At 36.8% G+C, this 72,089-nt stretch overlaps 2 protein-coding genes across 4 annotated transcripts; one reads left to right on the top strand and one right to left on the bottom strand.

The window, feature by feature from the left end:
• Window positions 1-27,881: 27,881 nt before the first annotated feature.
• Window positions 27,882-46,487, top strand: LOC113227930 (proline-rich extensin-like protein EPR1). 3 transcript variants are annotated; one of them, XM_026461028.1, is made up of 11 exons: window positions 27,883-28,008; window positions 28,121-28,140; window positions 28,300-28,395; window positions 29,601-29,727; window positions 29,858-31,894; window positions 32,297-32,492; window positions 32,592-32,937; window positions 33,199-33,381; window positions 43,757-43,964; window positions 44,548-44,686; window positions 45,527-46,485. In XM_026461028.1, the coding sequence occupies exons 5-11, from the start codon at window positions 29,950-29,952 to the stop codon at window positions 45,663-45,665; spliced, it is 3,156 nt and encodes a 1,051-aa protein (XP_026316813.1). In that variant the 5' UTR covers window positions 27,883-28,008; window positions 28,121-28,140; window positions 28,300-28,395; window positions 29,601-29,727; window positions 29,858-29,949; the 3' UTR covers window positions 45,666-46,485. The 3 variants fall into 3 exon arrangements, with proteins under 3 accessions (XP_026316812.1, XP_026316813.1, XP_026316814.1); XM_026461029.1 differs by lacking the exon at window positions 28,300-28,395 and having other exon boundaries at window positions 27,992-28,008; window positions 45,527-46,487; XM_026461027.1 differs by lacking the exons at window positions 28,121-28,140; window positions 28,300-28,395 and having other exon boundaries at window positions 27,882-28,008; window positions 45,527-46,487.
• Window positions 46,488-52,179: 5,692 nt separating this feature from the next.
• LOC113228076 (sodium-dependent neutral amino acid transporter B(0)AT3-like) lies at window positions 52,180-70,519 on the bottom strand. The gene is made up of 12 exons (XM_026461217.1): window positions 70,459-70,519; window positions 69,717-69,805; window positions 67,006-67,249; window positions 63,527-63,731; window positions 61,144-61,282; window positions 57,016-57,144; window positions 56,471-56,696; window positions 55,349-55,461; window positions 54,539-54,664; window positions 53,718-53,915; window positions 52,696-52,824; window positions 52,180-52,236 (listed from the first exon to the last, which is right to left on the bottom strand). Exons 1-12 carry the CDS (start codon window positions 70,517-70,519, stop codon window positions 52,213-52,215), a joined length of 1,683 nt encoding a protein of 560 aa, XP_026317002.1. The 3' UTR covers window positions 52,180-52,212.
• Window positions 70,520-72,089: the final 1,570 nt, after the last annotated feature.

The following is a 72,089-nucleotide window of genomic DNA, read 5'->3' as shown; positions in this document are numbered from 1 at the left end:
TGGGGACTTGAGCTGTGCATGTGTAGCTGAGATCGTGGCAGAAGCAATCTATTGCGTGGTCTAAAATGATCACAATGATATCCAATTATTTTTTTGTAAAATTACTCCACTAGTTTGTTATAATTAGAAAATTTCTTTGTTTAATAATTACATAATATTCTATTGCGTTAATAAGAAATATCCATGCCAAATTTTTGTACAAAGACGTCTTACTGATTTCTTTAGTGCACCATTACATTACTAAACGAGAAAGAAACCATTCGACGTCGTCGACTGGTCTGCCATTGATCACGGTGGTGCAATTAAAAATGGCGACAACACAGCCACTCCACTGGTTGAGTAATCAATTAGTAACAATCACCAATCACAGCTAGCCTTGAAATTTAATTGTAACTAGACTTGCTCGAAATGTCAAGGACCTTTTTATTATTTAGGCAAAATATTTTATTTAATTAATTTATTATTGATGGGAACGCAATATTATGTATATTAAAATTAGAAATATTTGCGTAACTTAGTCTAATTTTAACTTATTTAATCCAATCGTAACTTGACTAATCATGAACATTATTGCGATACACATACCAATTACTGTTGAACACTATATTCATCAAGAAAACATCTAGAGACTAATTAAATTTAGGAATTATTTATATGAAAACCCAAACCTTAAACAAAATCTCAATTATCTTACATGCATGCTAACTCAAGCGGGTGCTTGAGGCGAAAGAAATCCCGGTGATTTAGTCAATTTTTTTGAACTTGTATAGGTATATCGGAAATGAAACTATTTTTCAACCGTGACCAGGGGACCTTTAAAGGGCCCAAAAAGTTGGTTTGTTTGATCGAACAAATATACGCGATTTAAATCCAGAAAAATAGTTTCATTTCCTATGTGTAACAATCGCAAAAACCTAAGAACTCGACCTGTATAGGTATAATTATATGTTTTAGATTCGTTTATAGTTAGCATTTGTTGCGCCCACATTATTTTTAAGTACTTACCTGTAACCCCGAAGTTGCCTGGCAAGGCCGCCTATTGTACCATGACTTTTGTCATTGTTTTCATATCTTTAGATAGGGCTACGGTAAACCTAATCGAATAACGTTCAACTAACGCTGCGGTGCAATTGACAATTTCCCTTAATCCAAGCTTAGCAATCGGAATCGTCAGTGCTAATTCGCTGACTTAATTGCTCATCGGCTTATAATGCTAATTTGTAGATTCAGGTGGTATTGTAGATTGCTTCACATTTTATTTTTATTTCGTTTAATACACAATTAAACAGTGTAATAAAAATAAACCGCCAATAATGTAAGTATTTTATCTCCTAATATTACATTTAAAGCCAAAGACAACACCAAATTCGAAATCAAGTAAGAAGCTTTAAAAAATAATATGGAGGAAATTTAACAAAATTTTTTTATATAAATCTAAGCGTCTAAAGTGACATCTATTTTTTTTACAAAATAAGATCGTTTATAAAACGACATTTCATTGATTGACAAGCAAGTGGCACCACAGTGGCGCTGCAGTCGCGCCAGTACTTATTTTCACACCATATTTAGAATCATCGATTATTTCGATGGAGTCATAACATTTAAAAGAAGATGAACGTTTAAAACACGTGGTTTTATAAAGTATACTAATAATATACAAGCTTTAGGATTAATGTTATCTAATAAACGAATAATGGAAGTGGGGAATGATATAGGAATAGACAAGAGTTAGCTAAAAGTTTCGAATGCTAATTATCTAGGAAAATGTCACTAAAATCTGTACCGTATAAACAATGATCCTAAGTACGTCGTATAAAAAATTCTTATTTTCGGTATCAACAGAAATGCTAGGTCGAATGATTTTGTAATTTCTGTTTTGTTGATTGCATTAACGTAACAGTAACAGTATAGAAAAAAGTAACAGTACACTGCGTTCCAAAACACAAATCGCTGACGTTGATCAAAAAGCCGATAGCCTCAAATGAAAGTGGCCTAGACACGTCCGCTGCATGTCAAGAGTGCTGTGGACAAAAACCACCACGGAGTGGATCCAACTGCCGAGGCCCAGAACGAGATGACGTAACGAGCTAGATCGAAAAAGGTAGGACTTGCCCTGCAGTAGATTAGTAACGACTAAAAAATGGTGTCACAGTTTGTGTGAATGCTATCGCTCACTAAGTGGTACGGGCAGGATGAGATTTATAAAATGACTCTTAACTTCAACCAAGCAAAAATGTCGAGCTAAGCAAGAAACGAAGAGCCGTGGTAGGCTAATATTTTGACCTACCGCCTCTCAAGCTGCGGACGTGGGTTCGAATACCGGCTCACGCCTCTGAGTTCCTGAAAACATGTGAAGTCACCTACTCGCATTGGGCCAACGTGGTGGACTATGGCCCAAACCCCGCCTGAGAGGAGACTCGTGCAGTACTGGGACGTATAAATGGGTTGATGATGATTAACCAAAAATATTATAAAACTTCGAAGTGTTTATTAATTTCTTACTTTTTGATAGATTTTATAGTTTTTATTCCTTTTAAATGTTATTGTTTTTGATGTTATGCTTTTGATATTCAATTGTTCAGTTGTCATACAAATCGCGAATATACGTTCCTAAGATCCCGAAGGATTTTTAATACTTTCGCCCTTCTTCCTCTCTCTAAAACCACAAGGCATGCATCTCGCCAACATTCTGGATTTGTAAATAAAAGTGTTTAAATATTAGATTATTAGATTTTTGATAAAAAGAATAGTTAAAATTAGATATTAATGTAGTTTATTTACGTTATAAAAACATACAATATGTTTTATATAGAAACTTTCATTGTATCTTAATCAACCGTTTATGAAAATACTTCAATTTTCTCTTTTAACTTAGTAGGAAATAAAAATTTGCATATAAAAGGCATAACTAATTTAAATGTGACTTTTTTAATACTTGATTCATGAATAGAATTAAGGGCACAATTTTCTTTTTTTATTACATCAAGTGACGGGACAAACAAGTCGTGCGCTTGATGGTAAGCTACACGCCTGTCCATAACAGTTACAGTGCTACTCAAAACTTAAAATTGCAAAGGTCTGACGGGCCACTACCACTGCGCCCGTCACCCTGAGACATAAGTTGACAAGACATAAGTTAGCTGCGCATTTTTTGTGTTAGTATATTGTAATTGAACCCGTACATTACTAAGTAAAATCCTCTGGTATTAATGTTTTAACGTAATAAACGTCAATTATGACTTTTTATAGTAAAAAATCTGACTATTGAAGTCAGTTACGCCCTTTAAGCTTCCACATACATATATTTAACAATTATTGAGACATATTTCCACAAAAAATTTATAACTAAAAAAAAATTTAAAGTTATATTGGCTTTTTTTCCTGAAGCCGAATATGTACCCACGTAACTCAGTTTTGATAAAAATGTTAGTTGTGCCCTTTTTCATTTGACACGTGGATGACGTACTTTAAACACCTTGTTGCAAATTAACAACGAATGTTTAAAGATTCACGTTATAGAACTACATTAATTTCATCTTAAGCAAGTATATATTATTTACGTAGCTATCTGTATCATCACAATAACGTTGAATTACTTTGAACTCAAGTTATTATGTTTGTCAGGTACAGAGACCTGAATAAATCTTTGAAAATATAAAATGTAAAAAAATACTTTCAGCTAACAATTCTTTTATTTTTCGCCATTAAAATAATGTTAAAGAAAATTTACGTAAAGTAGCCGTCATACTTTTTAGACAAGAAAGAATACCACATCCGAAACAGATTTTCTTTCTAATTTATTAAAATTAAAATGCTTTTTTTATGTAAATACCGTTTTGAAATAATAAAAACAAGCCATTATTCGTAACAATTCTTTGATTATTATATGTAAGTTTGTAGATTGCTGTATTTTCCTATATAATGCCACACATATTAAGGTACTTGTTTCATATGCCATATCGTGTAACCAGCTTTATAATTCCATTGTCATAGAAGTGTGACAGCGGCTACTTCTATCATCTATCATCATGAAACTAACATCACCAAAATGGCGCTGACCACCGAGCTACTTCTTCAAATGCAAGATCACATGGTAAACACTGGGCGCTAGATCAGGACTGTATGATCGGGGTGAAGTTATTCCCACTCAAATGATGCCAAGAGATCCTGGAGTTCGATTAACCGTTCCTCGTCATGAAAATTCTGGCGGCCATTTTTAAAAGCTGTAACCCATGTCCGTACCAATCCATCGCTCATAATATTTTCTCTACACACTGCAACGATCTAAGGATGAATTTCAACTGCTTTCATGCCTTTAGCACTAAGAAAACAAATCACGGTAAGCAAGGCAGTTTAAATACTCATAAACAAACATAAACACGGTCGAATACGAACGGAACGAAACTTAAATAACAATAAATAATTTAATAGAAAATGTGTATAAATATTGCATTTAATAAAGCGACATCTCTTCTCAGCTGCTGGCACCTTTAAAGTTACCCGGCTGTTTGAAGAAAATCTTTCATAGTTCCGTCACAGGTGGCGAAAAATAAAGATCTGCAGAAGGTACATAGAGAAATTCGCTATTCACTCTCGCCGCGAAAAGACCTAAGTTATAGCGTTCAGGAAATAAGTCTGCAGGCTAGGAATTCCATTCCATAGCCGTTCGCAAATATAGAAGTGTAACGCTTTGTCCGAATCTTGGGAATACCCACAAGGCAGGGGTGGAACCCAACGTACATCTAGTTCTTAGTATCTAAAAGATTTTTTCCAGGGAATTACTGCAACCTTACCTATTTCTGTCGCCAAGCACTAATGTGACCATTACTGCGTTTCGGTTTTGAAGGGTAAGAGTGCTGGTGACATTACGGGCATATGGGGTTTTTTAACTTGTCTCAGGGTGATGGGCGTAGTAGCAGTGCCCCTCAGATCTAAGCGGCACTGCAACTGTTATGGACAGGCTTCCCACCTGGCGCACGACTTGTTCATCCAGTTGTTTGGTATCTTATAAGAAAAACAATCGCGGTGGTAGTGAATAAGGTCAATTTTAATAATAATAATTGTAAAACCTTGAAAGCTACTGCCAGTGAAAATCTCACGAAGTTCAATTAAACCAACAGGAACGTACGGCCGAACAGACCGTCTCTTTGATGAATATTTTCAGTATTATTTCTTCAAAGGGAATTCTCAACAAACTTAGTTTACGCCATATTGAATAAAATAGAAATTTAATACTTTAGCAACTCGTGATTAACGCGAACTCAATCCTCCTACCATTCCTATAATATTACATATATATATTTTGTATAAGGTGAGGTCAACGACTTCAATGTATAGACAAGAACATTCACAGCAACTACATATTCCAGACAGTTGCAAACAAAACACTATCACTACTGATAGTTGACACAGTGAAATGTGAGCAAGACACCGATGTAAATAAATTTTCAAAGGGGACCGCATTTTCGTCCGCCATCTTGAATGTTTGACCGCCAACTAAGTGATGTGCAGTGTCTTCACCGCACATCAGCGAAACAGCACATAAATTTAAAAAATATAAAAAAGGCTAGGCTCTACGATATCTATGTACTTGACTAGACTGCATGATCTAAAGATCTTTGCCTTTCCACGAGGAAAGTACCGTAATATCAATAATTTCAACAACTCGACAGTATGTTTTGTTCTTTTACTTAATTTATTTATCATTTATTTATTATTTATCATTATAATAATTATATATAAATAGTAAGCGGCCCCTGGGTGAATGCAAAATGGAATATATTTTGCAACTAATAGCGACTTTGCCAGCGACTTTACGTTAATTCCCCAACTGTGGACAAATATCATTGGTAAACACGCAATATTATCTGCCTGCCTAGCTCATTCCCAATAGGTATAGACTGTCACGCGTCTGTCTACGGTACTACGGTACTGATACTCTTTGACAAAATTCAACACTAAAACAAAACACTATCACTACTGATTGTGTTTTATTTGGAATTGTTTAGAACATGTAGTTTATGTATAGATTACAGTCCTTGTTTAACTCTTATTTCCTTACTCTATGTATTTGTTGAAAATAAAATGAAAGTGCAACTATATTAATGTTCTCGTTGCACAATCAACTCGCGAGCGCTACAACATCAGTCCCAAGATATTGAAATCCATAAGGTTTCGTAGCTCTGTACGAATGACGTCAATACTTTTTACAAAACAAAACATGCCTTTTATGAAAGAAACAAGGTATATTATTGCTTTCTAGGCAAATAAGTTCAAATGCATTGCACGAAGGTTTCATTCTTTCCTTTTTGGAGATAGAATATAGTAGAGATGAACTGTCCAGTAAGTCTATCGTTAAGTTTATATCTAAAGTTGTTTACGTATTTAGATTATTTACATGTTTAGATAGTTTTATACTTTAATATAAATTATTATCTGTTGAGAATTTTCTAATCCGGTAAAATATCGCTTCAAATGGAAACCTCAACACTAAAAGTTCATTTAAACTTTTAATTGAGTACAGTTACGACGTTCTAATACGTAAACGTTTTTTGAGGAAAATATCAGAAAATTCATAGAATGTCTCTGCGTTAACATTAACTGAATATTAACCTTATAAGTACACTATTAATGTAAATTTTTAATTGCTGTAGCGAACTGATGAAAAAGAAAATAATAATAATAATAATCCCTAATCCTGGTCGAATATGCCGAAAATATCGCCTCAATACAATAGCTGCCCCAAAACCATTCAACATATCACAGGCGCATGTAAAGCAATAGCCCTGCTTTACATGCGCTGCCCTGCTTTAGCCTGTTTTACTTTACTGGCGCATGTAAAGCAATAGACAGACATAGACACGACCAAGTAGCCAAAAGCTAGCCGAACGGTACCAGGTTTTGGGAACCATAAAGCCTTATTATCAATACACACCTGAAACCGTACTTGAAAATGATAGAGCCAAATTATATTTTGATCGAGCTATTCTGACTGAACGAACCTTCCACTACAATAGACCAGACATCACGCTAGTAAACAAGATTGGCAAATCCGGATTTTTAATAGATAGTGCCGTACCAAACACCCACAACTTACAGTCTACAATATCAGAAAATCTCTCTTAATACACAGAATTAAAAGTGAAAATAATCCGAATCTGGCCTCTAAAGAATGTAATGATAGTACCAATAGTTATTTCAACCACAGGCGTCATTCCCAAACAACTACACCAGTCATTGCATCCCCTGAACCCACCAAACATATATCACTTGTTACAGAAGGCAGCCATCCTTAATACTAGTCGCATTGTCAGAAGGTTCTTGCATATGAAAGAGGACGAAGTAGGCTTTGTTACCCACCTCTACATAGACATGCTGCATTTGCTTGATTTCGATCCGCAAGAGTGATTAAAACCAGCTTACAAGCTGAGAAAATTAAAGAAAATAATAATAGTATTTATTCACAAAAATAATATTAATTGGTGGTACATAGCGTAGGTACAGTTTTTCGTAACTGGCTCCTAAACTAAGAACACTTGTATCTCTGAAGTCAGTGATTCTTCGTGAACACAATAATTTTTAAACTTAAAATTTTGAATATTAAAAAAAAATACTAGTGACTGAGTGAGAGTGTGTGTGCATGTGTGTATGTGGGGGGGATGTGAGTGAGTCTGTGTGTGAGTATGCAAAATAATACTTTATTATCTTTCGATCAAATATATGTATTTCTAATTGAAGTTAGTATCAATTAAAAAAAAACTACACAAAACAGTATACTGTAAAAAGTCAATAAAATCACCATTAGTAAGTTAAAATCTCGTTGAGATCAATTTAACAAGCCTAAGCACGATAGTGTACTTTAGGCCGGCCATACACGGGCGGCTTGAAACAGCTAGTATCGACTGCTTCAAGATGCGACCACATAGGAAACTACAGTCTTCTATGTACACATATACACCAAACCGTTCGAGGAGTTGCGACTACTTCGGGCGGTTGGCAGCGCGATGAAATTTCATCGTGCAGTCAAGCAGTCACCAGGCATACACCGACTGCTCGATCTGTCGACTACTCTCGCGCAGTTACCTCCGCCCACGCTCTTCATTCCACGTCACGCACGCATTTACGCAGCAGCAAATTCAACGCCGCCGAAATTGTCGCCTGGACAAAAGCAGTAGTATTAGTGCTTCTTCCTCAAAATCTATGTTAGCAACATAGATTTCGAATGAAATTGAAATTGTGACTTGATACCAACTGCTGCAGTTGGTATCAACTACTCCAGCAGTTATCAACGGCAGCCTCAAGCTGTTGACTATGACTGCAAGAGCTGTCCGTGTATGTTGACCATTGGGTAACTGCTCGTCCACCCTAAGTGGATGAGAGTTCGGTACAGTCTGCAGACTGCCCTGGTCTGCATCAGATAAAAGTTATTAGTATATCATTGGTATACCATTTACGTAGTACACCAAATTTTATGTCGATCGGACGCTTAACACGGAAAATAGAATAAATATATATGTATTTTATGACTGAGAGCCCTACACTAACGGAAAATAGAGCTAATGATTTTTAAGAGTGTATACCTCAAATGGCTTTGGTTGATTCCGTATAACAGTGAAAGTATTAAATCTATCACTCTGGAAAAACATATTATACGAGTAGTAAAATTGAGGATACACACTAATTACTATACAGTCTGAAAACACGATTCCTAAAAATTTTCACGATAGAAAAAAAAACAAAAACACAAACTTACCCTGAAATTTTACAAGAAAACCGCTATTATCAATAGGTATATTACATATAGGTACCAATTTATTTTTATATCAAGCGAATTAAATAGAACACGAACAATATACGTTGTACATATTTCAAACGGATTTAATTTCGTTTGTAAAGCAATAAATTCTGAAATAAAGCCAGTATCCCTGCCAATCGACTCAAGCGAAATCATCGAGTAAATAACCAGAAATACAGACGAAATGTCATTTAATTTGTTTGAAAACTATTCTGCCAAATCATTATTGAGCCATCAACGTGACTACGCTGCTGTAGCCGCTGCTAACCGATCCAGTGCTCCACAACCACAATCCAGGCAGTTACCAACAAAGGGGAAGAAAATGAAACAGATGCTCATCTCTGGAGACGTGTCATCAGTACCACCGAGAAGATTTGAACAGTGCGACGAAAACGGTTTCAAAAAGGTGGAAAGGAAGAAGTACACTAGCCGTGACCTTAGTGGCACCGCCCCGTCTGGCCCTAATCATTTACTACGTTCAGCGATACCGACGACGTTATACATGTCACGGCTTCATTACTCCACAAAGTCTGTCGATATTGTGGAGTATATACGGGTAAAAGTCAATGCTACCCTGAGCGTCGAGCAGTTGGTGTCCCGCCACTATGTAAATTTTAATTCATTTGTGGTGGAGAGTTCCAACTCAACATCTGTCGACCTTCATGAAAGAATTCATTTTGGCCGAAGGGGGTCATGTACCGACGTTTCCGAGGCCGGATATCGGACACCCACATTGCATCACACGTCGCAGACAATACGTGTAAATAATAATTAGTCAGTAGTGTTTTTATTGTATTATTATTTACGTTAGTTTATAAGGTACGTACTTATGGGTTTTTGTTACCTGAATGCAAATAAATAAATAAATTACTGTGACAACTGCGCTCCGATTGGCCAACCCGAATTCGAAACAATTGACGGGTGTCGTCAAATGTTTTTTGCATATACGGAGACGTACACACAGTCAGTCAGTTGTTGGCGCTGTAGTATTTCAGCTTTCTAATTTGTGATTTCAACGCAACCGAGAATTTATATTTAAAAGTCATACAAGGCCCATTTGGCTGATGAGTTGCCAGGGCTGGATGAGGGGAATGTGGCATACATCAAAGACGCTGGACATATACGATGTCTGTATTAATATATTAATGTCTGTCTCTCTGTACTCGTTAATTTAATAAATGGAATATTTGCGGAAGGTATACATCCTGATGTTTTGAAAAGTACCTAGGGAAAAGGAGATGTGACCCATGTTGAAAGTCACAAATCTACAACCACAGTTCCGAATATATCAAAAATAATAGAATCCATTATATCAATAAGTATTATGAAACATTTTTAAATAAACGACTTGTTATCAGATAGACAATATGCTTATAGGAAAGGTAAATCCACCGCAATTGCTGCACTAATAAGCACAGAAGATTATATTATTACCAGTATACACGATAAGTATAAAACTGCAGGATTTTTTTGCTATCTTACAAAGGCGTTCGACGTAATTGGAAATGACTAGTTGATTCAAAAATTAGCTGTGTATGGCGTCGCCGTAGTCTATCACAACTTATTAAAGTCTTTTTTTTATCAAACAGAAGGCAAACAGTTCAGATCAATACAAACGGTACAACAGCTAGGTCAGCTGCTGGTGACGTCACCACTGACATCCCACAGGGATCGGCCTTAGGTAATACGCTATTCCAAGAGTTCATCATCGATCTTCCATGCTTTATATCAGGGGGGCTGGTGGTTCTATTCGCGGATGACACAACCGTTGCAGTGTGTGCCACTATTAAGGAACTATTAAGGAGTTACAAGAAAAAATAGCCCACACGTACAAGCAACCATGTGAGTAGTTCTCTGCGAATAGACTTATTCTTAACACATCAAAGTCGAACCTTATGTTGGTCTCAGAAAGAAATTCTATAATATAGCCAATTACCACCTCTGCAGTTCCATTGTGCTACACTTGTAAATTCTTGGGTTTCACATTTGACTCAAATTTAAACGGGAAAGCACATAGACAGTCTCTGTATAAAAAACTAAGAAGTGCTACATACACACTAAGGAAACTGCTTCCTGTTATTTCGAATGTGGTATTGAGACAGACATACTTTGCATATTTACATTCATTAATGGCATACGGCATCGCACTGTGGGGTAACTCAACCGAGTCAAATAGAGAGTTTATTCTTCAGAAACGTGCACTAAGAACTATAGTTGGCATAAAAAAGTCAATCCTGCAGAAACCTTTTTAAAAAACACCATATAATGACGACGTACTCGGAATACATTAATGAAATAATAGTTTAGTATTATATCACAAATGTTAGTACAGTTAGTTATTCATGTGGTACAGGTGGAGGCCGTGCGTTGCGGAATGCGGGAAAGTGGCGCGCGTGCAAAATGTCTCTAAGCGGATGATTGCTTCTTTTTTTATAAAACTGGACACGTGGCTACTGTTGCTTTAGAGAATCGTTGTGCCGTGAATAGTGATTGGTACACGACCATTTGTTTGACCTGGCATCTTGTGACTTTTATTTACCAAAAATTAAGAACCAGTTACGCGGTCAACGATTTTCGTCACCTGAAGAGGCTGTCGAAGAGTATGAAAAATATGTTTCAGAGATTGTAATGGAGGAGTGGCATAAATGTTTTCAAAATTGGTGCGTTCGTATGAAAAAGTGCATTAACGCTAACGGAGAATACTTTGAGTAATAATAAATTCATTTCTGTCGTTAATAATACGCATGACGTAATGCCAACTTGAACGTATGTTAATAAATAAAAATAAAATGAATGTATTGCCGACCGTAAATTTGACGACCTCTATACGCTCGATACGATGCTCAACGGTTTGTACAGTGGACACTGGATGAGGAGCTCCCGGGCTCGATTCCCGGTAAGACAATTTAGGAATTGTATAATTTACTACGCAATTAGAATGTTTGCAGGTATTTATATATATATAGATATAGCACAGGTTTTCCTGTTATATGTACCAGCTTTCATTATTATGTTCTGATTCTTTGATATTTTCCTACCTACTTGTACAGTCATACAGTCATACACAAGATACCTGACCCCCCAAGCCGACTTAGTCGACCTTTTGATTCTGAGCGCAAACATGTGAAGAAAATTGTTAAGCAAAGTTAATCTTTAACCTGTAAGCCGTAAAATTTATTTTGGTATGACTCCCTAGTCGTCTCATTAATGAATGACATTTTAAGAAATTTTTTAAGATAATTTCATCTTTAACGTATGGTTCTTACTTAAATACAGAACATAAATTTCAACCAGTTTTAGTAAGGCCGTCGTGGCCAAGTGCAAATTGAGGCAAGCATGGTTCAAGTCAAGCATGATTCGAGTCACATTAAAAATAAAATATTATTTAGCTATTATATAATATTGTATTTTTTTTGTTTTTAACGTCTGGATAGGTGTACGGAATATCTAAGTCTTGTTCATACAGAATTAATTATTTCTAATTTCAATAATTCCGTTGAGTGTGTTGAGTGTGAAAGTCACTAATACCTTGAAAGTAATTAAAACTGAATAGACAAATAGGAACGTAACGTGGAACGTGCGTAATCACAGAAGACACGATCATTTGCAAAGTGCAGAGCGATTTCGTGATTTATTAATCTGTCCATACCCACCCTACGCTTTATTAATAATATCTACCCACCCACCTTAGGCAATTTGTAGTGAACAATATTGTGATTTGTCAACGTTAACATTAAAAAGCGAAACAATGCTGTTAAACATATAACGTTAAAACAAAATAATGCTCGTGGGATCAAACCACGGATATTGTAACTGACAGTCCATACAATAAGCCGCTCGACCAATTTACTTAGATGTTAACGAAATTTAGAATTGGTTTTAAAGATGTGTTCATCATCTTCAAGTAACACTCCACTGTAGCTTACGCAATAAAGTTGAAATTGCTTTAATTTTTTCTTTGCTCAATACGTAAGATGGCTCTCAGAAGTTTGGGCATGTTAGGGAGTCACGTATCTCATGTATATGACTTTACACTATGCATATTGTATTATTATTATGGCCAATAAATTATTATTTATTATTAAATTAAATGATAGACCAATAAATTGTTAAGTTACTGTGTCACATAATGAATAAAGTACATAACAGTACAAAATGAAACCATGTTTTAATTTATTCTAATTTCTATTATTAATTAATAATAAATAGAACTTAATAAAAAAATTCACTCAATAAAATCATTTGTAAAACGTAATGAAGCTTAAATTAGAATGTTGTGTTTGTAACAAAAATAAGGTATTTAGTTAATAACTTTTGTAATGTTATAGTGAAAAAATAGGGTGGTTTGCATTAATATTAGACTGGTTGATGACTGTACCACTTCAGTCAACCGTGACCATGGGACCTGTAAAGGGCCAAAACGTCGGTTTGATTGAATAAACAAATATGTATATAAATCCGGAAAAATAGTTTCATTTCCTATGTGCAACAAACGCGAAAACCTAAGAACTCGATATATAACTGTAATTAATAAATATATACTTCACATGTTTCCATTAGATGGCATTTTGTTACATAACATAATCTCAGCAATATCTGTAACGTATATGAGCAGGCGCTATTTGTAACTCACTGTTATATTCGTAACAATAGTAATTTTAAAATGACAACACTAGTCTGTTTTTCAAGGAAAGATTAATTTCATTGTATACAGGGCTTCCCAATTACGACATTTAATGTATTAATCATAATTTATTACGCAGTTTATTCCATAAAAATACTATTATCGTAGGAAATTAAACTTTTTTTCCGGATATAAATCGTATATATTTGTTTTTTTTTTCAAATTTTACAGATCTCATGGTCAATCGTGACCATGGGACCTTTAAAATTTGACAACCGATTGATTGTAAAGTATCAACCGGTTAGGTCTAATGTTAATGCAAACCACTTTATTTTTCATATAGTTACAAAAGTTATTTACGTTATTTTAAAATTTTTTAAAGAACATTCCAATTTATGCTACATATTATGTTTCACAAATTATTTTATATTAACAATACGAATTTGTAATAAATTATATTCATTGTCAATTAATAATAGAAATTAGAATCAATTAAAAAATATTAATTAGTACTATAGTCTTGTGTCTGTTTGGGATTTTTCGTCAGAGGAAATACTGAAATCCAATGAATAATGAAAGAAATGAAGGAAATCCCAAACTTGTGGTACGGATATACCATATTCCCTGTTGAAATTAGGATGGTTTTTGAGTTCAAAAACCTCTCGCAGCATCCTGGATAGAGAACGGACTTCTGTCGGACGGAAGTCGGAAGTTTGTCAAACTTAATTGAATGTGTAGGTTTATCCATAACATGCTCGCAGACTTGTTTACGCGACAGTGTTCGACATTAGCTTTAAGTCCTTTAACGACCAAATTTATAAAAGTAATTATAAGTGTTAACAGCCACGGTGGCCGAACGGTTGACATGCTGGGCTGCTACGCAGAAGTCCCGGGTTCGATTCCGTATGGCCTACATTTATTTCCCTCGTGAGTTTGAGTGTAATTTGTGGTTGTGTATGTGTATTGTCCATGGCACTCACTATTCAGGGCTTGCCTAGTATGGGGCTATGAGTGTGTGAGTGTATGCGTTATAAAAAGAAACCAAAACATAATTATGTTCTTGGTATGTAAAATAAAAAAAAACTCTCCTGCTGTTACTTATTACAATAATCTCTCTCTCACACACACTCTCTCTCTCTCTCTCTCTCTCTCTCTCTCCAATATTTAACTTTAGGATCAGAGCAACGTACTCGTACGTGATGTTGTTGCCTAATATTAATTTAATTAAGAGCAATCACTGCACGGCAGTGACAAACGATATTCATCACCATTGACAAAGATAACTGCAAAGAATTTAATGATCTTAAACTATTACCTAATTACATGCTCACATAAATAGCAATTCTAGTGCTTATGGTTAGACTAGTGTCTAACCATAAGCACTAGAATTGCTATTTATGATAAAGCCAACATTGCTTTTGATATCGACAATAAGAGACATAGCAAGTGCATTCTCATTTTAAGTTCTGCAGATTAGAATTAACATACAAAGAAGACTTACTGTGTTTGTTTTAAATGTTGTAGTCTCATGCAGTGGTTGCCTACAAACGAAATAAAGATAAATCCGATCCGTTTTAAATGTTCACTTAGAGACCCACGAGAGTAGCTACGGATGTAGACTTAGGTGCTCCGGGCGGCTACGAGCCCGAAGCGAGTCTCGTACATTCGCCCCGGCAACACGTGTGTGAAAATCTTAAATTTAAGTAGACAGAAAATTCATATTTCTTGGGATTTATAAACTCTATGCTTTAAGTAGGTAAATAAATACTTGTTAAATAAAATTAAGCTCGCATTACAAATCTGAGATTGAAATTTCTTCGCAGAACAATAGTTTGTATTTATATCAGGATAAGGGCCAGCGCAAACCGGCTGATTAGAAGGCAGACGACATTAAATTTATTAATTACACCGCTTTTTATAATACCAAGTCACGGGACGAACAAACCGTGCTAGTGTTGTAAAACTCTCGAGCCCGGGAGTATACATTTTTAAACTCGATTCAATTTTGCACTGCTCGCTTGCCTTATAACACTCACAAATCTGAGATGAGTCGAGCGCGAGTCATCGGAGCATGGACTTGAGTCTAAAAATAACTCGAGCCGTAAACCTTACTTGAGTTTTGAACAAAAGTCGAGTTCACAAACTCGACTCAAAGCGACTTTTACTACACAAGTCTCGATTACGACAGACGACGACGAGTACGACTGCAATGGCTACGTCTTTCAATATTACACAGTAAGCATTAATTACGTACTGATAACAATAGATTTAGCCACTAATTTCCCGAAATGGAAACTTCTAATCCAATGCTAGTTACGCGTTATTGCACTATCCCCGAAGCTATAGTGATTAAAAAGAAGAAAACATTTATGCTTTATATTACAATAATTATACTACAGTTTAACACACCACACCACCACACCGCTCAGTAGATACTTACCAGACTCAACCTCGACTCGTTACATAAATAGACTCAAGTACTACGTCGATCTCGAGTCTATTCGGAAACACGATAGCCTCGTAATAATATGAGCGTGTTTAAATGAGTTGAGTCTAGTGAATTGGAGTTGAGTCCACAAATACAGACCCGGCCTCGAGTTTTTTACAACACAAGTCGTGCGCCAGGTTGTAAGCGACACACCTGTCCCTAGCAGTTGCAGTGCCACTCAGATTTTTAATTCATAAAGATCTGAGTGCCCGTCATTCTAAAACATAAGTTGACAAGTTCTACGTGCCTGACATTTCACAAGCACATTCAAAAGCGGAACGAATGTTCACATTACTGCTTGGCGGCAGAAGTAGGTAAGGTGGCAGTACTTCCCTTTTTTTTTTACGTCAGGAAATTCTCATGGATCCTCCGCCCAGAGGAGTCGAAGGGTTATGTCGGACTCCTTCCGACTAAAACCTGACGGTGTTTCACTTTCTCACCATGTGCCGAAGGCATGGGGACACTTACGCATTCTTCCGCGACTCCGGCGGTGATTGATCCGGCTGGGCGCCGAACCCCATCTCGCTTTTCGGGGAGAGTTCTTGTCTCCCCGTCAACAATCTTGAGTGGCAGACGCGGAACACATACGCCGCCATCTCGGGTCCACCAGTAACGAGGGACAGACTCCCCTAAGTCTGCCGCTCATGGACCCATGTCACGGGGGTTTTCGCCTCCCGTTACCCGCCTATGTCGGAAGCTGGAGAGCCATAGCCCTCCTGCTGCGACCCACTCTCCGACGGCGGATCGGGTCAGGGGTTGAATCTTCGGCAGTACGTCCCTAGACGATATTAATAAGGGGTTGTCAAGTTCTACTGCTACTAACACCACATTACCTTTTACTTATGCACGTTGTACTTAGTTAACTGCAGTAGTGCATTAGTGTACGTATAATTTTATTTTGTTCAGGTCGGCTTTATTTAACAAATAAATTCTTTTTTTTACAAGTCACTAAATAATAAAACCATTTGAAGATTTGGAGGACAGTAATAGAACTGACGTATCAAAATTTTAAGTTGGACTTAGGCTCAACTCATACTGGCGCTGGGTCGAAGCGTCGTCGCATCGCGTCCTGTTTTTCAACTACAAGGCAAGTAACTCAGGCGCCGGGCAAACGACGCGCGAAACCGCTCATTTTTAACCAACGCGCGATTCCATATTTGCATAACACAAATTTGCACCTTAATAATAGGAAAATAGAGATGAATATGCTGTAGGCGAAAAACATGACGCGTCGCGACGTTTCGGCTCTGCGCCAGTGAGACTTGGAGGATGGAAAAATGCTTACAATATATGTCTGCTGAACATGGTCTATCTTCGTTTTTTTTACAGTATGAAAAACATTTGATTAAATTTGACCAACTTCTGCCATCCGATTGTTTTTGTCCCGTACAATGAAATGATCCTGAATTGAAACTGAATCGATCAGCATTAAAAAAGTTTGATAAATATTTATTCATTTTTATGGCCAACTCACACTTGATCAAATAATTGACTATGCTATGTATTTTTATTCAATTAAAAGATAATTTTATTAATTTTATTACTTTATTTATATCAGTTTGGTCATCTGTTGACTTATTGTTACTTAAAATAGGAAAACTAAATCCTCTCTACGAATGTCATATCAAATGTATCAGAGCGTTTAATGTTAAAATTTTGGATACTTCTATGTTTATTTTTAAAAAGTTATTGATGTCAATTTACTCATTAAGTAACGTACTTTCGATATCAGTTTAAAACTTTTTGGTACCTCTTATATTTATGGAATAATCGCCTGGGCACACTTAACGAATACGTCCCCTGTATACTGTATTTGGTTTCCATAGGCTAACACAGATTTCCCTGTATTTTTATCCACCTTCTAAGCCAAAGACAAAAGAAACAAAAGAAAAAAACACATAAAAAGGAAAACACCAAAAAGGATTTATTTATTTATTTTCAAAAGGCACATCAGCAGCATTGGTTAATTACAAAGAACTAACTCCGATAAACAAGCCAATTACAGATGTACACAACATTCAATAACTAGAGGCCAAGTGAACCTATGAGTATATTATTATAAATATTAAAAGTAGAAAAAAAACTAAATTTAAGTTAAGTCATCAAAACAAATCAAAGAATGAAAAGAATAACAATCATACAAATTAATTGGGTACGCTCGCAGACTTATATATTTTAAAATGGCTAATTTGTACTTTTCAGGGGATTAAAAAAATACATCTAAATTAAGTATAGGCCATTGAGTTTATTATAAGTACAGCAAACACGAGACACAAGGGCATGTTTGACAACACTGGTTCTACAATCTGGTGGATGGAATAATCGAGTGGTGGGCTTCCGAGGTAGGTTATATGGAACCGAAAATGAAATACGATTAAGCAACTCCTTGCACTTCAAGGTGCCGTTAATACCTACATTTGTGCAAAAATTGAGCATCGTGCAACTTATGGCGATCTCGCAATGAACTCAATTTAAAAACGCCAAACGCTGATCATACGGACACCTATGGGAAGTATTTCGCGAAAGAAAAGCGAGGTATCTTGTGAAAGTTTGTACAACGAACTCCAAGTGCTAAGAATACATCGTATACCCGGGGTTCCAAACACAAAAACATAATATTCAAGTTGACTGCGAACCAGTGTATTAAATATAATGATTTTGGTTTTGTTACCAAACGATCGTGAATTTCTTTTGACAAAACCCAACATTTGAGCTGCCCTCTTAGTAACGTAGTTGATATGTGATGTAAATTTCAGTTAACTCAGTTAAATCAATGACAATACCCAAATCTTTTACTTCACATAATCCTTCTAAAACTTGATCACTGGCATAATATCCCGAGGGAATAGCATTTCTTTTCCTAGAGTAGCGAACGAATGAACACCTTCCAGAATAAAGTTCCATTCCGTTGGACTTAGACCACATTTCAATCCTGTGCAAGTCTTCCTAGATTGCTGTGTACATAGAAAATGAAAAGTACCGGTCCCAGATTAGAACCCTGTGGTACACCCGATTGTGCAAGATATGCATTAGAATCAGAATCTTTTATGATGACTGACTGACATCCGTTTAAGCCAAAAGCTTCTAGTTTTTGCAAAAGTAGACAATGGTTAACTTTGTTGCACTACTAAAGTCTGTATAAACATATCCACATGGTTGCCATTATCAATCTTATGGGCCAGATGAGTTACAAAGTTAACCAAGTTGGTTTGAATAGACCGTCCGTATCTGAAGACGTGTTGGTGCGTAGTTATATATTATATATTTAGGTATTGTGTGACTATTGGATATATCAGTGACTCGAACGACTTGGATGGACAGAATTACGACAGGTCTATAGTTTTTAACATTGTGTGGGTCACCCTTTTTGAAAATTGGAACAATTCCAGTTTTTTTTTTTCATTCAGTGGGGAACGTATATATATTTGATCAGGGACCTGCACATTTATTAGCATCCAATTGCACGAGCTTTTCAAACACCTCCTTCACTGTAAAATTAACCTGACCCGGCTGACAATTACTAGAACCAGTGGCCTCATTACTCAAGCTTAAACTCTTATTGATATACCGATGAAAAATGTGCCACAAAGAGATTCGATATGTCGTACCCAATGTCAGCTGATTCATTATGACATATTAATAGATGGAATTGAGAATTTAGCTTACTATTTATTATGCCCCGACATCGAGTATATAATGTTCCCCGACAATGCAAATGACGCGTGATTTTTTGAAAAAGTTTATATAGATTGCGCGACAAATTTCTTGACTATGAACATAACAAACCCTGGGTATAAATAAGATCATTGATTAGAATACAATTTTATAACATATTATAGATACAAATAAACACAAAAAATACACCCTCACCCTGAGACATAAATTGACAAATTGTATATGCCTGTAATTTCACCAGCACCCTTCAAAGCTGGAACGCAGTAATGCTCACATTACTGCTTGGATGCAGAAATAGGTAAGATAAGTCATTACCTACTTCCCTAGATGAGCTCTTTCACGTGGAGCTCTACCGCTACTTTCTGAAAAGCTACTCATAAAAAATGTATAAAAAAAATTGAACGCAATTAAGTTAAGTATATGGTAACATATTTGACTAAACATTATCTAGCTTCAAATTAAATTTACTTTTTTATATATTATAATGGTCTTCTAAAGAAAATCACTGAAGTTGCAAGACATGCCGGTTGTGGTTGTACATTATCATTATTAAAATGCTTGTCAATAAAATGTAAGTATAAAAAGGTTTAAATTCTGAATCTTTTACCAGCAATTTCTCAATTTTCCTTTCCAAAGAGCTAAAAGATAAAACAAAAATCTTTTCGGTATTTTGCGCGGCAGATAAGTACGACAATAATTGAGTAATGTGTCACGTAGCTAGCGAATTAAGAAGGCGAGCAAATAATATAATATTTACTAAGCTGAGGTCGACCAAATAGACGGCCGGATAATGGAACTGCTGTAGTCTCCCGAGGTGCCGAATAGGCGGATGTTCAAAGGCCGAGTAAATGAGACACAAATTATTTTCAACGTCTCTATGAAATTGTTTTATTTTTGAGTCGCGACCGTATTGAACTTAATTTTGAGATGTTAATAATTAAAATAAACAAGATTTAACACAAACATATTTATGTACTGGCGTACTGATGCGGCGTTCCATACACACGCTGTTTCACTGATGTGCGGTGAAGACACTGCACATCATTTAGTTGGTTGTCAAGCATTCAAGATGGCGAACGCAAATACGGTCCTCTTTGAAAATTAATTTACATGCTAACATTTCGCTATTTGACGAATTGTGTGAATATCAATTTAAAGTTTTAAATTATTCACATTGATTCGGTAAGTAATGTTGTGGTTTTTGATTAATTTGTACATTGTAATATTTGATCATCACGAAATAGTAAACAAAATTTTACACTATCCATCTCGTGTTAAAACAAGATAAAACTAGATTAATAAGCAACAGACCGTTCTGACTACACTTCAATTAAACAACCAGAAATGGAAACGAAATAAGGGCCATCCATCACTGGCAACTCATCAGGCAATGGTACTGATATCACTTTTAAATATCAACTCTCGTTTGCGCTGAAATCACAAATTCGAAAGTTGAAATAGTACAGCGCCAACAACTGGCCTGTATACAGGATCAAGAGCGCGTTAAGCTTGAGTCTATGCCACTTACGATAATAACGGTCCAAAGCACAAAATGTCAAGCTTGACGTGCTCTTGACTGTACGTCTCCAAAAATCCAAAAATATTCTGTATTTATTGTAATAAAGATAATATCTCTAACTATGGCGGGCTGTTCAATTCGGTGCTGTTTTTGAAAACGTCTAATTACAAAACAAACTGAATCACATTTCCTCGGTAATTAAATATAAAATTATGTAGACTTTCGTCAATTATAGGAAATCCAAGTTAAACTGGTCGATTTGAAGTAAAACAATTGACGACACCCGTCAATTATTTCGAATTCAGGCTGGCCAATCGGCAAAAATTAAATGATATTTCGTCTCTATTTCTGGTTCTAAACTCGATGATTTTGCTTAAGTATAGAATAGAGCGTATTTTGCCATCGCGGACTCCGCTCTTCGACCGCGCGGCGGCCGCCGCGGAGTGAGCGCGATGATATTCGTGTCGAATAAATGCGCCCTTACTAAGGTTACCATATGAATTTAAAAATATATAAAAAAAGACTAGGCTCAGCGATTTCTATATATGTACTTGACTAGAGTACATGATATAAAGACCTGTTGCTTTGCTTTCCACAAGGAAAAGTACATAAAATAACATCAATTATTTTCAACAACTCGACTGTATTTTTTTTGCTTTTTTTTGCTTTTACTCAATTTGTTATTCTTTTTAGTTATCATAATAATTTTAAATTAAATAGTAAACGGAAGGACCCCAGGTCAAAGCAAACTGAAATGTATTATGCAACCTAATAGCGATTTTGCTAGGGGCCTTACGTTAATTCCCCAACTATGGATAAATATCATTAGAAAACACTCAATATTATGTCTGCTAGCTCATTCCCAATAGGTACAGACTGTTCACACGTCCACAGAACACTATGTTACGTCTGTCCACGGTCCCTCCAAATGAGTTATTTTACAACTCCATTCTCCACAAAATCCCCAATAAAATTTGTAATTCCCCAAACATTTTAAGTAGTCCATAATCGCTTTTTCCTATTTCAAACATAGCCTAAATATCGCTGAGTCGCCGACCACTTTTTTAGCCGCGCGACCCCTTTTAAGTAGCCTAAATGGCGAAAAATCGCCTAATCTGGCAACAATGGTACTTGATACTCTTTGACAAAATTCCATACCGAAACAAAACACTATCGGTATTGATATTTTGTTATATTTTTTATATTTCGCTATTTTGTTTATTTAGACCAGTTTGAAAGATGTAGTTGCCGTGAGTTTAACATGTTATTTTAAAAACTTTATGACGATAGAAGCATTAATTTTAACGTTATGAACTTGTTCAACTCCACACAATGATCAGAAATAAATGTTATCTTTGGTTCTACAAAAGGTGTTTAAAAATCAGCACATCAAGCTAGAACTTTGAACTGTTCATGTCATAAGCGGCATAGAATTGAAAATAAATAAAGGAAAGTTCAATTTTATCCTATAGTATGGAAAAAATAAAAGAAAATTTTATATAGATCTTACGTGTCGAGTTCAACGTGCTCGTGACACTGTACTTCAAAATACTTTTAGATTAGAAGTAGTCTTATTTTTTTCCATCCTGGAAGTAGTCATTAGAATATAGCTTTACTTTTTTCCATCCTCTAAGGCAGCTATACTCTAAGTGTGTTCCGCGGAACCCTAGGGTTCCGTGATACCTCTGTCGGGGTTCCGCAAGAATTTAGAAAAAAAAATCAAAACACCTCTCTCTGGTCGCTCCGCGGCTGCGCGGACTCCGCGGCCGCGCGGGGACAAAACGCTATGAACGTTATTTATTTATTTATTTGTATTTGTATAAACATGTGTTGCAATAGCTGGTACAATATCTCATAAGTTTGGTATCAACAATTTTATACTTGTACAACCCGTTCGCTCTAAGTTTGCCGGTCTGTGGAATGCGCGTACCCTCCCCTACGTGACAACAAAACTTATAATGTGTCATAGTTTTACCCAAATATGTACGTACACAATTTTTATTGTTACAATTAAATAAAAAATATTTTTATATTATGTTTTGCTGACGCTACTTTTCGAACGTCATACCTATCGCCAGCGGCAAACTTAAAACGAGCGGGTAGTATACTTGTGAGCGCGCAGTCTCTTTGATAAAAGCCGCCTCTGAATTAGACGCTATAGTTGTCAACAAGCGACTTTCGACTCTAACTTCAAAGGATAAAATCGATATTGTTTACAACGCAATTTTTAAATTTCTGTTTTTATTTTTGCTTTTTGTTTATCAAAGGTGCCGACTCGAATATTTTCGAGAATATTTGAGATCGAATCTAGGACTAAGTATAAAAGCGGCGATCGCGCGTCGCGCGTCGTCATTCGCACAGGCCCTCCTCATTCATTCACAAGCCGCAAACCGTGCAGAACAGGAACAGGAACGATTGTGCATTATTTAAACCCCACTATCCTGACGTGTAACATTATAAATAAAGAAGAATGGCACGTTGGCTTAAACGTGTTAAACGTGTTGCAACAACATCTTCTAATGACGCTGAATGTTCAAAAGCAGTACGCGCGGAGAATATAACAATCACCGATCCAGAAGATGATGCCACGACGTCAAGCTCGACGGTTTCAAAGACGAAAAGAAGGAAGTATGATGAATCTTATATCAGTTTCGTATTTGTTGATTCCAACGGCTCACCTCTCTGCATGCTCTGTAGTAAACTGCTTCCTAATAGTTCCATGGCACCTGCCAAATTGCGCCGACATTTAGAAACTGTACACCCCGAGTCTAAAGACAAGAATAAAGTATTTTTTGTTCGCAAAAAAGATCAGTTATTAGAAAGTCAAAAAAATATTATGCATGTAACACAAACTATCAACGAAAAGGCCACGGAGGCATCATATTTAGTTAGCTATCGCATTGCACAAGCAGGTGAAGCGCACACTATCGCTGAGAAATTAATAAAACCATGTGTATTAGACATAACAAAATGTATGCTCGATGAAAAATCTGCAAAGCATCTTTCTACTGTTCCGCTATCAAACGATACTGTTTCACGACGAATCCATGATCTGGCAAGCTACGTCAAACAAGAACTAGTTACACGTCTACAAAATACACGATTCGCCTTGCAAATGGACGAGTCGACTGCTGTCGCTGGTTTGGCTATCCTGCTGGTTATTGTGAGATATCCATATAAAAGTTCTTTTGAAGAAGACATGCTTATGTGTTCATCGCTGCTTACAAACACTACCGGGGAAGAAATTTTTAATAAAATAAATATATTTTTTGAAGAAAATAATCTCAGTTGGAACAATTGCATTGACATTTGTACAGATGGGGCCAAGGCGATGACAGGTAAAACAGCAGGAGCAGTGTCACGAATGAAAAATAAAGCGCCTAATTGTAGTTCCAGTCATTGTATTCTGCATAGACAAGCACTTGCGATGAAGCAAATGCCGTCAAATCTAAAATTAGTTATGGATGAAGCGGTAAAAATAATTAATTTTATCAAATCACGACCACTACAATCCCGATTGTTCTCATTATTGTGTGAAGATTGTGGCAGCAAACATAAAACACTGCTGCTCCATACAGAAGTGCGATGGCTGTCTCGGGGTAAAACTTTAACAAGGCTATTTGAACTTAGAGCCGAGTTACAAATGTTTCTTTCAGCAGATACTTCTTTTAATTTGAAGGACCGTTTGTATGATAAAACTTGGTTGTTCCGATTGTCTTTTATGGCGGATATCTTTCAAAAACTTAACGAATTGAATTTATCGTTGCAAGGTAAACAGACAACAGTGTTTCAGGCCTATAATAAAATAACTGCTTTTAAAAGAAAATTAGATTTTTGGATCATTTGCATTGGTAAGAAAGAAATAGAAAGCTTTACGTTACTCAGTGAGTTTGTTAGCGAAAACGACTCAGAAATGTTTGAAGATGATGTGTTTGATGAATTGGTCCAATATCTCAGTTCGATGCGCGCATCTTTTGAAAAGTATTTTCCCGAAGAACACAATACAAAAATTAAAGTGAATTCATGGATTCATAATCCTTTTTTACCCAACTTGGAAAAGCCTGAAAACATGTCAAACGTGATATATGAATCTCTTTTAGAAATGTCATCAGACACAAGTATGGAGTCACTGTTCAAAACTTAGACTATGGAAACTTTTTCCATCCTCTAAGGTTCAAAACGACGCCTCTCAATGATTTTTGGCCAAATGGCTCTGGATATTTTTCTCCCGTTCCCAACTACATATTTGTGCGAAACAGGATTCTCTACAGGCAGCCACGAAAACAAAATATCGCAATAGACTGGACGCCGAAGCTGATATGAGACTCCAACTTTCTTCCATCAAACCTGATATCAACCAATTGATGAAAAATAAAAAACAGTTTCATACCTCCCACTAGTTAGATATTTTCTTTTTTAATGTTTTCTATTATTGTCCTTGCCAAGTGGTGAAGTAAATAATAATTAGTAACTGTTACATTGTACTTTTATTATGCTGATTAATAAAAAATTCACTTATAAAAAACAATTGTTTTATTGTAGGGTTCCATCAAGTATTTTGCTTCCCAAAAGGGTTCCGTCATTTAAAAAGTTTAAGAACCACTGCTCTAAGGAATATCAGTGCCTAAGACGAGTTATGCCCTTTTGTTTTTATTGCACCGTTGGCTTCAGCGTGTCCGATTACATAACATATCAAAAGGACATGTTTCTAGTTTCTTTCTTTCTCCTAACCTCGTTATTGATATTGGACTTAGGGCATAACTCACTGTTTCTAATGGCATAATATCGGGCATTTTTTATGAGTCTAATGGTACAAGTGCTCCCAACTCAAACAATACATTTAAGTTTAATGAATAAAACAAATATACTTTTACATAAAGACACTTTTCGTGTTGTTCCATAATGACGGAGGAAAAAAGTAGAACTAAAAGCGACTATTCCCTTATTCCATAGTAAAGGCATAACTCACTCAACGCAGTTACTTTCGCATTTATAATATTTTATTTATTTAGTTTGGATTGGCTTAAGTTGATGTTTTATCAAAACGACAACAAATAATTGGGTTGAAAATAATTGAAACCAGGACGTACTTTGAATCCAGAGCATGATGCCTGTTACAACAACTTAATAGCGTCTCAGAACAGTGTGAGTGTTTATTCGTGTTATAATTATAATTTTGGTGCAAAAATGTATAGAGGGCGAAAAATAATCAATAATCGTCCCAAAATGGTAAGCATGAGAATAAAATTATATTATTATATATAATAAATATGTCATTTTGTCAACCGTTGGGCGAATACCTACTTTCTTACAGTTATAATAGAAACATCTGTAAATTAAAAGGTAGGAACCATGTTTGCCCTATTATTAAGACCAACTTATTTTTATTTGATAAGTGTCACTATAATTTATTTTGAGAGTAATGTCTGTTCCTTTTTTTATTAGAAATCCACCCGAATCGTTTGATCATAGCTCAGTGATACTGAATAATATCGCGATCGATAGGGAACCAATGACGAATATATTACTTATATCAATACTTACATATAATATTTAATTACAAACCTATGACTAAGTAGATTAATGTAAGTAACCTATAGTTCCTACAATAACAACTTTTAGGTACAATTTATATGTACCTATACATTTTTCTTATCAATCAATCTTTTGTTATTGTTTTATTGGTCATGTATACAGTTATTTACATTTTTTTTCTTTCATTACAGAGTTAATTATGGATCAAGAAAATGGAATTATTGAACCAAGAAGCAATAATGCTTGTGACGTAAATTTGCTACTTTTACAATAGCGATATATATATAATATTGTGAATAGTGAACGAAAGAACCGGTAACATCTAGTGTAAAAATATTTTCTAAAGATTTTGATTCCAGAGATTCGGAAGGTCGAGTACTCAATGTTCGGAAGAGTCAAAGATCTTAGTTTTTTGTTGACAAACAGATCCGACAAACTTCTTCTCATAAGCTTGAGAAAAAGAAGGATCTTCTGGTTCTTCTATAACTGACAGTGAATGTCATGAATTTTATCTACCAACTGCCAAAACGGTAAGAGCCGGTGAAGACTCAAATTTAAACAATTATAATTATTTCATCGACAAATATACAGATTAATGTAACATACAATACATTTTTCGTTATTTTTACCGCACAGTTGTTTTCATACACATTTTTTATTTGCTTGAATAAGCATTATTTCTTTGTTTGTGATAAATATGAGTGTAATAAGTATTGTTATAACTATAGAATAGTTGCGTCGCAGCTAAAGGAATAAGTCGTTTTATGTCTTAAAATTTGTTAACATAAGTCGGGTTGCATCTTTAAGCTCTTTTCGTAAACAAGGACACAACTCTAAAAAAACTTTCAAAAATATAGAAATAATGACTGGATGTTTAACCAATACCCATCAAACAAAAGCTTAAACGTATACATGAAGCTAGAAATCATAAAAAATGCTTATAATAAATGCGAACAACCAACAATCAATAAAAGTATGGTTTTTGTCTCTCCTGAAAAGTGTCGAATTTTAGTTATTCAGTTTTTCACTGGAGGCACTGATATTATAGTAGGGATAATGAGAGATGTGATATGTTTTAACGTGTATCCGAAAAAAAAATTACCATTTCCGTTCAAGTTGACAACGTTCCGAAATAATAAAATTTGTGTTTGCTGTCTATGGTTCAAAAACTCGATTTCTATTGGTTGAACATGCGTACTGAAATATGGCGGTTCTAGGTCACTTCCTGTTATGTGTTGGTGAGTGCATGGCCTCGACGTTGATCCCGTTCCAAGATTTTTACAGCAACGCCGATATTCCTGTTTATATGTAATATTTACCGTGGAATAATTTGTGATGATGTTCTCAAACAGGCCATGGATTTGATGAAGACGGTAAGAAAGTTATAAATACTGTTTTATTACGTTTTTAATTTGTTTGGCTTTTGTTTCTTGTTTTGGTGATATTGAAACTGGCCATTACATTAGAAAAAATATCTCTTTCCAGAATTTGTGTGCTCGTGGGAGGTAAGTGTCGATAGTAATCAATAGATATACACTGTCCAGTTTCGGGTTCACACAATAAAATGGGCTATAAGTTGATTTATCAATACTTCGGATGGCAACCGGCAACCGAGCGTTGTTACGCCATCTTAAAGTCCTCCAAATGTTACGCGTATTTTGCAGCTTTGCACTGATGCAAGAGGCGCTTACATGCTGAAAATCATGCTTAAATCTAAAGGGATTGAGATGGAAGTTGATACTAAAAGACATTGGTAATAGGTATGTCGTTTTCTCTATTGCATCTCAATATCATGACTTGACAAACCACATGTGCAAAGAAGGATTTGTTGTTGTTATTTAGTCGGTACAGCAGAAATTGCATAATATATTTTGTACATTAGATGGTTAACGAATGTACAGTATATTTGTATAGGAGCCAGTGTTTGTGCAGTGACTAGTGAGATGTTGAAAACCCATAACCTACAAAATGTGACAGGTTGCAAGATACAAGTCTAATGTTCACTGGAGAGTCACTTCAGTCCACTTTGCCATATTCAAGGTTACTTTTGATAGAAATCAGTGTAGTTGTTCTAGAGTAATGATAAGTAAAGTTTTGATGAACTCTTGGGAATATATGTATACTTGAGGGTGCTAAAAAAGATTTGAATTTATAAGTAAAATCTATTACATGAAACCTTAATGCTCTAGTCAGACAGGTGGCCGCGGAAGCGTACCGGGCGCGCCTCCCTGTGCCCAGAGCATTAAGTATTTTGTCAGTTTACAAATATTTTGTTAGTTAACAAAGCAATGTACAATGATAAAACATACTACGCAAGTGTTTTTAGATTGCAACATTCATTGATCAAATACTGAGTCAAATACATTTTAATTTGTTGATAACCAATAATAAAACTGATCAAGTTATTTTCATTCTTAATATGTATATATTTGTTATATATCTTAAGTTGATAGTATATCTTTTTGACTCTTTTTTTGCAATGACTGGATTTCTTCGCCTATGAAACTGAGAATTTTATAATACATTTTTAATCACTGGTAAAATTCTCAGTAAAGTGTTTATGATAAAGTAAATTGCACAAAGGCAATTTGTGTTGCTTGCCGCTGTAAACATGGCTAATTAAGTTTACATTGGTCAAGTCACAATTTACTGTTGAAAATCTGAGGCCATGTAATATGCCAGATTTTCTTTTAAGATCATTTTAGCATTGTGCTTCAATGATTGAAGACTGGCTACATTTATTGGCTTCCATATACATTGACTACACAATGCAGGCCTTTCACCAACTGTATTATTCATTTTATTGGTTCCGGTTTCTTTTTTTTGTCTGAATTTTTGAATGTTAGATTGCGTTTGTGTAGATTTGATGTGTATGGTAGACAAATGTGATTTGAGAAGTAGCTGTGGCATGCAGTGATATTGTGCTAATTATGATTTCATAGTAAATATGTGTGGCATGTTTCAGGAATATGAGTTCCTAGACTTGTCAGATGTGAAAGAAGCGGAATTGTGCAGCCTGCAGTGTGCACTCTTCGAGCGGCTACCCGTGTCGCCCTCAGTACCTAACTCCGGTCGAGGCGACCCTGCTATAGGTAAAAACTGATAATTCACTGTCGTCTATTCTTATTGCTAGAAAGGCAAATTTTTAATCTTCATTTTCTCTGATTCTTTTTTTCAATACATGGTTTTTAGTCATTGTGACAGTACAAATGTAATGTGCAGATATCTCATCGTGTTCATCGAGCACGACGGGCACAGCAGGCGCAGCAACCGTGTCGAGCAGCCTGGACAGCCTGTCGGGCGGCGAGTGCGAGATGGCGCCCCACTCGCCGCAGCGGGGCGCGCCGCCGCCGCACGCGCCGCCGCCCTACCAACAGCCCCCACCGCCCTACGTGCAACCGCCACCCCACCAGTGGCCTGTGGCGCCGCCAAACGTATACGTTAGCCAGGTGACTGCTAACGTGAATGTGCATGGTTACATGGGCCAGTACTACCAGCCACCACAGCCGCAGTACGTACCGCCGCCACCGCAGGTGGAACGGCCGCAGCGCAACCACCGTCGCGACCGCCGAGCTAAACGTCCGCCGTCCCCACCGCCGCAGCAACCTCCGCCCTACTATTTGCAGTACCCGCAATACTACCACCCCGCAGCACAGGCACAAGGTGCGCCACTTTACCATATGCCTATGTATCAACCAGTTGTATATGGTCCCTACGCGTATCCGCCTTACGCGTATCCTGAGTATCCTATGCCAGTGGAGGGCGAACCTGGAGAGAAGGGTCCCGAAGAATACTCCCAGGAAGCTGTAATGGAGCAGGAAGCAGTTGACGCCTACTATGGAGGAGCACACTACGCTGGCCCACCGTACGGTCCGCCTGTTGATGGTGGTGTAGAGTATATGCCGCCGATGTACCTTCCGCCTCCACCACACCCGCCGCCCGTCCATATGCCCCAGCCTTCGCATCAATCTACACCACATCAATTCAATGTATATGCAAAGAACTTTGTACAGGGACAGGGTCAAACCAAATCTTACACACCTCCTGAAAAGACTCAGGACCAGAAAACTCCTCCAGCGTCTACTTCGGCTTCTGCTGCCGGGGCCTCTGCAGACTCGATATCCTTGAAAGACCTTAAAATTAGCAAGGGTCCCGGGAGCCCGAAACAGAGCGAGCGCCCCCTAGAGAACCAAGCAAAACCACCGATCGTCAGCGATAAATCTCCCACTTCTAAAACCGACACTGCCAAACCGGCCTGGGTACAGAGCGAGAATAAGTCTCCAGAGGCGTTGATCGGAAATCAGCCACCACTCGCCACAAAAACATTCCCACCAATAGCATCGGCGCACGCACAAGCCGCAGCCAGCGTTAAAGTACCTCCAGTCATCAGTAAAACAAACAAAGGCCCAGCGGCGCCATTCTCTGGAGCCAAACAACCACCCAAACCGACTGTACCCCAGACGGGCGCCGTTCCTGTCCAACAGACCGTCTCCACGCCTAAGGCACCCTTTGCCAACAGACAGAAACGTGAGGGCACCACTAACCGCTCGCCGTCCAGCGAAAACACAGAAATCTGTGAGAAGTCGATCACGCCGATGGATCACTCGAAGCGCGAACAACCGCTGCCGCCCAGTAAGGCGCCAATGCCGATCTCGATCACGCTGCACTCGCAGGGTCAGCCGCTGATCGTGACCAATAAGTCGCCGTTCGGGCGTCAGAAGGTGGCGCTACCAGAGCCACCGCCCATACCGCAACCGCCGCCGCCCGCGCCCACCGCGTCGGATTTCCCCCCACCGCCAACGCCACGCAACACCCGCGGAGAACCGGTGCCGCAGCCCGTGGTACAGGCTACCCCCGCACTCGGTAAGACCTGGGCCAGCCTGTTCTCCAGCAAACCCAGCCCGCAGCCGCAGGCGCCCGCGCCCGAAGAGCCACCAAGCCCCACGAGCCTGGCACCTCCGCCTCCCGCCGGCGTACAAAAACCTGTGGCGAAAGTGTCGCCCTACGACGCATCGCCCGTGCAGCCTGCGCCCGACAAGGGCTCCGTCGCCCCTCGCACCACCACCGTCCCCGTCGTGTCCTACTCAGAGAAGACGTCGGTGAACGCGGTGAGCGGCGCCAGCGCATCTCCTGCGCCCAAACCGGCTCCTGCGCAGCCCCCCGTGGACGCTGCAGCACCCACCCCGAAGGAGCCTACTCCGGCGGTGGCTGTTCCGCCCTCGCCCTTCTCTGATGACCCCAATTCCTATAGGATGGGAGGTAAGTTATATGCTTCACACATGTTCATGTTACATCTTTACTATTACAACATTACGAATGCCTGACTTCATAAGGTCCACTTCCATTTTACCTTCACAAAACGTGCGATACCTTACTCGCATAACTAGAGCTAATATGATAAGCCAAAAACAATAATTTGTGTCAATGAAATAGCATTACATCATTACTGAAACTTAATGCTAACTATGGATAGACTTGCAAGTTGATCGTGTTCTAGGTTTATAGATAGGCATAAATTTATTCTCTATAGTGTCCTACAATCAACTTATTTGAACTTCGTTAAAGTAAAAAGATGGGACTAGTTGTTTGCACGCCCTGGTTTTCCTACAACTACGTAACCAACAGTGCAGTATTTGATGAAGAATTTTATATATGTTTCAGAGTTTTTGTCAAAGTACCAACTGGACAATCGACCAGTAACCCTCCTGCCGCGTGGCCTCACCAACCGCTCCAACTACTGCTACGTCAACGCCATCCTCCAGGCACTGATCGCCTGCCCTCCTTTTTACAACATGCTCAAGGCTCTGCCTTATCAGACTCGACGTGGAAAATCTAGCACACCTGTTATTGACTCCATGTAAGTTTCTATTCTGAAATTGCTTTTACTTGCTCTGATAGCCTATTATTATTCATCGTATTATAACTTGTTTACTTATACATTTCTAACACTTTTCAGGGTAGAGCTATGCTATGAGTTCAGCCCAATAGCACCCGGAGCGCGCAACACTCGCGGTTCTCGCGGCGAAGGCACATCCCCCGTAGTGCCAGCTGGACCCCCTTTGGAAGGTGGCGCTGGCTTAAAAGTCCTCCGCGCCTTACGACCCTTCCCCGGTTCACAAGAAGGCCGGCAAGAGGACGCCGAAGAGTTCCTTGGCTGTCTGCTCAACTCCTTGAATGATGAAATGCTAGAGCTAATGAAGCTCTTTGAACCGGATGAGCCCAAGGAGGCTACTGGACAGCCGAACGGAGTCATTACTCAAGAACAACCACAGGAAGAAGACGACGATGATGATGAGTGGAAGGTAAGTTTTTTCTTTTAATCTGATGCATTTTAGGGCTTTTACTATTCTTATACTCAAAAATTTTGTTCTGTTTGCTTCAAAGTCACAACTTTTTGATAATAATTTTAAAACGCGGAACTTGAACTCAATGATGGTACTTATTTTTCGTCTCCGAACATCGACCGCGGTCGATCTCCTTGTGGACGACACAGACTGAGCAAAGCCGGCGGATCGAACTAGTGGTCGGCAATCGCAGTGGTGTGTAACCGTGACCGTGCGCAGGTGATGGGCCCACGCAACCGCGGCGCCGTGGAGCGGCGCTGGGCGGCGCGGCGCACGCCCGTGGCCGACATCTTCCGCGGGCGCACGCGCACGCGCCTGCACCGCGCCGCGCACGCCGCGCCGCACCTGCACGACGTCACCGACGCCGTGCAACCCTTCTTCACGCTGCAACTCGACATCGAGGTACGACTTATTTCAAAATGCGTTTACGACTCTTCAAAGGCAACGGAAAAACTCCATGGGCTGTAAAAGTTGTACTCCAATAAATAAACAAAGTCATCATCTACAAGCTAATCTAACTCGTCAAGACTAATTTAATACGCCTAAACACGATAGTTTTACTGTAAATAGGTGAGGAGTTAGGTAGTCTGCAGACTTCTGATTGCAGCATCCACAGACATATATCTAGATAGACGTCGCAATTGTACGTACTTCGCGTGCCCAAGTATGTGAAATTCACTTAGTTGCCGCTGCTACACTTCAGAACGCGCTCAACTGTTATCATAGAAAATGCATAATTGTGCCATTATAAACTGCAAAAGCACCATAACATACATAGATGCTATCCAAATATCCAGGGTAGCAGAGTTAGAAATCCGAGAAATAATAAACAAATCACAAAAATTTCACAGGAGGCCGCCATTAAGTAAACCTCTTCTGATTAATAAGATTTTACCATATTTTGTTAGCAGTAATATTTTCATTTGTCTTGCTATTCATCAATTTGATCATTTACCAACAGAAAATCATCTAGTAAAATTAATTAAGGCAGTTGCAAGTTTTTTTTTTTAAAAGCACACACTCAACATAGCCCCGCACTAGGGAAACCCTGTATGGCGGTTGCCACAGACACACATAGACAACCACAAATTACACCCAAACTCACGAGAGAAATAAATGTAGGGCATACAAATATTTCTCCCGGCCCGGGAATCGAACCTAGGACCTCTGCGTGGCAGTCCAAATTCAAATTCAAAATAATCTTTATTTCATAGGTAAGCATTATTACACTTGAAATCGTCACAATGGTCAACTCAACCGCTCATTTGTAAGGCAGATTCCCCTGAGGAGAATGAGCAAGAAACTCTAGGGGTTGCTCTTTGTAAATAACATTTACAATATTTTTTTTTTATTTGAAACATCAGAGATCGAGACTACCTCCATGAGCTAAACGGGTTACTACCACGGATTTTTGTCATCCAAGTACGCAGAAGTTGTATAATAACCTTTAGTATAAAGTTTTTGTTTCACTATAGTTTTAATCCGGCATGGTAACCGTTTGGCCACGGAAGCAGTTTAAAAGTTCATATATTGACGTGCGTTTTCATTATTTATTAAGTTAATCGATAAGATCTTCTATTACAAACAGGTGTTATTATATAATAAGCTCATTTTATTGGGAGGACAATAATATTAATATTTGACGTCGATTAAAAACTAGTCTTAATTTTTTTTTAGTAATCAACATTTTTTAAAAACAAGGAAAATAAAGGACTTAACTATCTTATTCTAGTATTTTCTACTATATTAATATTACGACTACATGTAATGAACAAATACTTGAACAAAAATTTCTATTTAGAATCGATTAATTGAATGGAATGCGCATGTTTACACGTATTCCGTTCAATCAATCGATTTAGAGCGAGCAGAAAGAGGTTTCCATCACTAAATAGATCTAGTGACGTCATAGTGGATACGAAAAATGTGGCACGCTTGGTTTTCATACAAATCGCTGTACTTGCGGTCTATCTAGATAATATGTCTGTGGCAGCATCAGATCAAAATTTACTTTATTTTGCATAGTGTATCAAATTTCAAGTTGATGTCAACAAGTGCAAAATACAATTATATGTTCATTTTATGACTGAGATCCCTTCACTGACTGAAAATAAAGCTGATGACTGATAAAGATGATGCCATTTAAATAGGTAAACATATCGCCGATATACTGCAAATTTCACAATTCTATATATCTATATATCTCACAAATTTGGTTTTGAAATAAACGCAATTAAAATATCAACAACGAATATTTCTTACAAATATCACCGGTCATCCACGTTGATTTGTAGCAGATGATTCCTTATTTAATGCTTTATCAAATCTATGTAAATAATTACATTTTACATAACCAAGTTCTGCAAAAATCTAGCTTAAATCAAAAGAGTGACCTACCTGCTGAAGATGTAGAAATTGTAATAATTGCTATTTATCAGGAAACTGGTTTAATTGTTGTCAAAATTATCGTAACTGCTTGTATTATTGCTTTTTATCTTTATCAACTGTAGCTATAATAACATCTGAGTAAAAATAAAATAAAAATCCAATTATGTACTTGGTTTTACCTGTACTTCTAAACATTATGAATTATGGTTATCTAAGGAAATGTACCTAGATATGCAGTTAGAATCGTATTTTATTTCAAATACGTAAACGTATTTTATTAACGAAAATTACAAGAGTTATTAAATTGAAAAAAAGGAGTAGAGAAGTGTCATCTATACAGACCGACAGCCAGATGAACTCACAGATTGTTGGACAGAGAGACAATTGCTGTAAAATATAAGTCCCCTCCTTTTGTTAATTAAAATGCAAAATTAGTCTTCCTCAGAACTTAAAGCATCTTCACTGATTTTGATACTGTGCAGTCAGGCACTCTGTCCCTGCATGCATCATCCGAATTAAAGCCTTTAAATTCGCATGAAACTCCTCTGGGATTCCTCCTTTTTCTGTGTTGCAGCAAATCCTTTTTTTTTGCAACACTTATTTTTTTTAGGGAGTTTTGTATAGTTGTAGAAGGTCACATGGAAAATAATTTTTCACGCTTGGATCAGGTAAATGCGTGCTCGTGCAGCGTCCTGCAGGTGGATTTTCAAGATTTTATTTCTTTTTGTTTCTCGTTCCATAACCATGTTCGTATTTTTTAGACTCCGACGTGTCATCCTTTTTTCCAAATTTTTTTGTAATATCAATGAAAGAAAATATCTCGGACTTGTCGTAATTGTAATAAATCTTTGCCTCTCCTTTTACATATCACAATCTCTTTATTTTTAGCCATTTCACCGTCAGTCCTTCTGTATCTTTACTAGGGTTGATTAAAATAAATATAGTGTTTATAAAAAAACAATTTGAATTTTTTGACGGTGTATTGTTTTTTCGTAACGTGTTTCTTGCCTTTCGTATATGAATTTTTAGATCTGGCTCGTTTGAATACGTTAATCCAATCCGACATGGAATAGATTGATGTATATTTCTGTGCAGTTTCCATGCTGTTGTAAATAAATAACTAATATAAAAATAAATCTATGTTTCGTCACCTGTTACTATGTCTCACACCAAATTTGACGCCCCTTCGTTGAATCTGGTAAGTATGGCATTGCACTAAGTGACGCGATCCGTTTTTGAGCCTCAGTCAAATTGTGTGGGATCCACCGAGACCACAGCTTTTTCACACCCAAATCTTTGTGTAGTATTGATTGTATTTGACTCATGCCTATGCCTAAAGATACCCGAATGTCATGGTATGTCACATGCCTGTCTGTTTTGATCATACGGCGCACAGCATCGACGTCTGTTGTTTACAGCAGTGGACAGGCGACCATCACGAAATTCGTCACTGAGATTCACACGGCCGCGTTTGAATTCTGCAAACCAGCTAATAGTCGTATTGCATGGTGCTTCATTGCCAAAAGCAGTTTGAAGTCGAGCGAAGCTCCGCTGAGCTGTTAAATTACACTTAAAGTCGTAGAAAATCATGCTACGAAAATTTTCACGAGTTAAATCCATGGTGATGTAGACAACCAATTTCTAAAATGGCACCACAATGTATAAACGAGTGACAGTACATATAGTACACAGTACACGGTATAACTCCTCTTTGTCATTATTTTTCTTTCTAGTATCATAGTTTTGCTTTACCTTTTTAAACATCCATGGAAGCTAATAGGAATTTTTTTGACCAACATAGTCAAACCGCCAATATTTTCTACAGATATCCACCTCGCGAAATGCGTGATTAACATGAGGTAATTGATTTTAGCTGTAACAGATGAAAGTCGCATTTCATATTAATCTTCAGAGAAAATAAAGTATTTGAATGTGACCATTATTCGAAGACGTCGGTTTTGTTGTTCTGTTTTACACCGTCAAGTAACATAATTTAAGCCATTGTAACGGCATGTATCTGTGGTACAGTTGAAAGTGTTTTGTACTTTAAGTCCTATTAAATGTTTATTTGTGACAAATATGCTTCAAATACTTAATAAGTATTAGTGAGAAAAGAAGCTTTATCATTATAATACGATATCATTATAGACAAATCTGTGGAAATAACAATTAAGTCGTCTTACTCTTTCGTACATGAGAACACTTGGAAATGTATGAAATAATTGGTTATCACGTTGACTATCTCAGAAAGTACGTGTCACAGTGTTTAACGGGGTTTCGTAAACGAAACGGGGCGAAAAATTATGCGTTTTCCTATTTTTAAATTTGTGAAAAATTTCGAGATAATTGATTTTGCAGTGTAACAACGATATGCAGAACCATCCCGATTACATCAATCGAAAAAAGACAATTTGAGACTAGTCCATCCGTTTGGGAGCTACGATGTCACAATCAGACACAGTTAGATACACAGTTAGTTAATAATAATAAATAATAATAATAATAATGTGTTTATTACTCACCACAAAATACAAAAACAATATCAGGCTTAGTAAGTACATTACATAGTATATTGTGAGAGCTGGTGCTTGATATAGGTATTTCACCTGTGTTACAAGTCACCAGGCCCCAACCCTAGCAAAAGGAGACTTAACAATACTAAGTAATAGAGTGCAGGTGAATGAAGCTAAGTTAATAAAAATCAAGTAGAAAATTAATAAAAACAAATAAAAACTAGGACTAGACAGTATGTTGTGTGTGTGTATTTGTGTGTGTGTGTTTGTGTGTGTGTGTGTGTTTATTATACATGCTTTTGCCTATTTGCCTAAATTATATATGTGTGGGTCTGTATTAAAATATAAATGTGGACTTTAATGAACAATTTACGGCAAAGTTAAGTAATTGGAATAAGCAAAGCCTCCGTGTCCTCATAACAAAGGTCAAGTAACCAGGTCACAAGTGCCTTCCGGCATTCATATTTATTCAGTTCATAGATTTTGAGCCTATCATGAAGTTTATTGTAAAGAAAACATCCAAGAAAGCAGAAAAACCTATGACTAAATGCAGTTTTGAGATAACAGCCCTTAGCGACTATGTGATTTCGTCTGGTGGAAGTGTTATTATATGGTGTGATTGCATGTTGTCTTAACACAGTGTGAAGAATAAAAAGTTGCCTGACTGTGAGGACTTGACAATAGGTAAAAAGTTCCTGAGTAGGAAAACGATATGGTTTGAAACATGCTACCTTTAGAATCGACCTTTGTGCACGTTCTGCAGATATGATAAATGTTTTCGCAGCTCCTCCCCATGTGGAGATACAGTAAGTTAAAACTGCCTGACCAAGAGCAAGATATACCATTTTCATAATATTAGCATCTGCCACATGGCGTAGCTGCTTGTAAACATAAATAAGTTTGCGTATACGTGCCGACAATAAGGTAATGTGAGATTTGAAATTTAAGTTAGAGTCAATCTGTACTCCAAGATATCTAATAGTGTTAGTAGTGTCTAGAAAGGTTGGATTAGTTATATGATTAGAATAATGATCAACGGCTATCTGAAATGGAGTATCTTGTGAAACCATCCAATTACGGATAGAAAAAGGTATAGCTTTCGTCTTCTCAATATTTAGTGTTAGTAGATTATTATCTAGCCATTTTTTAACTACATTAAACCCAGACTGTGCGGATCCGTAGGTTTCGGTCCAATCTATACCTGTAAAAATTAGGGCTGTATCATCTGCGTAAGAGAAAATTTTACAGTTATCAATTTTTAGATTGCAGAGACTGTTGATATAAACGAGGAATAGTGTAGGACCAAGAATGCTTCCCTGGGGAACTCCCATAGAGATTGGTTGCTGATTACTTACGTAGGAGCCAATTTTTACGCATTGGGACCTCCCCGACAGATAGCTCTGAAACATATTTAGCTGTTGTCCTCTGATACCCAGAGCCTCAAGTTTAAGCAGAAGGAGCGGAATTGACACCGTGTCAAAAGCTTTGGCCAAGTCTAAAAATATTCCAAGACACCTAAAGCGTTTATCCAAATGTGTAACCACATGATCCACTAGGTTATGAACTGCATCCGCCGTAGACCTACCCCTCCTGAAACCGTACTGATTATCAGATAAGATTTTACGGGATTCTAGGAAATTTATGAGTCTATTGTTCAGAATCCGCTCAAGCACCTTAGACATGGCAGGTAGGACTGAGATTGGCCTATAATTATTAACTTTGCTTCTATCACCCGCCTTGTAAATAGGATGAACCAGTGCTTTTTTAAACTGTTCTGGAAAGGTGTAGCTTAATATGCTAAGATTGCAGATGTGGGTGAGTGGTTGTAAAATCAATTTTTTGTACCGTCTAATAAGACTACCAGAAATGCCATCGCATCCTGTGGCACAATCTGCCTTTAGCGTGTCTATAATTTGCTCAACCTCTGATTCATCGGTTGTAAGGAGAACAAAAGATTCGTAGTGTGCATGTTCATATAGGTTTGATGCAATCTGAGTGGTAGGCTGGACACTTTGGGCAAGCTCTGTACCAATATTCACATAAAAGGTGTTTACTTCATCTATACAACTTTGCGCATTGTTACCAGTAAGTAAAAGATTATTTGCTAATGTTTTAGATTTATTTATGTTTGTAACTTTGCCAATAACTTCCCAAACACGTTTAACATTACTACCAGCTCTTCTAAACTCCTCTCTTTCAAATTCTCTTTTTGCTCTTTTCAAACGTGCGTTACAGTAGTTTCGATATCTTTTATATGATACTCTGAGTATTTGATCTGCAGGCGCGTGCTTTAATTTTTTGTATAAGTTGTCCCTATGCCGCATGCATCGTAAAAGACCAGGAGTGATCCAGGGCTTGAGAACTCTACGTCTGCGAGGAACGTTACAGATTATGGCGCTAGACTTAATAGCAGAGGAGATGGGATCAATTAAATAGCTAGTAGCAAGATTCACATCTTTAGTATTGTAAACTGAATCGAAATTGATTTCATTTACAGCGGCCTCAAGTCTTACATAGTCAATTTTACAGGAAGAGCGGCATGGTATGGCGGTGTTTGTTGTTAAGGATAGTATGATTGCGTAGTGGTCGGTAATAGTTGTATCGAGGACGAAAGTTTTGGCAACATAATTAGTTCTTAAAATAATGTGGTCAATGCATGTACCACTTTTGGGACGTGTGATGAGAAAATGCCCAGGGTATAAACCATGATGTGCAATCAGATCCTGATAATCCAGGGATTCATTATTGCCTGGAGATATATCTATGTTTATATCTCCTACCACAGCCACATTTGCAAACGATGACAGGCCAGAGATAATGTTGTGTAGAGAAATCAAAAAATTAGCGGTGGAGGTAAACGCAGGAGGTCTGTAGATGGACACAATAGCCAAATTGGTACCGAATTTAATAATTAAACAATTTAGTTCAGATTCAGGCGGTTCATCGACAGTGACATAAGGTATAGCATTGTTCACATATACAACGATGCCATCATTTTTGTTATAAGACTTTGTTGACTTGTAATGATTATAACCAATTAACATAGGTACGTTGGGGTTACATTGCAGCCAGCACTCCGTAAGTACAATTATGTCACAATGTATCTCTGTTCTTTCGAGTAACGTAATAAAACCTAAGATATTAGCATTTATGCTACAAATGTTTTGAGTGATTATATTAATACTCTTATTATTCTGCTTAATAAGTGAGGAACAGTCCTCAGGTTTACAAAAAGTTGATTCAAACAGACATACATTGTCAATGTTATTTAGAATATTATTTATTTCAGGCATTTTTTAAAAATAAGATTAGAGGGTAACTGTAGATTGTTATTATTTTTGTATCTGAACCTGAGATGAACCGTAAGCCGAAGATAAAGTGTATGGTATGATTTCGGTACTTTTAATTTAACAAAGTAGCAATTTACTGTGCTGGCATAGTTGGCATGTAGTGATATGACACTCCTCGTGCTCGTGGTTTGTGTGTTTACTGTACATGTTTGTTGATGTATATATTCATTGTATGTGTGTTTGGAAGTGTAAGTGTACAAGCATTTTTGATATGGTCGAAAACAATAGGCAATTACTGTCAATAAGTCCTTATGAAAATTAATGAAATCTATATAAATATTAATCGCTAATAAGATGCAAAATGAAAACATAACAAATCTTATATCTAGTCATTTATCCTTTATAGATGCGAAATCTGAATCGGTGTTAATTTTTGTTACAGCCGAGCCTTCACTTTTCCGCAAAAACACGCAACCGTTTGATGTCCAGCAGAAACTGAAATGATTGGTTTTTGCATAGTCTCTTGCTAAGTGGTAAAGTTTTTTGGTATTAAAAGTGAGATATTCTGAAATATATATTGGCTTGGCTGGTCCATTTAATTTGATGTGGCTAGTATTCAATTTCGAAGTATTACTCGTATTTGATCTATGAAATTTTCTCAAACCCATCAAGATTTGGTCCTTTGTTTTAACAGTAGTGAATTCCACAATAATAGGTTTATCGTTTTCTCTTTTTGTGTTCACCCTGTATGTATCTTTAATGTCAGCATCTTCGATGTTTATGTTAAGAACTGACGAAATGTTTTTGACGGTAGTACGCAAATCTTGTTTTGTTTCTTGCGCGGCAGCTTTAGGTACGTTGCGTATTTCTAGCATAGTGATACGAGATTTCCGCTCGAGTATTTCAAGTTTGTTTTCCAGCGTATTAATATAGATATTTGTTTTCTTTTTTTCTCCTTCCAATAAATTTATTTTTTCTCTCATTTCTTCGTATTCATTGCTCAGAAATTCCAAGGATTTGAAAATGTCAGAGTTTTGATTTTTTATTTCGCTTATAGCTTCCTGTAAAATAGATAGTTTTTTATCTTGTTTTTCTGTAAAATCAGAAAACATATTTCTCATGTCGTCCATAAAATCTCGTACAAATTCACTCATTTCATACTTTTGCTTATTCCGAGTCGTAATGTTTTCGGCAACAGACGCTGTGGAAGTCGAACTTTTTTGTTGCTGTGTAGGTTGTGCACGATTAGCACTAGAGTTCGAAGGTGTTGACGGAGGAGTTCGCTTTAACGGCAGCGGCATTGTAGCGCGGCAAGCGACGTAATACCTAAAATAAATCACGCAGTGCCCGGCCGCTGTCTTTATTCACGTAAAATTGTCGTCGAGGTCAGATTAACTTGGTGCTTATCGACGGTTCCATGCAATATCGCTTGCTGTCCGTTTTATCAAGACCCCAGGCGAAAGAGGTCTCTTAAATTTGCCACTTAACCTTGTTCTTATATTAAAATCGCCTTACGTCTAACAAATAAAATGAAATACAATAAAATGAAGTGTCCAAAAAAACGAAAATAAACAAAATAAAAAATGTATGAGTACACAGGGGTTCGAACTGGCGACCTCTTGCACGGATTCACTGCACCGTCCGATTGTGCCAATCACACTATAGGGAACGTTGCGAAATAACGATATAGTTATTTTTTCGAGGTTTAGGCGACACGGAATTATAACTTGTTCTATGACTCACAGTTTCGAGCAAATCACTAAGTCACTTCACTGGATCGCCTTACGTTTGCATTTAACGGAAAATTTAAAGCGAAATACACTTGTTTTACGTTTTATAATACGATATTATATGTCACTGTTTAGATTGTTTTGATCAGTCCGATTTCTGGATTATTTTAAAGCACAATCGAAACTTAAATTAAAACTTATACATATTAAAATTGATTAAAAATACGGAGAGCGTTTACTTTGCGTCCGCACTGTACCGGGCCGGCGGGGGGGGGGGTTAGTTAAGGGCAATAAATTTAATATTTTATACATTTTAATATAATATAATTTGATACAATTTAAAGTTTGGATAATCATAACATACAAAGAAAAAAAATATTTATTAATTTTAATTTTCAATTTGTATATTTGTGACGTCCACTGTGTTCCGTGCCGCACGAATCATCGCCGAATCCACTGAAAATCAGCGTCGTACCACACTTTCAGTGAGACGGCAATAGCTGAGTGGATGACGGATTCAGTGGCTGCACAGCACACATCCTGTCTCCCTTATCTTTCTTTCATCTATTTTTTGTTTTTGTTTTGTTTGTAAATTGTATGTGTGCTGTGCTTTACATTGAATAAATAATTTCTATTCTATTCTATACACAAAAAAGCTTCAAACTTCTTTTTTTTTGTATTGGGGGTTAAAACAGGACTCGCTTCATATTGCAATGATGCTATTTTATTTTTCGTCTCTGATTAGTGTTTATTAACCACTGAAAATGTTGACAAAATATACTGAGTGTACTTGCGTACAAAAAGTCGTTCTCTGTGTTCAGTTCACATTAATAACTAAAATAACTTCTATTTCCAGCGAGCAAACTCTGTAAAGGATGCCTTAGAGCTCTTAGCTGGTAAAGATACTCTAGAAGGCGTGTCAGACGCATGGCAGCAGTTGTCCATAGAACAATTGCCGGTGGTGCTATTGCTGCATCTTAAGTGCTTTCAACTGGACTCCGAGGGACACACTGCCAAGATTGTCAAAAGCGTTGACTTCCCTATCGATTTGAAGATTGATCCCAGTAAGTATCAAGATATAATTTATCAATTGCTTTAAGAGAATATCAATGTCAACGAAAGATCAACGAATTCTTTAAAGAGTGAAATCTACCTTCATGGTATCCTTTAATTAAATAACCTTTCTAGAGGAGATTAAGGTTAGTGTCAATGACTCAGAAAAAGTTTTGTATTCTCAGCACTCGTTCTCATGTGTGTAATTAAAATCTAGTTAATTGCAATATATAATTACATCTTTCCCACAAGGAAAACATCTGTATATTATACCATCTTCTTACGACAATTTTTTTACTCAACAATAACTTAGCCCATCTACCAAAGCAGAGTGGTGAAAAACTGATCTACAATCAAATATTTTCCATAAACGTTTTTAGATTTAGATTTACAGTGGATCTATGCAAAATTTGCTGCTGAAACAGATCTTCCCGCTCTCTTTTAACTGCATCATGTTTAGTTGAAAGTTCTTTCTTAAATAGTTTTTACATTAACCAAGTTATTAATGTAAGATTATGTCAACAAACTCAGTGACTTATAAACAATAATTAAAAAACGAAATACACTATATTAATCAAAACATTAATATTACAGAAATAATGGCATCAAAGATGAAGTACACATCGAAACAGCGTCTGTACAAACTGTTCGCCGTTGTGTACCACGAGGGCGTGGAGGCCGTCAAGGGGCACTACCTCACCGACACCTACCACGGACAGGCTGGCTGGATCAGGTCATTATTCATTCATTAAAATACTATATATTTAAAAAAATACTATATACATATACAACGTGCAACGAATATAACACAAAAATAAAACAATAATTTAAACTAACATTAAGTAATAACAATAACGCACACACTCAACATAGCCCCGCACTAGGGAAACCCTGTCAAACCACAAATTACACCCAAACTCACGAGAGAAATAAATGTAGGCCATACAAATATTTCTCCCGACCCGGGAATCGAACCTGGGACCTCTGCGTGGCAGTCCAGCATGGTAACCTCTCGACCACAGAGGTAATTAACTATACTTGAAATGAATATTTCAGGGATAATGAAAAGTACATCTACTTTAGAGATTCCTTAGTTTTTTGATATTTTGTCCCACTACTGATTTTTTTTATTAAAAATAAATATTCAGAATATTCGTGATAAGAAATCAGTTTTTAACAATACATTGCAAGTGGATTAAGGCACATAAATGGTTCACAAAAATAAAATAAAAAAGTCTTCGAGTGTTTATCGAGTTCTTAGGTTTTCGCGATTGTTATACACAGAAAATGAAACTATGGCTGACTGACCGAAACGTTTGTTTGTTCGACAAAATTGATGTACGCGATTTAGGTCCGAAAAAATAGTTCCATTTCCTATGTGATTGTGTTTAGTTAATGAATTGGTAACAGGAGTCATACTTTTAGAAGATTTTCACAGTGATGTTTCTTTATTTTTCGTCTCTGAAAGTGACGTAATTACACATATGTGGACAAAACTTACTGAGTTAACTCGAATTAATTACCGTTCTACTATCTGTACATTTTCAACTAGTAATAAATATTTGTCTTGCAGATATGACGACTCTACAGTGAACCAAGTGACCGATGCTCAGGTTCTGAAACCAAAACCACCGCGTATGCCGTACCTCCTGATGTACCGTCGCCAAGACACGCTCCCGATACCGCATCGTGCCGCTGGCAAGCCCGAGTGAGTGTTACCTCACAGGCTAACGGACAGTTTGCAAACTGCTGGATTTTTAAGTGTACCTAACGTCCGACCCATATTTCGCATGTACCATTCAATAACACAGAGTTTTCTCTGGAGCGCACAATCATTAATGGTACCCAGGAGACGCACAAATGGAAACGAGTGGTGTTTGGAAAATGAATTTGTTAATTTTAGGCTTCATATTTATAGAAGATTTACTCAGAATCAATATATGTCTGCAGAAAAGTTTAAATGTAATGTTGGGGTAAACATTTAAAGATTCAGCAAGTTTAGTGTGAACAGTGAAGAGAATACTTGGTATTCAGTGTAAATAGACTAGTAAAGACTTATACTGTGCCTGTCCTAGACTTGTTGCAGCACAACGAAAATGTACGTAATGTAAGTATACATTGTTCTGTGTAGATATGTACTGTTGACAGAGTGTAAAGGAATAGACAGATGTCAGTAATGCTAGCTTCCTCAATGACTGTATCTTCAAACATCATTGGTCCTAACCTATGTACCAGATATAGCATTAAATGCTGACAATTCGCACTCTACAACTTTGTATCGTAAATGTAAATTTTTCTTTTCATAAATATTATTAGTGTAGTTTTAATGTTAAAACTGTAAATTCTTACAATTACAGTTGTATAAAGTACAAAAGAAGTTTGGTATCTATCACGTTAGATGGACATCTAAGATTACTATGATTAAATTTTTATTGAAAACACTCATTTATTCGTACATAAAAATTTTTTCACAATTGTATAGTAACTTTGTAAATATTAACAACTTGTATGTAGGTTGACGGGGACAGATTTCGCATTTTATTTATACTTCGATTTCTAGTACTTCGAGTTGAATGAGGCAACACAAAACATTTGAATCGACTGGTGCTTCAATGTCCCCGACATTTCTTAATAGTTATAGCAAGTTCTTTATTTGACAATACGGAATTGTGGTTTATAAATTGAAAAAAAAATTGTAAAAAAAAAAATAATTTACATGTATGTAACATTTAGTATATTCATCAGAGCAAAGGCCAAGTTTCTGTGGTAGAAACTTGATCAATTCAATTGGTAATAAAATATGTCATTCATAAATATGCAAGTGAGAAGGATGTATTATATTACTGAAGACTTAAGCTGACAGAAAGTACAAAGTTTTGATAAAGTGCTAGCAATCACATCAAATACCAAATATTTCCATGAAATACGATATGTATATATATTAACGTGGAAGCAATGTTGGTATAGTGATTTGGAAAACTAAAATGGTAATTGTACTGTAGAGGAAAGTAGATTGTTTATTTGTAACAAATACTGCCGAACGTATTTATGCATTTTGGGGTATGATCGGATTAAGCAGCTACAAGTATGACTGCATGACAAAATTTTGTTTAGTGTAAGCAGACAATTAAATGTTATTATACTTTCCTGAATGTGAATGTATGACCAAGTATCATCCTGTAATCGTACGTTAGGCGTCAGAATCGTGAGAGTATGCAGAACTTTGGATGTTATTATTTACCCTTGTACCACTGGAATGTACCACAATCGAATTTAGGAAAAAAACAGTGTAACGTCGTTCCTATTTTTACAATATATTGTACACCGGCTTAACCAGCGTTTTGGTACCGAATGCGTGGAAACACAAAAATACTATGCAACATTCTGCGCGGTGCTACAAGCTAGGGGTGCAAGGGAAAACACCTGATTGCATGCTGAAATGCAGCGACGGTGCTCCCAAAGAAGAAAGCGATGTGCCCTTCTATTTGTGATATGGATGGCTGAATACACCAGATTGCTAATAATCCACTATTGTATAAAATATTGTTATAATGTTAAGTGTTAAACATAAATAGATATATTAACATATTATCTCGCCGTTGGAATATTGTATGAAGAATGTCTGTTTTTAATGTTATTCAAAATAATCTCGAGTTCTCCGTTTTTTTTGTTGTAGCATTTCATACATGATAAACAAAATTGAATCTTATGAGGTGATGTTGGGTATACTACTTGTCGAGTATTTTTAATGTATTATGGATAGATGGGATTGTTTTACAATTGACTGGTGATTTCGAGAGTAGCGCATGATTATCTATTGACGTTGTATTGATAGTGAATTTTGATCTCACTTCGATGTTGTCCGAAATCACATTTGATTTAGGTAAGGATGTAAATTCCTTTTTAAGGCAATACATCAATGCCTTATTGTTTGTAATGCTAGATACGAAATTGACCAAAAATATGGATATCATTCAAAATTGCTGCTGAGAGCTTTTTACTTGTTTGAAAAACAAAAGAGCAACACCATTTAGAAAGATATCGCTATTGAATATATGTATGTATGTGTCCAAATGTAATAAAAATGTTTAGTCCTAAAATTAGTCAATTTAATATTACTATAATGAATCGAAATAGGATTAGTTTTTTTTTTATATAATTTCTGGAAGAGTTCTTTACGACTAACTTCTTAGCTTTTATATGTATAACTTGGTTGTTGTTAATTCGTTTATTTCGTTTATGAGTAGGTCTTAATGTAGTTAGTGATATTACTGGCAATAATTAGTAATACGTCATATGACGAGCTGGGTTTGACACCAGAATTAAAATATAGAGCACTGAAGTCCAAATTTATGTTGACTTGTAACTTTGGCATCTGCAGTTATCGTAGGAATGGTACGATTTACGCGTTTACAAAAAAAATAACAAGATGCACAAAACGTTTTCCGAGAACTTTCGCTATCGGTTCCTTTGTAGGTAGCACGATTCTTTTGCGTCCTTCCCGCACTTGTCTCGATGCGAAGACTGAACGCAGTGTCCCGAATGGATTATACCTTATGTAATTTAAAAACGCACTGTACTGTTAAGGTCTACTATTAGAATAACAAACGCTGCCTTTTAGTTAAGTCTGTGTTGCGTATGTATTTATTATTAAATTAAATTTACTGGAATCAGTAAGAATTTGACTTGTTCTAAATTTTCAAAAGCAATTCGTAAAATTTATGGATTATTATTCTTTTATAAGATGTGAACATTAATGACATAGTCATTATGAAATCTAATAGTATTTTGCATACTTATACGATATAAAACACTAAACTTGTATAATTACACTATTATAATCCAATCAGAAGCAATAAAGCCAACTGTAAAATTTATAGATACGTAGTTCGCAATGGTGGCGACATCTCCTATCGCACTCGGCTGTGACATAGAACTTAGGACATTGTTATAAATTGCTAACATGAAATTAAAGTTTGTAATTAATGTATTTAACACAACGATATTATTTTCTCTAGATGTGTTATACTTAACAAAATATTGGGCGTAGCAACATGAAGCGCAGGCCACACCGCGAGCGAAGCCAAGCTAACTTAGCTCACGTAGTTGCATACAAAGTTAAGCTAAGAAAATACGTAGTAAGTAGTGACGTGCTGCGCTATGGATAGGTGGAGAGTGAAAGGCGGCAGAAGGGCGATATATTTTTCATAGCTTAGCGGGATCGTTGATTAGTTTAACTCTGCGCGGTGTGAATAGATGCCCCAGCTACATTATTAAGCTAAGTTAGCTTAGCTTCTCTCGCAGTGTGACCTATATATATATATATATATATATAATATATATATATATAACTATGAAGTCTAGAGGAAAGACAACACACGTCATCTGTTTGAAAACGCGTCGTTTCAGTACCTCCGTTTTCAAGCGCCGCCCTCTACATCGAAGTTTTAATAACGTTACTTAATTTGCCTAAGTTACCCTTCTAGAGACTTTATAGGGAGTCACCACACTTATCGACACAGGTACGCATTAAGCCAGTCAAAAAATCTTTATAAGAGCGAAAATGTGGTGTGTTTAGCATCGCGATCCGAGCGGAAGCAACGTCTTCGCTCTTGTCGGCTTCTCGGTCGATCGCTCTTTTCTGACCGGCTCGAGGCGATGTGAGTAAATGTGGCGAGTTCCTTTGTCCGCTGATCTAATTTCGGAATCCAGCAAATGTGTCTTATTACAATTTTTTTTATACTTTAGTCAACAATACTGATTTCAGTGTAGTTTTAAACATTGTTGCATTGTGTGCATATTTCGAGAGTTTTATTAGTTAGTGAACGTTCCTGGTATAATAGTTTTTAAACAGATCAAAATAGCTAAGAGTGAAAGGGTTTCACTGTGCTATGGTAGCGCGAGCAGCTTTTCTAGTTACACAAATTTTAAAAGTGCCAAGTGATTAATTTTTTCGTGCATAAGTACGATTGAAAATTGTATATTATTTTATGAAACTGGCGACTGTGAACGTATTGGAGTGTCCAATGCAAAGGTAACGGTACCTTACGGAGGATATTAATAAAGACAACCAAGAACATACTCGAAACGTGTGACCGACCATTAGGTACCTATGCCCGGAGACTACCAATTTTAAGCGAATTTTTATGAAGTACAAACCAGATACGAGCCAAAAATAAAATGTAAATTGAGCCTAATTCAGTTAAAAATGTAAAAATCTGAGTTATATAATTTGAACAGTGAAGAAATTATTGAAACCACTTCCATCGCAAAAAAATCTGAAGTCGCGGTCGCTAGAAATACTAACCGTAAGATATGTTTCGAATCTAATAAACAGGCTGATTTAGATCTTATGAACAAGTATTTTTACACATCTAGTCCCCAACAGAATTCACATTGGTGCAATTTAATATTTATTAAAATAAAATTGTTACCGTCATTAGTGTAGTCCACTTCATTTGTCATAAATTGACACACTTCACAGTGTGATTGAAAACTTCCCGTCAAGTCAACTTCAATTGCTTATGAACGATCCGACATGGCAACCTAGACAATTTCTATATCATCAATTAGACTGTGAATGGTTCAATCTATGTTCAGGTCTTCTGCTAAACACTTAACGAAACATCACCATACATGGGGCAACAATAATGATACGAACACTTTGGCGGTCTATCTACTTAGGTTTTAAAGATGTATGTAGTAATGCTTATTAATTATAATTATTTTTATACGAGAGGTTTGATTATTTAAGTTACGGTTAATTTTAGCGATAAGATCCAAGGCTGTATTAATAAAAGGAGTGTTTTTCCCCAATGAAGCGAAGTTGATTTTTGTGTAATTTTTGTTTATAACATTGATTTGATATAATTGTGCAAAAATACTCCTGTTGGTTGTAATAGGTGATGCTTACTATTTAAATAAAAAAAGACGAAATGTTTAAAAAAAATGAGGAGTTTGAACCCGAATGTGCATTGTCTATTATGATCAGCTTTCTAAGTTATGTGGATATTTGTGTATGACTAATTATAAAAATAATCCTTTATTTTGGTAACAAATTGGTGTTATGAAAGTTTTGTGAATAAAGTATGGTGTCATTCTGAAGAATGTATTATTTATTTTCTAATTTAACATCACAGCACCTTAAGGGTCGTATTCGAGAACTCTACTCAATGCTCAAGTCAGGATTTGAGCAGACTTGAGTATGATTTCAAGCAGTGCAAATACGAACCTAATGGCAAGGACTTGAGTATGATTTGTAGTGCTTTGAATCATACTCAAATGGAATACGACCCTGTCGAGTACGAGTACAAGTCTGGTGGGCTGGCTGCATCGCGTATATAACCAGAAATAGAGACGAAATGTCAATTTGTTTGAAAACTATGCTGCCATATTACTGTGACAACTGCGCTCCGATTGGCTAGCCCGAGTTCGAAACAATTGACGGGTGTCGTCAACTGAACTTCAAATTGACCAGTTAACTTGAACTTTGCTATAATGGACGAAAATTGCAAAATTACATATTTACCAACGAATAGAACAGCACGGCATTGTTAGAGATATCTTTATTACAATAAATACAGAATATTTTTTGGAATATACGGAGACGTACACACAGGTCAGTACAAACAAGAGTTATAATTATAAGAGCTGTATCGCTAATGTGTTACCATGAATATATATTTCGTCTCTATTTCTGGTTGTATACTCGATGGCTGGCTGTATATATTTTTCGCTTTCGCGCCATTTTTTAGACATTAATGTCACGTGTAATTTCATTATTTTGTCAAAGCGGGACATTGTTCTGTATTTTGGGGACATTGGGACACAGCTTAAAAAGGGACGTATGGTCACGTTACCCATACGTTTGGTTATAAGTGTGGCCCAACTAGTTTAGTGACAGTAGAGCTCCATGTGAAAGAGTTCGTCCAGGAAAGTACTGCCAACTTAACTATTTCTGCAGCCAAGCAAGTAATGTGAACATCACTGCGTTCCGGTTCCGATTTTGAAAGGTGCTGGTGAAATTACAAGCACATGAACGTTGGTGCCCCTCAAATCTTTGCGATTTAAAGCTTGTGAATGACACTGCAACTGCTGTGGACAGGCGTTTTGCTTACTACCAGGCACACGACTCGTTCGTCCCGTCACTTGGAATCCTTTAAAAAAACTTCCTTATTTTCTGTCATATTGTTCAAATGAAAAAAGTCTACAATCAGGTAACATTATTTATTTTACGATTACAAACTGAAGGTTTACAATTTATTTTTCAGTACGCACGATATTCTGAAACAAAATAATCCAGTGTGCGTCCCTTATTCCTGTGTAACCATGATCGACGTTTTGTAATTTACACAATTGGCATTATGTTTGTAATGCTACTGTTGCACAATTCGCTAACCACTAGGCTAACTTAATTTTTGGACCTGTTCCGTTTTTTTTGTTTTGTTTTTCGAATTCTGTTAGTTTATTTTTTTTCACAAAAACCGGGGAGCATAATATTAGTAAATAAATATGGCTGTTTACAAAAATAACAGAAGATGACCAAAAAATAAAGTAGCCGTAGTGTTTGATCATTGGAGGTATCGATTTAGTCTAGTCTCATAATAGCCTCATTTAAATAGCATGATGGCATTTTGACTGATCTTTACAGGGTAATCTCTATCTCTGCCATTTTGTTTTTTTTAAACAACATATTATTGGTTTGTATGCGAAACGAGAACCTAAAAACTACTTAAAACATACCCGAACCCTGAACTTGAAGACGAGGTAGAACAGCAGAACTATGAAAGTGGGTAATATTGCCATCATCACCAATGCCCATCCGGGGCCCGGGTCTGGAGATCCCGACGCGATGGTCATCCAAAACGTGCACTGAAATAGTCGCAATACGCATTTTTATTTTTACTACATTTACGTGAAATCGTAATGTATTGGCACAGTCAACAGCACATCATACTGTACACTTTTGTTCGAATATCGCCCATTGCAATAAAACAAGATCCGTCAATGTGTAGCATGATGTGCTGCCGTCTGTACGATCATCAAAGTTCAAGCCTTCTCAGTCTCAGGATAATCGTGTTTGTAATCTGAGATTTTAGCTAGCATTTTCGCTTTTTTTGTTGACCCTTTTTTGAAAAACTTTTTGTTTATAGTAGAAGTTAAAAAACCACTCTTGCCTTCACGCAAAAAGAACGCTTAAGGTGGTAACGCGCCAACGTTGCTGACAGTATATGAAACGTAGCAGTAGAGCCCCTTGTGAAAGAGTTCGCCAGGGAAGTACTGCCACTTTACCTATTCTACCGCCAAGCAGTAATGTCAGCATTACTTTGTTCCCGTTTTGAAAGGTAAGGGTGCTGGTGAAATTACCGGCACATGGAACTTATCAACTTATGTCGCCGGGTGACGGGCGCAGTGGCAGTGCCCCTCAGATCTTTGCGATTTAAAGCTCTTGAGTGGCACTACAATTGTTATGGACAGGCGTGTAGCTTACCATCAGGTGTACGACTTATTCGTCCCGTCACTAAAATATTATGAAAAAAAGTACATTATAAATGGACATTAATGGTCCCAAAAGAGTGTATTGGTATGTCAAGAGTAAAATTTAAAAAAATTGTTCTAAGGCTGGAAATTTGCACTTAAAATATTATCGTCTTACCAAATAAATTGATATGGCTAATTGATAAAGTTATAAACCTATTATCTTTAAAACCTGTAAGAGGTGATGGCTCTTAAGTTTAACACAACGAACGCAAATAATTACTTACAAACAGAAGCAAAGGTGCGACAGCCCATGATACCCTGAGGAACACGCAAGGGTACTCCCCAACAGCAAAATAGACGTCCTCGCAGAAGGTAGTCTGTCCGTAGACGAACGTGACAATTGCGGCGACAACAGTGCCCACAACCACGCGTGGCTTTGTCGCCGGCCAGTTCATTAGAAAGTTCAACATGTAGAGTCCAGTCTAGTAAAAATACAGTTATTTAAGCAGTCTGCATTATATAATACGGCCTTCACAGGTTTCTAAAGGGTATATGTGTAACGGTGAAAGACAAAGACCTCGCCCAGGACCATTAGCACGACAGCGACTTGTGCGAGAAGCGACAAAGAAGCGCGAGAGTACCACGATATCTCGCGTTTTTATGTTGCGTTCCGTCATGCTGACTCTGCAGGTACTACAGATACTTCAATACTGAATTTAAATTTTAAATCGATAAGGCCAAGACTTTGCCGTGTCTTTTCGATTTAAAAACAAACAGCAGGTAATATGTTTACCCGACTATGTTGCCGTCCAAAGAAGGCAATGTTTTATGCAGTGCCTACGGGTCTCTAATAAGACATTTTAAATTGCTTGTAAAAAATAGAACCAAAATTTTGTGTCATTTAAAGTTCTGTAATTTTCTGTTTTAGTCTAATTAATTGACAAGGCTTTTAAAGTAGAATTGAAGACTTAAAAAAGAATTGTTTTCCTTTTAAAGTAGTAAACAGAGAGAGAAAGGGATGACAAACACCTACTACGATAGGTTTGTCAAACTATCTAGGCTAACAATTAGAAGTGACAGAATCGACATAATTTTCCCATCAAACCTGTGTGCACAATGTGATAACGCCGATAACACAGAAAAGAAAGCAGAGTAGTACGAGGAAAGCCCACGAAATATGGCGAATGGAGCGCCCGGTCAGGGTAGATATTATTGTTTGTATTAGCAATGCCTGCAAAGAAAATTATAACGAACAAGTTAAAAAACAAGAAAATTCAAAATTCATGAAACTCGAAAATCTACTTTATTTCTTTCTATGAAAACTTCATATATCTGAAAATGAAACAATTTTTTGGGGTCTAAATTACGTGAACTTATTTGTTTTAAAAAAAAATGTTTTTGACCCCCATTGGCACTGTTGACGGTGGTCATCAACCAGTATTTCTAATATTAATATTAAAGCAAACCACCCTATTTTGAACAATAGTTATAAAAGTTGTTATAATAATATAAATACCTAATTTTTATTTACCAAAGAACATTCCAATTTTCGTTACATACGATTTGCGAAGTATTTAACAAAAATAATTTTGTTTTAGAATTTTGTGTGAGAAATAATTATTTCTGGGATTTCGTATTCCAATAATGGCGCCGAGTGAGTACTCCTGGCCATGTTTTTTTCTTCTTTTCAAATAATGAACTTTTTATAAAGAAAAACGCGTATTGAATTTGTAAAATTGTTCAGTATAAACAGCAAGATTTGATGGTAGCTGTGATATAAGATTTTATCGAGTCTCGATTTTGTAACTTGAGAAATGACCAAATATAGTAACACTACGTAAGGTAGGCATGATCAAGTAAGAGTTGAGCCCGCCGTATCTACACAATATGACATTTAATTAAGAATACAACTTACAGAAGAAGATAGTGCGAGCGTGAATATAGTGAAGAATACGATGACTGACCAGAATTGGCTACCGGGGATCCTCGCGGCATAGTCCGCCCATAATACCATTGAAGATGACGTTCCTGAGATGTTTGATGAGTTACATTAGCTCCATACTTTCATTTAAAATACATTAAATGGAGACGTACGATTTTTCCCAAAATTGCTATCTTATCATCACCGCGACCCCTGTATATTGTGCACGAAGTAAGGCTTTCAGGTCCATCTATTATTTAAAATAATAAGCAGGACAGGGAGATGTATGATTTTTCCGAAAATTACCACCCTATCATAAGCGCAACTCATAGGTATATCTATACTGAGCACTAAGAAGTGTTATCTGGTCCATCACGTTATAGGTGCGGGTTCAAAGTTTCACACGTCTTCGAGAGTTTTGAACCTACTCCGATATGCGGAATTCGTTACCATTCCTTCACCGATATAACAAGTTACATTTTGGTACATAATACGAGAAATACTCACTGATGCAGGACCTTAAGTGGATATTAAATTCCGCCTACAGCTAATAGATAGATAAATAGATAAACACTTTATTCACTAGTATGACACAAATACAGACTGAATACAACAGGAAAAATAAAACATTTATATGTAAAATATTTATATGTAATAACAGTGAAATGACGCTGACTCAGCATATGCTTAAATTCTGTAAGGCGCTGGTTTTTAGTCAGAACCAACGAGTGGTACTAAATCTAGAAGTTATTTGTAATGGAAGACCTAATAAACTACTATGAGGGAAATTGTACATTAAAATAATAAGTATAATAAAGTGTGAATAGTGCATCTAAAGTAACCTATTCAATATGTAAATGCATGTACAGATTTGAATAAGTGTAACTGTAAATGAAAATAATGATTGCGAATATGTTTTGGTATAATAAATCAAAGTAAAAATGTATATTTAGAAAGGCTACGAAGAAGAGTACATAGGGATGTGAAAACTACTATTAATATTAAAATTTCAACAAGTTAGACGTTGCCGGTAAAATGCTTTGAATTAGTGCTTAAAAAAAATTCTAGGACATATAAATTCTAGAATTCTAGAATATTCTATAATATCTCACTTACCACCCCAAATGTTAGTGGTATTCTCATAATCGTTATGCAAGGCGCCATGAACAGCGCCCAAGATCAATGCCACAGCCATACTGCTGGTTTTCGAGGCTGCGAAAGCTAGAAGCGCAGTCCGCGCGAGAGCGTGTTGCTGTTTGGGACAGTATGTCCCTAGCATTACGAGAGCCCCTTGGCCTACTGTCATTTCTAGAAGAGCATATTCTATTGCTTCACGCCAGATCTATAAAGCAGGTGATTATTTTCTAAATGTGTAAGTTTTGGCTTGTGTGTTTCGCACGCAACATCTAGCGAACATCAAAGAAAGAAAATGGCGTCTAACTTGAATATGCATACTTGAAATGCATCTTGAAATTTAGCGTGAAGTATTAAATTTATTACATTTTCAAAAGCTAGACTTCAGAAATAGAGACCTAGCAATATTAACACTTCACCCATGTACGTCTGGCTGACATTCGTAATAGCTGGCCATACAAAGCACTTACCTACCTAGCTTCAAAGGAGAACATTATAAAGATAAATAAACGCAAAAAGCTATTTGCCTGTAATTCAGTAAGGACGACGCTCCAGTCCGCATCTAGAAACATCCGTCCGGCACCACGTAACCGAGACACGCCTATTGCGCAACACAGCAGCATGAAATATGCCATCAAGTCTTTGAATAACACCACCTTAATTAACAGATATTATATCAATTGTTTTGAAAGTAATCTATCAAAATATGAAATAAAATACGAACATGGCTACTTTTTTCCATATGAAATGTACAAAGACATAGGAAATGCGCTATTAATATTATTACATTTGTTAGTAAGTGACATAATAGTACATTATGATATAAGTGCAGTAAGTTGAAAGTTACAGCCGAGGCGATATTGCTAGCCCGAGCCATGGGCGAGGGCTATAAGAAAGCAGAGGCTGTAATTTTCAAAGCGCACGTATGTCATACGACGTTTTATAACATATTTGCGAGGAAACAAATAAGACTCTGACTTTCTTAAACGAATAAATCTTTAATTACTTGTTAAAGCAGTAATAGAAATTTGAACAATTTTTAAAAGTGATTGTTACGTTGCCAGTTAGTCAAGTTATTATTATTAGTTACAATCTCCCCAGTCTCTCTCTCACTCTCTTGAGTGAAAGTAGGAGAAACGAGACCACAGAGTTCTGCAGTCAGTGGCGGAGGCGGTTGCGGCTGCGGCGACGATGGTGGAATGTACGCGTGTGTGCTCGTAGATGGTTGAAAGTCAACACTTGACTCCAAATTTATGTTCCTTGTAATGCGAGAGCTAATTTCTTCTTTATTTCTTATCGAGTCTTCTATGTATCCTTCGGCTACATTGCTTGACCGCCATCCTGCGTGGCGTTTTAGTGTCAATAAGTCCGCACCTGAATCGGCGAGCAATGTAGCCGAGGACCTTCTGAAACTGTGCCCTGTGTATTCATGTGTTTAAGGCAAATTTAAGAAAGTGGCAATTTCTTTCGGCATTGCTCCCAATTAATTAATGCCAATGGGTTGGTTAGTGCATTTTCCATTTTGGTAATTTTGAAAAAATCTGTTGGAATTAGCTTTTGTTGAACGAAGCGCTTCGTATTTCTTCACTACGACGTAAAAAGGCCCCTGCATTGTAAACGACCTTGGAATTTTATTTTTTGTGTTTTTGACCTGGACAAGAAGAACCCGCCCATGGTTCTCGACATCATTAGTTGTTATGTTTGCCAACTCTTGACGTCTACATGCACCATTTTTACCGAATATTAATACAACCTGAAAAGAGATAAAAAGAACGTATAAACACCTATATTGTAAAGAAATACGAAAGTGAAAGAAATTAATAACAATAATTTAGTTTCAACTCACCTTTGTTGCCAAATATCGCCAATCCGGAGTTTCTTTTAGGAACTTCTTGATATTGTCAGCCGAAAATACTTTCGACTTTTTACTTACATGGCCATCTGAGCGTCTTTTTAGAAATGCTATCAAGTTGGAGTATGACTTGATATCAATACCATGGTTTGTTTTCATAGTGCTTTTTAGCATTGAATAGTAGCACCACAATGAGCTTGACTTATATTTTTGAGAAAGTTCCATGAAATAGGCTAAAAACACATTTTCTGAAAATGAATTTGCATCTTTGCTTGTTTTCCATATGATGAAATTTTGATACGCTTGTAAGTATCTATCGGTCGATTTTTCAGGTAAGAGGCTTAGAGTAGCCTTTTTCGCTGCGTTTAAGACTTGTGGCGGTGTCAAATTAATAAATTCATCACTACTTGACGACATTTTCAAATAAAAACAATACAGCGAAAAGAAAAAGCGCGCGAAATAATTTTTACTTGTCCACAAATTAGCCATGCGCGCGCATCAACATTTTTTTTAGGCAAAGGTATAAAAATAGCCAGTATTACTAATAAAGTAAATTAATATTTTTGTGTTTTTGTTACAGATAAATGGTTGTAATTTATTGTCAAAATTAATTAAATGAAAGAATTAAATGTTTATTTACTATATTTTATCTCCCAAAGTTAATTTTATTCATAAAATATTGACCACTTTTCTAACATAAAAACTCGTTGCAAAGATTTAAAAAAGTATCGTTCATTTTTAGACGGAGCATCTTAAAAAACCGTGCATGTTACTTTATTACAAAAAAACTCGTGCGTTTTACATTACAATAACGCACAACTGCGTAATGAAATACATTACGATATTGAAATTGGTGTGATTTCAGCCACTTTACGAGCAAATATGTTATAAATATGTAAAATAAAATAATTGTTGCTCATTTGCAAACTTTTTGAATTTCGTCTTCCGCCCATTGACCATGCTTCGCCATTTTGTTCATTCAAAGCGAAACGTATTAAACAAAAGAATGTTACTAATTTTGAAAAAAGAATAAATGTCGAATGCCTAAAATACAATACAATAGTGGCCTGCATTATCTTTGAATTGAAAATAGCCAAAAGAGATTTCCACCGCCTCTCGTCCCTTAATATAATACTCAAATATATCAACCCTAAAATTTAATGATTGTTCTATTATGTATTTTATAGACATATATTTATGCGAAATATTTTATAATGTCACAGAATATTTTATAATAAATTTCACTACGGGTGTACGTTTCATTGAAAGCAACTGCATAATAATACATTAAATAAATTAAATATAAATAAATAATCACCACTTTGACGACATTCGTTTCACACGGGCTAACCATTACCGGGTGTATTTTTAGAAATGACCATTTTCAGCTAGCATAATACGCATACAGCGTATTTTTTTACGCGCAGGGGATCCACGTTTAACAAATGCGCGTTTAGGGCGCCGTAGAAGTTCAATAAAACGTATGCAAAGTATTGGCTGCGGTTGAATCTCATTAGAATCACGTCAACGCACATCGTCCGAGCGCGTAAAATGCATCGGCTCTAAAATTTAATATTTTTTATAAGTAACTAGTATTCAGAATTCACCACACTTATTGTCGTGAAAACGTCTTGAGTCGGTGACAAAAAGCTACACATGGGGAAAGGGTTACATTTCTATCACCGTGACTATCGTTCCATTTACAAGAAGTCACAGTGATAAATCAGCGTGATTTTGTCACGTCTGTCACTTATATCACGATAAACGGTTTTATTTAACAAGTGGTTACTTTCTAATAAATAGTCGTTATTAATACTCACTTTGATAAACGTCCAATTTCATTTGAAAAATTGATCCGCAATGACCTTGGCATTTTTACAGGCTTGACTCATTATTTGTTAATAAGACCATGAGGCGTATTTATTATTTTGGATCTCCATTTTGTACAATTATCTTACTGGTATTTACACGGTATTTACACTGATCTAACTATTTTTTGGTTCATAATTAAAGTTGCAAATAAAAGCGAACTATAATGAGTAGCGCAGTCGCCTGTCTCTACAGAACGGAGATCGCACATGATTTTGTTTGTAAAATACGTCGTATGTCGTGATTTGAGAGACAGACAGAGTGGAACAGAGGAACAACCTATGTCGTTTCTTCGTAAAAAGTCACGGTGGCAGTGATGACAGAGCCTTTTAAGGCGTTTTACAACGACTTTAACACGTTTTAGTCCTATAAGTCTTTTAAGCATCCTTCGACTCGAATTAGTCTTCAATTTTAGTCTTATGACTCAAGACTTGACGGTTAAAAGACTAGACTAGTCGTGAGGCGTCAAAAATGAGTCGAAGTTTGTTAAAAAGCCTTAAAAGACTAAGAGTCGTATTCCAGAACTGTACTCAATGCTCAAGTCAGGGTTTGAGCAGACTTGAGTATGATTTCAAGCACTGGAAATACGACTCTAATGGCAAGGGAACTTGAGCATGATTTCTAGTGCTTTGAATTATACTCAAGTCCTGACTTGAGCATTGAGTAGAGTTCTAGAATACGACTCTCAGTCTCTTTCATCACTACACGGTGGTACTATACTATTTTTTAATCGTGACGTTATTTATCACCCACCTCAACAAAAAGGTTACCAAGCCGAAGCAAAACGCAACGTCTTTTCCGCTGTTACTGCGTTATTTTTTTTCTGACCGACTCGTATAAGTGCAGTGACTACCTCAGAGACAACGTTTTATTGACTAAGAGAGAGAGAGAGAAAACCGTTGTAGGTACCACTAAAACATTGTGCAAGGTTCACCTTAGAGTAGCTATATATGCGTTTGATAGCGATTCCGTATATAAGAATCCAGCAGAGGACATAGTATAAAGCCAGCTCGCGCACGATGGTTCCCATGCCCGTTTCCAGGCCGTCGCACTTCAGATTTAATATGAAGTTGCTGGAAATACATTAACAATAATGTTTACACGATTATTTTCAATACTTTATCAGTGGCAAAATTTCCACAATCAACTGAATAAGTATTGGTTTGGGTAGCTTGCACTCGTGATTCTACACTAGAGTACTGTACATGTAGAGCGTAAGTACCTAACCTCTATAGCGACCGTAGCATTAGATAGGACTGGACAAAACACATGCGTCTTAAAAATATAAATTGCGAAATACGTTCTCACATGTATTCAAAATTACAAAATACGTTCGTGAGGTGTATTGATAATATAAAATACAAAATACTATATTTTGCCCTCAATTATTGAAATTATTACAACATATGGTTATTACCACTAACCGGGCAGTATAATATATAGCTTTCCACATGCAATACGTCCTTCAAGGAGAGATGAGTTAGATACGTTTTCAAAGAGCCTAAACAACTGAAATATCCTACGAGATCCTTCAAGGCGATGCCATTCCAGTTATCGGATAATATTTATATTATCCGGTAGCTGGAAAGGTAATATTTATATTATCTATATTATCTATTATATTATCTATATTATTTATATTAGCTGGTAAGATAATATTTATATTATCCGGTAGCTGGAAAGGCATACCTTAAATAATTAAAGTTATAATAAATATAATAACATTAATAAAAATGGAAGTAAATTAATTTGCCATTCCACGAACTCAATGAAGGTTAAATCGCTGTGCAAAATAGCTGCACTTGTATTGAATCTTGAATGTTTTTCTCATGCAGTCAATTTTCCCACTCTCCCTCCGCGTAAAATTAATAATATATATTTGATAACACGCGCGCAAGTACAGTCATTAATACCAGCGCCAAAAATATACCTGGCACGTGTTTCGCATCTCTCAGAGGCATCGTCATGGATTGTTGTCGATTTAATAATCAATATACCATCTGGGCCCCAGAGTGTCTTTGAGAGATAAGTTTAAAGAGATTAACATTCTTACACTGGCGTCACAGTACATTTATGAAAATATTATTTACGTTAAGAAAAATATTATTTCTTTTATGAAAAATGGTGGGAGACAACATTAATACGAGGAATAAAATTAAACCAGCTGTTCTTGACAGCTATCTTCATAAATTCTCAAATTCATTGAAGGGGCAATGTATACGCTTCTACGAGCCTCGATGCAAAAAAATTCGCCTAGTTATGCATTACGCCGATTCGGTTTTTCATCTTGATTTATTTAAAAAGGCACGAGCAACAAACAAGTAATACAATGTAGTCCATTAAAAGGGTCACTTTTGCACTATTGAAGAAAAAAGTATATTTCTAACTGGTATAATAAAATTCCGATTGATATTCAAAATTTGCCATTTACGAAGTTTAAAACTATCGTGAAACAAAAAGTTTATACAAAAGGTTATTATACATCTTCTGCGTACTTGGACGACTAAAAACCGTGGTAGTAACCAGTTTAGCTCTTTTATGTAGGTATTTCGATTAAGATGTTTCAATTTAATATTGCAATAATAAATGTATTCAAATGTAGGTATATTTACAAAGAGCAACCTCTAGAGTTTCTTGCTTATTCTTCTCAGGGGAATCTGCCTTACTAATGAACAGTAGAGTTTAATCAGTATGACGATTTCAAGTGTAATTTGCTTACTTATAAATAAATAAAGATTATTTGACGTTGACTGGGTTGGAGGAATAGCAAATTAATTTACTCCCATTTTTATTAACATTTCAAACGTTTAGGAACTTAGAACAACGTAGGTACCTAACTCATCTTACCTTCGAGGCGTATTGTATACGAAAAGTCATATATATTATATATATATATAATGTGTGTGTATATATATATATATATATAAAATACTGCCCAGTTCTATTGTTTGTGACACTTTAACCCGAGTTGATTGTTGTTTATTTTATTATATCAAGCAACAGGACGAACAATTCGTGCTATTGGTGGTAAGCAACACGCCTGTCAAATTGCAACGATCTGAGGAGCACTGTCACCCGCGCCCGTTACTCTGAGACGGGTTGAGTTGGCTATTAGATATATGAGATGGTTAAGTTGACTATTGCCTGTATTATAATTTCACCAACACGCTTAACCCTTCAAAACCGGAACGTAAATAATGCTCATATTTCTGCTTTGAACCTATATACTATTTACGTAAGTAAAAATAGCACGGTTTGAGCGTTTGAAGGAATTTGCTAACAGCCATAGCCTTTATTGTAAAGCAAAATCTACTAACAAAAAGAATGACTGCGCTGGAGTGTCACTGCCCGGCGGCAAGGGCCTATGCCTGGCCGCGCAAGGCGGGTTGGCTGTTGCAGCACAGTGAAGCCAGGGTAGAAAGACATGGAAGGAATGCACCAGAAATGCTAGTGACCATGCTGCCACGAGTCCAGCGCCGAGTGCCGTCCACATTGAGACCATTAGCATTGATAGGCCTACACCTGGAATATACTTAGATTGATTTAGGTAAGTATATTTTTGATGTTTAGGCAATAGTTTTAAGTAAAATGAAGCGGTTATGTACGACTGACGGTGTAAGCCACTTATCGGTTAACCAACCATCTGATCTGAAATTAGGGAATGCCCTGTACAACGAGTAGCAGAGTTTCAAATTTAACTCTGCACTATCCAAAATAACCAGACCAGCATAGCAAATTTCGGAACGCTAGGTTCTACCCGGAGGCGCAATTCCGAAAATTTCGTTTCCTATATTGGTTCTATAGGGAATCTAACATGGGTCCTCCTCACCTAGCACACACATTACCAACCGTTGGGCTTACGAGGTCGTCACTATGGGTTGACCAAAAAGTCCGTACGGTTTTTACCGCTAACGCACTTGAAATAAAAAAAATAATAAAAATGTTACATTGTCTATGGTCATTTAAAAAATAAAATTTTAGCGCGCAGAACAATCAGGACAGTTTTAAGTTTCTAATTCTAATTCATGAAAAACACCTAGAATTGGTGGCAAATAGTATAAAGATGTCTAGGTATCACAAATTATAAGATATTTCATCAACATAAAGTCAAACTACACAACATCTTTACAAAGCGGACAAAAAACTACTGCAGTTAAGTTGGGATGCGTTATTTTATCCAGTATTTTTACCCCGACATAACCCTTTGAGATTTTCACGTATTTCGATCTGTTTATAATTCTTTGAACGGACACGACTTTGATAACGGAGAGCCCATCAAACGAGATTTAGAGCTGTGTTTTATGGTTAAAACTGGGCATTTATATGAAAGGAAATTGTACATTTATCCGAAAGCAAGAATCTTTGCCCGAAAGTTAACAAAAGATTGCAGATCAACATGGCCAATACGTAGTTGATAGAAGTTTGATTTTTTAAATATTTTTTTTACTTTGATACTGTACGGGCTTTTGGCCTTTTTTTCTTTAGTCTGTTTACATACTCTTTATACGAGTAGGCATGGAGTAGGTAATGATATTATACTTGTGAGTATGTATATTTAAAAGCATAGACAACTAAAGGGTTTTTCATTAAGAGCGCTCGAACTTTGAAATGGAATAAAACAACCTGTTAAAGTGATATTGCCACAATTTTTATTTTATTTTAAAGAACATTTGATGACATTATGTATGGAATATAATTTCAGCCAAATGGCCACCGCGACTCCGCTGAAGGTGGTGTATCCTGGTGGACCAATTTTGGATGACATTTTCGCATAAATTGGGCTCAATCTCATAAAGAACGCGAGTTATGTTGGCCTTCAGGGCAGCAATTCTCTGTGGTTTGTCAGCATAGACTCGAGATTTTACGTAGCCTTACAGAAAGTAATCGAGCGGTGTTAGATCACAAGATCTCGGTGGCCAGTTAATGTCACCATCACGCGAGATAACAAAGCCGAGCAATAGCATAGCCGAGATAGCAAAGTTCGAGAACTTCTCATCCAATAAATTTAATGTTTCCCGTGCAGTATGGCAAGTGGCGCCATCCTGCTGGAACCACATGTTCGTGAGATCCATACCATTGATTCTAGGCCACAAATAATTTTTAATCATCATCCGATATCGGTCGCCATTGACAGTGAACGCGACTCCTTGCGCATCTTCAAAGAAATAAGAGCCAATGATACTGCCGGACCAAAATCCACACCAAACAGTGACTTTTTCGGAGTGTAAAGGCACCTGATGGACCTCCCGTGGATTGTCCTCGCTCCAAATCCGGCAATTTTGTTTATCAACAAAACCACTGAGCCAAAAATGAGCCTCATCACTAAAGGTGATTTTCTTCCCGAAAGCAGGGCCAACCGCAAAATGGTCTAAGGCCCAATCCGCGAATTCACGGCGCTGTCTATGGTCGTTGGGTTTTAGCTCTCGAGTCAATTGCATTTTGTATGGATGAAAACCCAAGTCTCGACGCAAAATTAGCCAAGTTGATGTCGCGGAAAGACAGCTCTTGCGCACGACGCGGAATGGACTGTTTGGGGTTTTCTCGCACGCTATCTCGAACGGCAACAATATTTTCCGACGATCTTGCATTTTTTTGACGTACAGGCACTGCTTCATCCAAAACCGACCCGGTTGTCTCAAATTTATTAATTAAACGACGGATTGTGGACTCTGCAGGACGACCATGAATACCATAAATTGGACACAACGCACGGAACGTTAAGCGAACAGAGCACTGATTTTGAAAATAAATTTTAACAATTTCTACGCGTTGTTGAAGCGTGTAGCGCTCCATGGTGAAATGTCACGATTATATATGTTTTCCCGCGATTCGCTCTGGGCCTTTTGGAGGGAAAAGTGTCGTTTTTATTTTGACTTTCAATTATTTTGTGAAATCTAGTTTAAAGTGGAATAGGATATGTTATTGTGCCTTATGTGCTATTGTGCCTTAATCGTAGATTAAAACGCGAAATTATACGAATCTCCAACTAAAATACCCGTATCTGCCCGTTCTAAGGAATCCCGAGCCAATCCAAGCACGCCGCCTCAAATTGCCTATCCCCTTTGTGGCGGCCATATTTACAGAAACATAATTAAACAAAGACATGGCTCAAAAGACTTAATAATGTACCAAGACTTGGCTGTATGGTGTAAAACCTTTGCCTTTTCCTTTATGGAAAGAAGAAAAAAAAATGTTTTCCCGCCAAATTTGACAGCTATCGCTTTTCCAAGATGGCCGGTATCAACTTTCAAAGATCGAGCGTCCCTATTGAAAAACTCATTATGTACAGTTTAAAAGGTTAGAGCAGCGGACTGAAATGGATTTACATACTCACTTTGCCAGCAAAGATTATACATACTCACTTTCCACGCTCCATAAATGACAAGCTTTGTAGGCTATTTTTTAAACCGACTTCAAAAAAGAAGGAGGTTCTCATTTCGACTGTATTTTTTCTTTTTTGTGTACGTTACGCGATTACTCCGGCACATCACATTTGTGAACCGATTTAGATGATTCTTTGTTTGTTGGAAAGAGGCTACCTTAGTATTGGTCCCATTTAAATTTGAAGAAAATATTCCACCTCTAAGAGTGGGAAATTTCCGGTAACCTATTTCAATAAAACTTCGCAAATACCTAGATGACATTCCACGAACTTTTGAGGTCGGTCTTTTTTAATAAAAAAGCTATTTCTGAACGCGTTTGAGAAAATGTCTATTATATTTGCAGTCAATTAAACTGAATACACGATAATGAAAATACGTAAAGCAGTATAAACGATTTAAGTATTTAAAATTACCTCTAGCCATGGGTGCCAAATCCCAACACGTCACAACACCCTTCCTCGTGACGATGCCCAAAGCTAGTTCCAAATAAAACATCGGGTACCCAATGATGATACTGAACACATTGTACAGGAACAAAAACGGCAGCAGACGGCGGAGATCGTGCACATAAGGATGCCACCAGAACTGAACGATGCCTATGCATGATGATATTACTAGTTGCCGGTAGCTTATATTATTTGACCAACGGTCAGCTGCCTGTTAAATCAAACGAACGTTGTTACAGAGAAATCATCCGATTCGACCATCACCTTGAACTAGTGCATTTTTTAAAATGTTGCATTTCCTGTTTGATAATGAAATATGGGGAAATTACGCCTTATAATAAGTTAAATATACCTTCTTAACAATATTCTCCCTACCGAAAAATTCTTGCAAACGAAGTGTCTCTATATGGTTACTAAGACAGCTTCATAATTCCACTAGGAACTTATTATACCTCTCTTGTAAATATATGTTGCGCGTGCAACATATATTTACTAGCTACCTATACCACTACCACTTAGGGGCTTTTTCAACGCGAGGTTCGCTTGTAATGTAACAGTTTAAAAGCGAGCATTTCAGCCGTAAGAGAGGAGAACTAAGTATTCGTTGCGCAACACTTGCAGCATTCGGTAGCCTCCGTCACCGGGAGCATTCGCTTGTAATGTAACAATCTGTTCAGATTGCAAGGCTGCGACTCCACCAGATATAGTGGAAATGTTTTCAAGTCTTTACTTAAGCAAGGTGCCTGCGAGTGCCTGGAAGTGCCTTTGGCACACAATAGACTCACTCACTCATTTAGTAGCAGCGGGGCTGCTTGTGAAAGAGTTTGTCCAGGGAAGTACTGCCACCTTGCCTATTTCTGCCGCCAAGCAATAATGTCAGCATCACTGCGTTTCGGTTTTGAAGGGTAAGGGTGCTGGTGAAATTACAGGCACATGAGACTTGTCAACTTATGTCTCAGGGTGACCGGCGCAGTGGCAATGCCCCTCAGATCTTTGCGATTTAAAGCTCTGAGTGGCACTGCAACTGTAATGTACAGGCGTGTAGCATACCATCAGGTGCACGACTTGTTCGTCCCGTCACTTGATATTATAAAAAAAAGACGCTCGCAGGCACTAAAAGGGACAGTTTCCTCATGCTCCTACTGGGTGTTCCTACTGGTAGGAGCAGGAGGACTAATATGTCCTTATGCTCCTGCTGGTAGGCCCAAAAGAATAAATATGTATTCGTGTTCCTATTAATGTACTGTCACGTATATTTATATGTAATTGATAATCTACAACTCGTATGTATATTATCGATTCTCTAAGCTTATCAGCCTCTTCAGTGGAAGCTACTGACGTGTGCAGAATGTACTGGAAAAGGCTACAGCCGACAATCGTATTCCAATAAAACGGCGACGAGAGCATTTCTGTTACTATATTAATTTTAAAGAGCAATCCCTAGAGTTTCTTGATCATTCTTCTCAGGGAAATTTGCCTTACGAATGAGCGCAAAATGACGATTTCAGGTGTAAGTTTCTTCTTACCTATAAAATAAAGATATTTTTGACTTTATGTTGATTTTTTTTATTCTAGTTCAGTGTATTTATATAGATACGGCACGATAGGAGCATAAGGACATTAGTCCTCGTGCTCCTACTGGTAGGAGCACGAGGATTAATGTCATGAAGCGGCCCTCAAAGGCACTCGCGGGACACGCACGCCTTGCAACCTCGCACATCTGTGGTGGAATCGCAGCCTAATCGAATCTTGGATATTGCAATACAGGCAAATGCTCGTCGGTGAAGGAGGTATTACAAATACCATAATAGTAATGCTCAAAAACGAATCTTGAATGTTACATTACAGGCAAGTGTTCGCGGTGAAGGAGCGCCCTTTACGCATACATCTCACACATATCTTTAAGATTAATTAAGTACGTCTTAAACCAATGCTTACAATGCAAAAGACACTCTTAATATATTGTGTTAAGAATGTCTTATCAATTTAAACGTTAGTTTAAGACGTAAGTTTAGTGCAAGTGGACATATGTAATTTAAATATAAAATTTTATTCGGAACATGTTAGCCTCGCTTTTGCTAATAGTGTAGGCTTTAGGCAACATTAGCATTGAATGTCCGTGTTAAATGGTTGCCAAAAATCCAGAAAAAAAGGTTATTAAAGTTCCGTTTCCCAGTGTCATACATAGTATAATTCTAAAAACATTTAAAGGTACGTAATACTACATAATTTATGAGCAATGCGTAATACAGTTTTGAGGTACGTACGAATGGATTTAATGTTGATGTGGAGTCCGAGCTATACGTAGGAGTTTTAGTCCGACTGCTCTAATAAAACCAAAATATTATTTACTTCATAAATAATTGTAATTCCCTAATCACATAGATAAATGTAAAGAAGTCACAAACATTGGTGCATTACTTACCGCAGTATCAGTCATTATCAAATGAAAATATTAATAAAATAATAAACCAAGAACTGATTTTATAAAATATTTTTTTAAACCACAACAATAAACCAGCGTCAAAATATAAATTTTATTTTGACAATTAAACTCTTGTGTATAACAACGTGTCGATGGTTTTTTGGCAGATTTCGCACTTTATACAAAGATGCTACTGGCACAAGTTCTTTAAAAAAAGAGTGATATACCTACAAGATGCCTCGACCAGACTTACCGTATCACCATAGATTAAGGTCTTATTCGGAGTGGCGCCTGGCGCGGGTGCGTGTAAATCAAACGTACGTAGACGCCTCGTTGTGTTCACTGGGGACGCGCGGCTCGCTCGCTCACGCACACACACTCGCGCACGTACTCACACACATATATTGTTTCTTGTTTTATGTTTTGTAATGTGATCGTTTTTTTTTAATGTAACGTTCTTTAGATACCTAGAGGGATTGAACCTGGTGATCTGTAACATGGGTCCCTAACCTGGGGGTCTGCTCTCGATCTCCGTCCGAAACAATTAGTGCCAAATAAGCAATACTTGACCAAATGAAAAGACGCGTGATGCGAATGAAGCTTCATACTTGATACTTGTCTTTTAATTTTGTCGAATATTACTTTTTATTTTGTTTTGTTTGTTTTTTTGTTGTTATGTACGTGTGAATGTAATAACAAATAAACGTTTTATCTATCTATCTATCTATTTGACAGTAATTGTTTCGGACGGATGTCGCTGTCGGACGGAGATCGAGAGTAGACCCCCTGGTACAGACTCCAGCTTTCACTAAGGAATTTGTTACTTGAAATGTAACTACTTATAGACCTTTCTGAGAGACATAAAGCATTTTGTATTTGTACAAACACAACACTACTTGTCTTGCTAAATTATGGCGTTGGTGACCCTTTGTTGGTAGAAACATTTTGTTTATAATAAACATATTATATGTATAACCCTTGAACGCCATTATTACCTGTACAAGATCCAAGCGACTGGTGACGCGACCACTTTGCTGATAGCGCAACCGAGAGCATATCAAAGCTTGACACTGAACTTTGGACCGTTCTTATTGTAAACGGTATTGAAATATTAACACGTGTCAAATTTATCGGAATCGTGATACTGTGTGTACTAATGCGAAAGTCGCACGTAATGTCTGATATTGCAGTTACCATAAGTAAATACTTAGTATAGCACGGAGTAGATATTTTGGTCCGGACGAAGTTAGTAGGTCGTAGTAAATATTTTAAGTAAACGCTTTGGTCTGGACGCGTATAATCGCTTTCACGCCTATCTATAATAGTTGCAGTGCCACTTAAGAGCTTATAATCGCACAGATCTTAGAGAAGTTCACTTCCAAATTGGAACGCAGTACCTAAACGCTCATATTAATGCTTGTAAGATACTTCCTTGGACGAACTCTTTAAAAAAAACAGTAGAATTACATAGTAGCATTCTTTTAATGATTTCTTGTTTTGTTTTATGTCATCTACAGGTGCAAAATTCCTTAGTAGGAAACAACTGATCAACAATATGTTGCTAGTCAATGTTCAGAGAAGGCCTCAACAACGCGCAACTTATTTTCAATAAAATTTCTTTGTTCATTTTAGTCCACAACGCTCCTCAAAACCTGATGCGTCTAAGTGTCACAAGAGAACAAGGTTTAACGTCAAATAAAACAATATCTTGTTAATATAACAAAAACTATATTTTTGTATGGCCAATATTCAGCTATACACACGGCGGAGTGACGCTTGCTAAATAAATTAGATAAACCGAGCTAGCTAGCTTTATTTGGTTGAAACGAAATATCGTTTAAAAAATTCAAGACAATAAATCAGAAAACCGAATTACAATAATGTTCAAACTACTCATTTGATTGTTATGAGAAAGTAAACTACAAAATTAATTTACAATTAATGGACAAATGTCGGATTCCACACACAGGCGTGTAAAATTAACTTACACAAATAATTAGAAAAAAAAACAACACTTCAATTAACAAACATCTAGATTCTTTATAAAATGCCTGTGATGTATATAGCAAGCAGCGATGCCCCGCGAAACTTCCGTATTACTTTAAATAGTAAGAACATAGGAACACGTGGATTGAATAAAAAATCGATCGAATCGGTGACAACAAAATTTTCTAGACAGGTTGTATTTATAATAAAGATATTTAAAAAAATTCAAACTATTTAAACGACATTTTCCTAAAATATTTTTGTAATAAGGGATTTGAAGTTGTTCTAGACATTTCATTACCACGCGCACTGTTTAGTTTAAAATCTCCAGATTACAGCCTAGACACAGATATGTCCTCTTATTACCCGTACATTACCAGCACTAGTGCTGGTAATGTACGGGAAATAAAAAAATATTCCTCACTTATTCCTCCTGTACCAAACAAGGTAATGTAGCAGGAATTTTCATTCCTCTTACAAAACCAATACGGCGGACCGGTAATGTTCGAGGGAAAAAAATGCTGCTACAATATCGTCCTGCTTAGCACGAGTGGACAATTATTATGATTATTATTTTGAATAACTAATCCAGTCTGTCGCCTCTCCCATGGCCCAAAAGATTAATTTCTAGATAAAAATA

Source organism: Hyposmocoma kahamanoa, unplaced genomic scaffold, assembly GCF_003589595.1.
Source record: "Hyposmocoma kahamanoa isolate Upper Pololo Valley unplaced genomic scaffold, ASM358959v1 220, whole genome shotgun sequence".
NCBI classification, from domain to species: domain Eukaryota; kingdom Metazoa; phylum Arthropoda; class Insecta; order Lepidoptera; family Cosmopterigidae; genus Hyposmocoma; species Hyposmocoma kahamanoa.
Note: the sequence above shows the minus strand (reverse complement) of the source record. Positions and strands in the feature narration are given on the sequence as shown.

Excerpts from the sequence above, each read along its gene's own strand:
- LOC113228076 (XM_026461217.1), bottom strand. The coding sequence starts at position 70,519 with ATGCTCTCGGTTGCGCTATCAGCAAAGTGGTCGCGTCACCAGTCGCTT. Across the intron at positions 67,250-69,716 it reads CCTTAATCTATGGTGATACG|GCAGCTGACCGTTGGTCAAA; the intron begins GTAAGTCTGGTC and ends TTGATTTAACAG. Across the intron at positions 57,145-61,143 it reads GCATATATAGCTACTCTAAG|GTGGTGTTATTCAAAGACTT; the intron begins GTGAACCTTGCA and ends CTGTTAATTAAG.
- LOC113227930 (XM_026461027.1), top strand. Across the intron at positions 33,382-43,756 it reads CGCTGCAACTCGACATCGAG|CGAGCAAACTCTGTAAAGGA; the intron begins GTACGACTTATT and ends TTCTATTTCCAG. Across the intron at positions 44,687-45,526 it reads GGACAGGCTGGCTGGATCAG|ATATGACGACTCTACAGTGA; the intron begins GTCATTATTCAT and ends TTTGTCTTGCAG.